Here is a 72,089-nt window from a genome sequence, read left to right as displayed (position 1 = left end):
TGGAAGTTTAGAAGTTTATGAACTTAAGAGAAGTTCAATTTGTGGTTTGCTCTTCGATTCATATATGTGATAATCTCGTATGTGATTGGAGGTTTGGGATAGGTCCAGGTAGTGTTTAAGGACTTGTTCGTAGAATAGGATGGGGTCCTAGGTGGCTCGAGTGAGTTTCGAACCACCCGGAGCATGTTCAATGTTGTAGAGTTTTGCTGTTAACTAGTGTGCTACGCGATCGTGGAGAAGGATTTTGGAGTAGGATGATTTTTTTCTATGCGTTCTTAGAGAAGAGGTCTGTTCACAATGGGTTATGGCTTTTGGTCACGTTCGTGCCTTATATGTCATGTTCATATAGAGGTGAGACAGGTTGGAAGTTGGCTGGAGGTTGGCTTTCGCGATCGAGTGAAGGGGCTCATGTTCGCGTAGGTTTGGGGAGTTTGCGCATTGCGTTCGCGAGGTCAATGTATTTGTGAAGAGGTTTTTGAGGCTGTGGCTATGTTTGGCCTTCGCTATTGCGAGGGGCCTGTCGTGATTGTGAAGTGTAGTGCTGGGCAGACTATTATAAGCTCTAACTTCGGGATTTTAGCTTATTCTCTCATATTATTGAACTTTAAACTTAATGCGGGGAAATTTTTGAAGGAGATTTTCATACAAGTCAATAGGGTATGTGATTTATAATTAATTTTCATAATTTATCTTGTTTTCCTATGGATTATTACACCTAGATTATGGAATTTTAAAGGGGATTTATTGCTAGATTTTGGAAAGTGAATAATTGAGATTTGGACCCCAATTTGGAGTAGGATTTGGATGAAACTTGTATTTGAATGTGTAGTTGATATTTGTGATTTTTCAGGGTTATGTGAAGCGAGCCCATGTTGCTTGTTTGGTTGAATTTGTGTAATTGACTAAAGATTTAATCTTTACTAATTGTAATTGATCATATAGCTTTATATGACGTTACTGAGTTGTATTGGCTAGATTTTACTTGTTCAAAGGCCGATTTGAGAGGCAAGGGATTCTTGGAGTATTGATTCTTTCTCGGTCGAGGTAAGTATCATTCCTAGTTTTTCTTTAGGGTATTTTCCCCATAGCCTATAATGTTTGCCATATGTTGGGGGTGACGTATATGCTAGGTAACGAACACTTATGTGCGCACCATGGTTATTCATGATCTGGGTAAACTTTATGCTATTATATGCCTTGCTTTTTATCATCTTGATACCTTGTTTTCTCCAGTTGCGTGACTACTTGAGCTTTTATTCATGCTACAGATCATGCCTAGGTTAATACGTATTTTTTTGAGACATAATAGGGCTATTTTTGCTCTGTTTATCCGGTTGCCTTAGCCGTAGTCATATTTTTCAATCTTGATATTATATCCACATACCATATCTTTGCTTCTGTTCACCATTTATATGTTATATCGCATCTTGTTAGTGTCTTTGTGTGTGTGACACAAGTTGAGCTGAGTTATGGCATGTTAGCATGTTCCATGCAATATTTTGATTATGATACTGTAAGATTGTGAGCATATTGAGACTGGGAGATTGATGATTTATTTTGGGCCATAGAGCTATGTTGAGTGGATTGATGACTGATCCGGGGGCATATGGCCATGTTGACATTGATAGTGAGGCGATGCTGGCGTCAAGGCCCCATATTGGGCTGAATGTTATTAATCATTGACTTTTGATCAAATCAGCTCTTGTGCTACGATTCACCCTTCTGGAGTAAGTTGATAACCCATATTACTTTAGGCCTTATGAGTGCAGACACACGATAGGTGCATAGTGAGGATTATGTTAGGCACCCGTACAGTGTGTGCATGTGCGTGTGTTTGTGTGTGATGATGATTCATGGGAATCATGCCAGACACCCTAGATGGTAAAAGTATTATTGAGGGGTACTTGTGCCAGCCACTATGAATGTGCTGAAAATTTGCATACTTGGTGATTAAACTGTGATGTTGTTGATTTTGGCATACATATTTGTCATGCAGGCAAAAAGTTGTATTTTCCTTATGACAATTGGTATTGATGTCTCTATTTGAGGTTTAGAGCTTGAAATCACACTTTTCTTTGTGAAATCCCTTTCTAGGTGATTTGTCTGAAAAAAATCAATGAATTGACTAATATACTTGAAAAACTTGCTTATTTCTCCTCTTATTATGATAGAGTTGAACCTGATATGATTTGATCTGCTTTTCCTTTTTCCCATTATCATGCTGTTATTATTGTTGTTGGCTGTTGAAAGTGAGTATTGGGCCTTGTCAGCCTTGTCACTACTTTCACGCCGAAATTAGTATTGCTTCTTACTAAGTACAAGGGGTTGGTATACACATGTTACACTCTGCATATCTAGGTGTTGCTGATAAGAGTGGTTGCTAGTGTAGATTTTTTCGGATATTTCGAGGTAGCACTGATGTCCCTTATATAAGCCTTGAAGTCACTTTCTTTATCTTATGATATACTATTTAGTCTTTTCAATTGTATTGTATTTTTTCCAACCTTTGTATTTAGTACTCTATAAAGCTCATGCACTCAGTGACACAAAATTTTGGGTGGTTTTCAATTGTATCATTATTTTGACTTAAGCTATTTATGTAATTACGCTATTGAAACTATTTCTTACTGCTGTTGAAATTTATTTATGCATATTTGTTGTTTACATACCTAGAAAGAAATGTTAGGAGCTATCACGAGTCTAGTGGGATTTTGGATCATGACAAGTTGGTATTAGAGTATTAGGTTGCTTAGATCTCACAAGTCATGAGCAGGCCTAGTTGAGTTTTGTGGATCAGCATGAAGACGTCTGTACTTATCTTTGAAAGGCTATTAGACATTAGAAAAGAGTTTCCTTTCTTTCATTAATTATCGTGCAATTTGTTGGATCAAAGTCTAAACCTTGTATTTCTATTCTCTCATAGATGGTGCGGACTCACGCATCAACTGGCGATCAAGAGCCTGCCCCTAGAGCAAGAGCCATGAGAGGAAGGTGCAGGCGTGTGGCTAGAGGGAGAGCATGTTACCTAGCTAGAGGGCATGCAGCCCTTTGTGGAGCCACCAATAGCTCCAATGGACGAGCAGTCATAGATTCGTGCAGAGCCTATGGACCAGCTCAAGTTCACTAGGGTTTATTTTCTACGTCGGTTGTTTAAGACGCTTTGGTCCGTATGGTTGGTATATCTGATAGATTGGTTCATGCCAGTGTGTTTCCTACTGCAGCGGATACTTATAAGGCAGGGGCCATAGCGCAAACTCTAATTACTCATATCCCCGAGAAAATTGAACCGGGTTTCTAGACACCGAGTGCAGTTCCTGCTATTAAACCACCAAAAGTAGTTGCTTCCATACCAGTTCTTAAGCCTTCTTTGTTTTCAGATGAGTAGATAAGGTATGAGAGGTTTTAAAAGATGGATCCCCTGTATTTTGATGGTTCTCCGACAACAGATCCCCATGATTTCCTTGATTGTTTCTATGAGATTCTTTAGAATCATAGACTTGTGGAGTCCAATGGAGCGTATTTCATCGTGTTATAGCTTAGAGGGCCATCCAAGAGGTGGTGGTAGTCACTTGAGTGGGGCAGAGCAGTTGCTTCCCCTCCTCTTACTTGGGCTTAATTCTCCAAGAACCTTTTTGAGAAGTTTGTGCCCCACACCTGGAGAGATGAGTTGTGGAGGTAGTTGAGTATCTTCAATTGGGCCAAATATCAGTTACTGATTATGAGATGAGAAGATTAATTTATGTCCTACTCCATGATATTCCCCTTGCTATGGCTAGAAAGGCAGAGATCGGGACTTCAATTTACCAGGGTGTGAGGGTAGTGCATCGTATTGAGTCCATTCATAGTGAGACTAGAGAGATAATGCATGGTAAGGAAAAGAGGTATCGATATTCAGGTAGCTCATTGGTGCCTCATTTAGAGGCCAAGGTAGATTTGTAAGAGGCCATTCTAGCAGGCCAGCCTATCATGCACCACCACCTAATCAAGAAGTTCTTATGTCGTTTTCATTTAGTGCACTTACGACACAAGGTTTTCATTGCACTCCAGCTATTTAGATTTTATTTGTACCGGGTTCTTCTAGTGGATATTCAGTTTAAGGGGTCCGATTTAGGCTTACTGTGAGTTTGTAGACTCAGGGCACGTAAGGATATATTACCCTTGTTTTCAAAAGGTTCAGGGCAGCAAGGAGGTCATACTATGATTCATGCTCCGGTCGCCATACCATCGGCTCAACTAGCCTAGGGTGGAGGTCATCTAGGACGTAGGTGTCCTAAAGGTGGAGATCAGTCTAGTAGAGGTCAATCTAGATGTTATGCGTTCCTAGGGAGGACCGAGGCCATCACTTCTAATGGAGTTATTACATGTACTGTTTCTCTGTGCCACAAGGATGCTTCGATATTGTCAGATCATTGCTCTACTTGTTCATATGTGTCGTCATATTCTGCTTCTTATCTAGATATTCCACGTGATTAACTTGTTACCCCTGTGTATATATTTACACAGTTTGGGGATTCCATTGTGGTGGATTGAGTTTATCGGTCCTGTTTGGGCACTATATATGGTTCTGAGATGAGGGCGAACATTCTATTGTTAGATATGGTGGACTTTGTTGTTATCTTTGGTATCACCAAACCGTGCTATTCATGATTGTCACACTAAGACCATGACGTTGTCTATGCCGGGGTTACCAAGGTTGGACTGGAGGGATTCTGTTTGTCACACTCCTAGTAGGGTAATCTTATTTTTGAAGGCCCAATGGATGGAGAAGGGATATTTTATGTATTTAGCTTTTGTTAGAGATGTTAGTGCCGATACTCCTATGGATGAGTCAGTTCTAGTAGTGAGGGAGTTTCCGGATGTGTTTCTTGCAGACCTACAGGGCATTCCACCCAAGAAAGATATTTATTTCGACATTGATTTGGCACCGGGCACTCAACCCTTAACTATTCCACCATATCACATGGATCCTGTTGAGTTGAAAGAATTGAAGGAGTAGTTATAGGAGTTTTTGAATAAGGGGGTCCTCAAGCCTAGTGTTCCACCTTGGGGTGTGCCAACATTGTTTTTTAAGAACCATTCCTAAGATGGCTTTCAAGACTCGCTATGCGCATTATGAGTTATTGGTGGTGTCTTTTGGTTTGACCATTTCCCCCGCAACTTTCATGCATGTGATAAAAAATGTTTTCTAAACATATTTGGATTGTTTTGTTATTGTGTTCATTGATGATATCTTGGTATATTCGCGTAGTAGGGAGGAGCATGAGCAACATTTGAGGATTGTTCTTTAGAGTCTGAGGGAGAAGAAGTTTTATGCTAAGTTCTCCAAGTGTGAGTTTTGGTTGTACTTAGTGGCATTCTTGGGCCATGTGGTGTCTAGTGATAGGATCAAGGTGGATCCAAATAGTATGAGGAAGTTCAATTTGACTATCACATTTGCTTGTCCTTAAGAACATGATGTTGTGAGGTGGAGCTAAGGAGGTGGCTATCGGTGATGATGTTGTATTGCGACTTTAGAGTCGGATTTGTGTTCTGAATGTGGATGGTTTGAGGAAGTTGACTCTTGAGTTCATGATATTCTATTCATCCAGGTGCTATGAAGATGTACCATTATTTGAAAAAGCATTACTAGTGGCGAAGGTGAAGAAGAACATTGTTGGACATGTGGCGTGGTGTTTCAATTATCAGCAGGTCAAGTGTGAGCATCAAAGACCATGCGGTTTGCTTCAGAAGATTAAGATACTAAAGTGATATTGGGAGCGCATTACTGTAGGATTTGTGGAAAGATTGCCACAAACGTTCCGGAGATTCGACATTGTTTGGGTCATTATGGACAAACTAACCAAGTACGTGCATTTCATCCCAGTCCTGACTTTTTGCCCTGCCCAGAAGTTGGATAAGATCTACTTCAGAGAGACTATTCGATTGCATGGTGTACATGTTTCTATTTTCTCGGATGAAGGCACCTAACTTATATTGCATTTCTAGAGAGTCGTTCACCGTGAGTTGGGCATGCAGGTTGAGTTGAGTACTGCATTTTACCCTCAGACCGATGGACAGTCCGAGATGACCATTCAGATTTTGGAGGATATATGGAGGATCTGCGTAATTTTATTTCGGAGGCCAATGGGATTATTTTGTATGATTAGCAAATTTTACATACAACAACAACTATCAGTCTAGTATTCATATGGCTACGTATGATTCCTTATATGTGAGGCAATGTCGTTCCTTGGTTGTTTGTTTGAGCGTAGTGAGGTTAGGTTGTTGGGCATATATTTGGTTCGTGTTGCTTTTGAGACGGTTAAATTTATTTAGGAGCAACTTCGTACTATGAGTCCAGGCAAAATAGTCATGTTGATAGGAAGGTTCGTGATGTGGTTTTCATGGAGGGTGAGAAGGTTCTTCTTTGAGCTTCGCCTATGAAGAGCTTGGTAAGATTCGGGAAGAAGGGCAGATTGAGCCCTCATTATATTAGTCAATTTGAGATGTTAGGGAGAGTTGGTGAGGTGGCCTATAGACTTGCTTTGCCACCTACCTTGCAGAGAGTTCATCTAGTATTTCATGTTTCCATGCTCCAAATGTATTATGAGTGTCAGTCTCATGTTTTGGAATTCAGTTTAGTGCAGTTGGATGAGAATCTGGCTTATAAAGAACAACCGGTGCCCATTTTGGATAGGCATCTTTGGAAGTTGAGCTCTATTGATATTGGATCGGTGAAGGTTAAATGGAGAGGGCAACCAATTGAGGAAGCAAGTTGGGAGACCTAGCGTGATATGCGGAACAAATATCCTAACTATTTTGATATTCCAAGGATTTTAAACCCGTTTGAGGACAAACATTTGTTTAAGAGGGGGAGAATATAACGACCCGACCGGTTTATGTGTGTATTTGAGTACCATTTCCTTATTTGATGTTTTTCGTATGCTTTTATGTTGTTTAATGACTTGCCGGGATGGTTGGTTTGGTTTGGGAGTAAAACGGAACACTTTGTTCCACTGTTAGAAGCCAAAGTTGTAAGAGTTGATAAATATTTGTGTTGAACTGAGCGGTTTTGGTTTTGATGATTGACAAAAGAACACGTGCATGAACCAGGTCCATAAATAGTGTAGAATGGTCACGGTCGGATTTAAGCAAAAGGCATTCATGTGCACGAGATAAGTCGTCACTTGAATAGAACTTTATTCCAGATAAGGGAGAGATAGAAGTTGAAGATAACTAGAAATCTTCTACTAAGGAAGAGTAAAGCATCAGGTTTCTAGTTAATCCTAATCCTACTATCTCTATATATATCAGTTGTGTTCTCTTTACAGGTAACACACACATTCTGAAGTTAAACAAGAATTGAGTGCAACATAGCAAGGCATTTTGTGAGCAATTCCTGCGAGTTTCAAGAGTGCAAACCTGAATCTACATGAACCAGATTGAAAAATGAGTTCCATGTGATTGTCTTTATATAGTTGCATTGTAGTAGGAGCTTTTGAGTTGTACCTTTTAGCTTTTCATAGAAGCATTTGTACGAGGTACTTGAGTTGTATTGTTCATGATAGAATTTACTTGAAGCAGTCACAGCAGCCTGTGGCTTGTTGATACAAGGGCTAGATTTTAATCCTTAGGTTTACTAGAGGTTTGTAAACATTGTTGTTTGGCTTAGAGTTGTGGTGAAATCCTACAAGGAAGTAGGTCGTGCTTTTTTCACCTATTGAGCCATGTGTTTTTCATGTAAAAGTACTTGTGTTCTTTACTTTCTGCAGTACTTATTCCACAACAGTAGATTAAGGAACACATAGAAGAACCGAGTCCTTTTATATTCTAGTACACGCGAAAATTGGACACCACACAAATAACCCCCTCTTGTATGTTATTGAAGTATAAAACATCAATTAGTATTAGAGCAGGTTATCCATAAAGAGGCTAAAGGATGAGTTCACCACCTGGAAATTGGGAAGAGCAATCCAGTGCTAGACCGCCACTCTTCGATGGCTAGTACCACTCATGATGGAAAACAAAGATGAGAGGTCACATGCAGGAAGAAGATTTATAAATTATGGGATATAATTACTGATGGTCCACTGCTAACACTGAAGAAAAATGCTGAATGTGAGGATGTTCCAAATAAAGGGGCTGACTACACTGCTGAGGACTGGAGGAAGTGGGAGAAATATGCTAAATTCAAGAAATGAGTTGCCTTTGGATTTGGTCCAGATGAGAACAGCAGAATCTAAGGCTGCTCCACTGCCAAGAAAATATGGGACACACTGCAAGTGGCCCATGAAGGAACAACTCTAGTGAAAAGATCAAGAGGAACCTTGATGTTTTCCCAATACGAAAACATTTCCATGAGAGATGAAGAACCTATTCAGGAGATGTACACAATGTTCACTACATTTACAAATGAACTAAAGTCTCTTGGAAAGATTTTTCTTGAAGAAGATGAAAGGGTTGAGAAGATAATAACTAGGGTGTTACATATCACATTGGAACGCAAGATCAGTTCCATTCAGGAATCAAAGAACATTGATACACTTCCTTTGGATGAGCTAATTGGAAATCTCAAAGCTAATGAACTTAGAAGGCAAACCATGAAAATGGACGTACCTAAGAAGCGATAGAGTCTAGCACACAGAATTACTAAAGGTTCTAATCTAAAAAATGATGAAACATATATGATTACCAAGGACATCAAGAAGTACCTAAGGAGAGGAAAGTGTTCTTCAAGAAGTGCAAGCTACAACACGGCCAAAGCTCCAGAGAAGACGGTAAATGATAGGTGCTATAAATGTGGAAAACCTCATCACATGATCAAGAATTGTCCTTTGTGGGAGATTGAATGGAGAAAGGAAAGAGATAAATGATGGAACAAGAAGAAGGAATATGTTCATCCGAAGAAAAATAATAACAATGGATCAACAGAAGAAATGGTCGCTGCTAGGGAAGATAGCTCAGATGAGGGTTCAGATGATGATGATGAACGAGCTCTATTGGCTATTGGAGCATCTGATGAAGAACCCGAGGTAAGTGTCCTTCAATTAAAAGATAAGATCAAATTTATGTCTAAAGAAAGATTATCTGAATTACTGTTGGAGCTAATTGATGAGTTTGGAGATGTGAATAATGAAAAGAAATAGTTGTTAAAGGAGTGTGTCATTTTGAAAGCAAATTGCAAAAACCTGGAACCTAGGGCTTGTGAAACTGAAAATGAAATTGCCGTGTTGAAGAACCAAGGTCACGCACTATATACAACTATTTTATAACTTAGATCTAAAAATCTGAAATTATAGTTAGGACACATAACTTACATTATAAGAAGATTTAGCAAAAGTAAAAGATGATCTATATAAAAGGGTTGGGTTGGTAAGAACTTTAAAAAATGACTTGACTAAGGTTAAGCATGAGCTAGTAGAACATTTAAATGGAATAGGTCCTCTGATGCACTTTTATGGATACAAGAACATTATAGTAGCAACGGAAGGGGACTTTAATTTGGGAACTCTGCACCTAAATGGAATCCCAAAAGCAGGTACCTCACACTTTCCTGAGAATGAGATTTGCACTCATTGTGGTAACGCTGGAAACTACATGAATGAATGTGCTGCAATAGAAAAAGCTAGTCCCGGGAAAACGAATTTTGTTCTAGGGAAGAATAGGCTATTAAGTTGGGCAAAGAATCATGTGATTTATCCTTTTACCTATAGAAAGACGCCCAAACTAGATTGGGTTCCCAAGACTAACCCCTGATTTTTTTTGCAGGTTCAAGTGAAGAAGAGAAGGCAAATATGGTACATTGATATGGTTGTTCAAAACACATGACATGGAACAAGAACCAGTTCCTTTCACTTAAGGTCTTTAATGGAGCTAATGTCTCTTTTCGAAATGGAAAGGAAGGTGAGATCATTGGAGTTGGGAAGGTAAGAAAATCTGATTCTCACTCAATTGAGAATGTCTACCTGATAGATGGACTAATATACATCCCAATAAGCATATCATATCTGTGTGTTATAGAAAACATGGTAGATTTTACCTCTACAAAATGCTTTGTGATTAACCTTACAACTAACAAAATAATTTTGCAGGGAAAAAGAGTGACCAACATATATGTGGTGGATCTGTCCACACTCTCAGATAATGAACTCACTTGATTGAGTGTCATGGATAGTGATACCCTCCATTGGTATAAGATACTTGGGCATGTAAGTCTAAGTCAACTCAATAAACTAGTCTCCAAGGACTTGGTGGTAGGGCTGCCTAACGTAAAGTTCAAGGAAGAAATATATAACGACCCGACCGGTCATTTTGAGCTTTAGTGTTCCAATCGCTGGATTGAGAGTTTGAGTACCTTCATATTATGTATTATGACTTTATTGTATGGTTGGTATCAGTTTTTGAGTGGTTCGAGAGTGATTTGAAATAATGATTCTCGCTTTAAAAGCTTTAAGTTTGAAGAGCTGACCAATGTTTGAGTTTTTAGTAAAAGGACTTAAAATCGGGTTCTGGTTGTTCCGATAGGTTCATATGATGATTTTGTACTTGTACATATGCTCAGATTTTTCTTAGGATGTTCCTAGAAGAATTCGACACTATTCGTCGAAAGTTGGCAACTTGAAGAACTTAGGAGTTCATAAGTTTGACCAAGAGTTGACTTTTACATTATTGGACTCTAATTGGTGTTCCAAGACTTTGGATAGGTCTTTAAAGTTGACTTAATTTTTCTGCAAAATTTGGAAGTAATCTGAAGTGTTAAAGTATGATTTGGACACTCTTCTGAATGAATGATGATTTAGCAACCTAAGAGAAATTCTATTGAATTTCAGCCTCGATTCTTTGTTGTGATATTCCCGTTGGTGTTTTGAGGCTTTAGATAAGTAGGAATAATGTATTTGTACTTGTTGGTGCAGGCATTTAAAATTTATTGGAATTTGGACTAGATTTTAAATTCAAGATATATTAGTTCAAATAAATTTATTGGACTAATATGATTGATTAATAATATAAGTCCAAATACAAATGGGTTATATAAATGAGTAAAAATCCATTGGTCTAGCCCATTTAGTTGGGCTACAGATGATTAGTCCACTTCATTAGGCCAAATAAGTCATCATCCTAGAGGTCCAGTTTGGTGCCATGTGGCAAATGACGTGACACGCCAAGTCAAATGGAGGAGCAAATAGGATCATGCCCTAATGTGTTGTGTGGAAAGATGATCAATGATGTTCTAAATGTTTATAATGTCATCATGCTATTCGAGAATGTGTTGAAAATGTGGAATATCTGTGTTGAGAAAGGTCAAGAATACATGTCAAGAATCAAATAAAGTTATCTATGCTAATTTGTATGTAAAGCCTCTGTGTGATTAAGATTTCCATGCTTCCCCTTATGTATGAAATGCCTCATATGCTTGGCCTTATTGATGTGAATGATAATGTTACTTAAACTTATAAGAAGGGAACCGTGAATTGTAAGATACGGCCAAGTGCTAAGCACGATTTAATAAATGAGGCTACTCGTGACATTTAATGAAAGATGGGAGAGAAATCTGAATTGAGATGAACGATTGCAAGGATGATGTCTCTAGTGAGACGGACTAGCCGATCGAGCCGTGATCGGACAACATGCTGCACAGATGGTGGTAATTCTGCTGGATTGATTGATTGAAATTATGATGTGGTTGATGTCTCAAATGAGATGACCTAGCCGATCGAGTCGAGATCGGACTCCGTGTAGGAACACAGCGGTATTGTGGATTGTGGCACATGGCACTGATATTATCAACTTAATAAGATGGAAATTCAAGTGTAGACTTTGTGATCCTTACTTGATGTTTTTCGTATTTGGTTGAAGCTCTTATGACAGTTTCCTCTATGTGTCATTGTTCATTCTATTAAGATTGATGTTTTGCTTTACATACTAGTACTATTCGACAGTACTAAGGATCCTTTTTTCCGGGGATGCAATATCTTTTAATGGATGTAGGTGGTTCCATAGTCGACATCGCAGCTAGTGGTGCATTGTCTTCATCTTCCCTGCAGACTTGGCGAGCCCCATTTCTTCCCGGGCCCATGTAGTAGATCTTTTATTTATATATTTACCACATTTAAGGTATAGCCGGGGCCTTGTTACCGGCACTTTTGTAGCACATTCTTTTGTATCTACTTAGAGGCTCCGTAGACATTTATGTGGTTAGTATATTGGTATTAAAAAGGTTCAGTGTATTATGTCGTGTTTTGAACCCTTGTTCCTTCAAATTACAAAGTGTATGAAATTTTGAAAACTTATTAATGATGTAAGAAGTTAATCGATTTTGAAATGCTTGCAAAATCTTCTTACCGTATAATTAATAATAACATGTTCTCTTGATTCAAATCGAGTTGTGTATAAAGTGTCTAATGGGCATGCTCAGTCAGGTTCACTCAGTTGAGCGCCGGTCGCTCCTCCCGAGGTTGGGGCGGGTGATTGTGCAAAATAGGGCTGAACCGTCGTTTGTGGTAGAGGTCATGGATAAGTAGTATGATGATCCATTGTTGGTACAGCTAAAAGAGGGGATTCACGAACATAAGACTACAGCTTTCTCTCTTGGCATGGTTGATGGTACACTAAGGTACCAAGGAAGGCTGTGTGTTCTAGATATTGACGGGCTTCGGGAAAGAATCATGGTGAAAGCTCACACATCGAGGTATTCTGTGCACCCAGGTTGTACAAAAATATATCATGACCTCAAGGAAATTTATTGGTGGAATGGCATGAAAATGAATGTGGTGGATTTTGTCGCAAGGTACCTGAATTGCCAGCAAGTGAAGGCCGAACATCAACGTCCTAGTGGGTTAGCACGAAGCATAGAAATTCCAATGTGGAAATGGGAAATGATTAACATGGATTTTGTGGTAGGGTTACTGCACACTCCGCGCAAGATTGACCCAATTTGGGTTATTACAGATCATGAAATCAGCACACTTCTTGCCAGTAAAATCTACCGACACCGCAAAATAATATGCTTAGTTGTATATCAAGGAAATAGTCTTCATGGAACTCCAGGTTCCATCACTTCCGATCGAGAGGCTTAGTTCACAGCTAATTTTTGGGAGAAATTTTAGCATGGTTTGGGAACATAGGTATATCTTAGCACAACCTTCCATCCATATACCGATGGGCAAGCAGAGCGGACTATTAAGACGCTTGAGGACATGTTGCGTGCTTGTGTTCTTGATTTCAAGGATCGCTGGGATGATCACTTACAACTCATAGAGTTTTCTTATAACAACAACTTTTATGCTAGTATACAGATGGCACCATTCGAGGAATTATATAGGAGGAGGTGTATATCTCCTATTAGGTGGTTCGAAGTGGGAGAAGCTGAATTGATAGGACCAGACCTCGTGCATCAAGCTATGGAAAAGGTTAAGATCATAAAGGAATGGTTAAAAACTGCTTAAAGTTGTCAAAAATCCTATTTAGATGTTTGTCACAGAGACTTAGAGTTCAAAGAAGATGATCGGGTGTTGGTTTGGAAAGAAAGGGAAATTGAGTCCAAGGTATGTCGGGCCGTACAGAATCATTCAGAGGATTGGTCAGGTGGCGTCAAGCTTGAGCTACCACCTGAGATGTCCTTAGTGCACCTAGTGTTTCGTGTGTCTATGCTGAAGAAAGTAATCGGGGATCCGTCTGCGATTGTGCCGATTGAGACTAGTGAGGTTAATGAAGAACTGTCATATGAAGAAATTCCAGTTGCCATTCTGGATAGGCAAGTCCGAAGGTTGAGGAATAAAGAAATTGGCTCTTTGAAGGTGTTATGGCAAACCCAGCAGGTCGAAGAAGCCACTTGGGAAGCCGAGGATGAAATGAAAAAGAAGTACCCTTATTTGTTTATATAGCTATGTAATAGTTTCTATGAATTTGGCTCTTATAAATTTTGTACCACTTGATTAGTCTATGTAAAGCTGTTCTGCTGCCACAACTTGAGCTCAAGCCAGTTCCACCACACTTGAGGTATAAATTTCTTGGTTCTAATGAAACTCTACCAATAACCGTTTCTTCTTTGTTGAATGATGTGCAGGTAGAACACTTGTTGAGTATCCTGAGGGAGCACAGGCAAGCCATTGGGTGGACAATAGCGGACATTCGAGGGATTCCTGCCGAAATTTGTGAGCACGAGATACAATAAGAGAAAGAGAGCAAAACCAAGCGTGGAGCATCAAAGAAGGTTAAACCTTTCAATGCAAGAGGTGGTAAAGAAAGAAATAATGAAATTGTTAGATGTCGGGGTGGTCTACCTATGCGTCCAATGTGTACCAAAGAAAGGAGGCATGACCGTGATTCAATACGACCAAAATGAGCTTATCCCAATAAGAGTAGTGACCGGGTGGAGAGTTTGTATGGACTACCGGAAGGTAATAGTGCTACTTGAAATGACCATTTCCCTATGCCTTTTATTGATCAAATGCTTGATTGGCTAGCGGGAAGGTCATTCTATTGCTTCTTGGATGGATATTCCGGCTATAAACAAATCAATATCGCCTTGGAAGATCAAGAGAAGACAACATTCACATGCCTATACGGGACTTTTGCCTTTAGTCGTATGCCATTGGGGCTATCCAATGTCCCGACTACTTTTCAATAGTGTATGATGTCAATCTTCTCCGACATGGTGGATGATTTCCTAGAGGTGTTTATGGATGACTTTTTTGTAGTGGGTGATTCCTTTGATCATTGTCTTGACAACCTTAGAAAAGTGCTCAAAAGATGTGAAGAATAAACCTTGTGCTAAACTGGGAGAAGTGCCACTTCATGGTGGACGCGGGAATTGTTTTGGTCCACAAAATTTCCAAACAAGGCATGGAGGTTGACCAGGAAAAGATCAAAATCATTTCCAAGCTTCCTCCACCCACTTCAGTAAAAGGTGTCCCAAGCTTTTTGGGGCCTGCCAGCTTCTATAGGCGTTTTATCAAGGACTTCTAAAAAATTGCAAATCCCATTTGCAAGCTCCTTGAAAAATATGCAAAGTGTATATTTGATGAGAAGTGGCTCAAAGCTTTTGAGGAATTGAAAGAAAAGCTCACAACGACAACTATTATTGTCACACCCAATTGGTCCATTCCATTTGAACTCATGTGTGACGCTAGTGGTGTTGCTATTGGGGCGGTTCTTGGTCAGCGACATAACAAAATCCTTCACCCTGTCTACTATGCAAGCAAGACACTCTATGGTGCTCAAATGAATTACATTGTGACTGAGCAAGAACTTCTTGTCATTGTCTATGCTTTTGAAAAATTTCAGGCCTCTATGTTGGTGTCCAAAGTGATAGTTTACACCGATCATGCTGCTCTTCGCTATCTTTTGGCGAAGAAGTATGCCAAACCAAGATTGATTTGGTGGACTATTTAGTTGCAAGAGTTTTACTTTGAAGTCAAGGATCAGAAAAGGGAAAGAAAATCAAGTTGCGGATCACCTATCTAGGCTTGAAGAGGTAGGGAGACCAAAAGAAGACCTTGAAATCAATGATGCCTTTCCGGATGAGCACATATTGGGATTGTCTAGAATATTTGCTCCTTCGTATGCCGACATCACTAACTTTTTGGTTAGTGACCTTGTTCTCGATGGATTGGAAGCTTATCAAAAAAAAAAAGTTCTTGCGAGAGTGTAGGCAATACTATTGGGAGGAACCCTTTTTGTTCAATATTTGTTCCGACAACATCATTAGGCAGTGTGTTCCGAAAGATGAGGTAATGCCAATTCTCAAGGCATGCCATGACTCCCCGATTGGGGTTCATCATTGAGGAAACCGGATGGCAGCAAAAGTGCTTGAATGTGGCTACTATTGGCCATCGATCTACCAAGACGCAAATCAGATGGTCAAGGCATGCGATCAATGTCAAAGACAATGGTCAATATCTAAAAGACATGAGATGCCTATGAATTTTGTAATGGAGGTTGAGATACTTGATGTGTAGGGGATAGACTTCATGGGCCCTTTCGTGAGCTCTTATGGAATGACATATATCTTGGTAGCTGTGGACTACGTCTCCAAATAGGTCGAGGCAATCGCCTTGCCCAACAATGAAGCAATGAGTGTGACCGCATTCTTGAAGAAGATCATATTTACGCGATTTGGTACCCCCAGGGCCATCATTAGTGATGGTAGTTCTCACTTATTCAACAAGGCTTTCATCGTGATGCTCGAAAAGAATAGCGTAAAGCACAAGGTGGCCACACCTTATCATCCTCAGTCGAGTGGTCAGGTTGAAGTCTCTAACAGGTAGATCAAAATCATCTTAGCAAAAACTATCTATGCAAACATGACTAACTAGTTAAGGAAGCTCGATGATGCATTGTGGGCATATCGCACAATATTTAAGACTCCCATTGGCACCTTACCATACCGGTTGGTTTTTGGTAAGGCGTGTCATTTTCCAGTGGAGCTTGAGCACAAAGCCGTGTGGGCTTTGAAAAAGTTGAATCTTGACTAGGCCGAAGATGCTAACCTAAGAATGATGCAACTCAATGAGATGGAAGAATTCTGTCTCCATGCCTATGAGAGTGCAGCCATGTCTAAGTAGAGAATGAAGTTTGTTCATGACAAGAAGATTTTAAAGCGGGAATTCAAATACGGTGATTTAGTATTGCTCTCCAATTAACGGCTCAAGTTATTTATGGGCAAGCTCAAATCCAAATGGTGTGGCCCGTTCAAAGTTGTGAATGTGTCTCCTTATGGTGCTATTGAATTGGAGTCGGAGGACGGGACTCAAACTTTCAAAGTAAATGGCCAATGGGTCAAGCATTACCTCGGCACCACGGGAGAAAGGCACTTGGTAGAACAATTTGCTCTCAACGATAGTCCTACACCAATCCCCACAACTGAGTAGTCCAAACAGGGTCAACATCATCGTGCCGTGATGTTAAATCAAGCGCTTATTGGGAGGCAACCTATGTGTGGTAACATTTTTTGTTTTGTTTTATTTTGTTAGTCTTTCATTTCTATAGGTTTAGTTGTTACTGTTGAGCAGGTTAACGTGAGTGTTAGAATGCAAGTAGCCCAAAATACCATGAAACATGGTACAAGGACTGAGGTAAATAAAGAAAAGAAGGTTCCGTGGTTTGCGGCAACTATGTGGTCGCATAATGACTTTGCGAACCGCATAGTGGTCGCAAACACAGTTAGAAAAAAGGCAAGTTGGGTCCTCAAAAATGCGGTAAGATTTCAGCTTCTACGGCCCGCATAACATCTATGCGACCGCAGAACACGTCGCAAAGTAAGGTTGAGCGACCCAGTCATTAATCCATCGCGTAACACATATGCAACCGCATAACGTGTTATGCGATTCACTTGCCTGCCGCAAAATGCACAGGTACTAGACCTTAAACCTTTCGCATATTAGTCGCACCCTCACTCTCCCTCAAATACAAGCACTGGAAAATAGGAACAAGATCATAAACAAAAAAAAGGAGAAGCAAAAGAAGAGACCAAAAACACACACAATCACACAAAGAGGATCGAACTTGCATAGAGAACTCACCTGGTTCACGTCACGTACCAAATTTTTCAATAGCTCAGATATCTGGTATGTAATTTTCCTCCCTCTCTTTTGTAATTATGTGAATAATCTCATGTACTTGAACCTCTCTTTCCCCTTCGTCTCGAACCTTTGATGTGGGATTTGGGTGGGTAATTTGTGGAAAATTCCCAAAATTGAGTGTTAGGAACTGTGTGTGCGAGTGAGGTGAGTATTTTTAACTGAACGAGATGATCTTTGCGGTCTGCCTAATTGGTTTGTGGTCCACAAAGTCGTCTCCATTCGAACCCTAGGTGGCCTGATGAAAAGCAATTCAGCGATTGAGTTTGCCATCGCAAACCCATTTCGCGGACCGTAAAGTTGCTGCAAACAGGGTCCGAAAAATTACACATCTTGTGAGTGGAAATGCGACCACTATGCGGCCGTATAACATATTCTGTGGGTCTTTTCGAGATTGCATAATTGTTTTCCTGGTGGTGTTGTAATTCTGCGAAGGGTTTGCGGTTCGCAAAGTGGTTATGTGATCGCATAACCTATTGGAAAGGCCGTTTGCTTCATTAATTTTCTCTCAATGTGATTCCAATGCTATCTTACCCATTCACATATTGTTTCATTGACATGAATGTCACCTAAGAAGTCTCTTGCAGCGTGATCACCTCCCGCTCGAGGAAACAAACGAGCTACAACTATGACCCAACAAACACAGCAATCCAAATGCTCCTGACCTGACACAACCAGGAGGATATCTCAGCGTTCCTCCTAGTCTGAAGAGAAAGGAAACACAGACCAATCTTGTGCCACCTATTGATCGTTATGCTGAAGCACGCTGGAAGAATATGGAAGATCTCAGGTTTGTGGTTGCCGGCTCTTAGACCTTGTACAGGGAGGGCTTAGAAAAGAGGAAAATCCTGGAAGAAAAGCAGCTCCGCTTGAACGGTTTAAAAGAACATTACCCTCATGTACTAGAAAACATCAAAAAGAGAGGGTGGGAGTCATTCAGTCAGATCCTAGGAGAGTGCAATGAGACACTCACGCGGGAATTCTATGCTACCTATGCTGCATCCAGGAACACAGAACAAAAGAGAAACTGTAGTTTCCTGGATATTGTTTTAGTCCGCGGAGTTGAAGTCCTCTGTGATGCAGAATCAATAATTGATTTATACTATGAGGAGTGGGAGCCAGGCACCGTAGAATATGACGAAAAGATTAAAAACAAGGAATCTGAGCGTGCTTGGGTAGCTTCTATCATAGCCAAGGGAACTCCGCCCTGGATTGCACCTAAACAAAAGATCCACAAGAGGGATCTTACCCAAGAAGGTCGGTACTAGCTGAGTTTTGTGTGTTCCTGTCTAATGCCCTCAAGAAATGAAACATATATAAGCATCAAGAAGGCAATCCTCATTGCATGCATCATGATGGGCATCAATGTTGATGTGGGCGAGATTATACACCGTGAGATTGGGATGCGGGCGAACCAGACAGCAACCTCGCTCCCTTTTCTATGCCTAATCCGTGTCTTGTGTAAAGCTGTAGCAGTTTCTCCTATCCCTAAACATGATCGCATAGAAATATCTCTTCAGGTTATCGACATCACCCGGATAAATGATGCTACCGATGTAGTGGTCGATGATACAATAGAGCCTTCACTCGCTCCTCCTCCAGACTCAGCAACACCCGCTGCTCCCTTGCTGCCTAACACTCCCTCCGCACCAGCTACCTCCACATCCACTCCCAAGCAAACCACATCACAACTACCCGTTTCCTTACCAACTCTACCGAAGTTGGGTCTACTAGCCCAAAATGCCAATGCCAAGGTAGACCGAGTGATAAAGGAACTCCCAGCTCTAATCAGGCAGGCACTGGCCCCTATCCAAGCCTCAGTTAGCACTCTTCAACAATAGCATAAATCCTATGAAGATTGACTCCACATTTTGAAGTGCGACTTGAAAGGGTCAAGAGAGGCGAAGCTAGAGATATGCCTCAACTCCAGAAGGATGTCGCTGAGCTGAAATCAGAACTGCACAAGATGCCGAATTTGGTGTTTGACTTGGCCTCCTCACAGGAAGGTGTGAAGGACACCGGCACTTCCCATAATCTGAGCTTGGACCTAGATTTCACAAACCTTATGACAACTCCAGAAGCCCAGGGTACTGAGATTTCAAAGGTTTCGGCTTCCGTTGTACACATTGGCACTCCTTCATACGAGGAATTCGGAGAGTCCGAGGGGGAGACTGATGAGAAAGCTGATCAGGAGGCATTGGTTGAGCAGACTGAGGATCAACCAGACAATAGAGGCAAACAAGTTGTAGTCTTTACAGATATACAAGATGAAGAGGAAGCAGATGTGCGGATAGAAAGTGCACACTCTATTGCGGACATGGTCACCAAGGCCAATCCATCAAATATACAACAATCGATGGGAGAGGCTAGCAGCTCACATGCCCCAGACCCAGCTCCACAGTAGGTGGAGCTTCCCATTCTAGCCTCAGATAGCACCACACAATCCGAGGTTCCACATGTAGCTTCCATAGTGCCAGCATCTGACACCACAGCTGGCCCGGGTGTTTCAGCCCCTCCTAGCGCCTAGTGTGCCCCAAGAAGCCCCTAAATATTGCTTTTACATTCTATATGCATTGGGGTCAATGCATGATTTTTGGTTGGGGTGGGGTAGTTATATTATTGTGAAAAACTTGTACGTAAACTCTTTACTTTAATAGTGTAGATTGGTAGATAGCAATAACTTCCCCTTGGTTTTTCATCGCCGGGGTTCTTTTCTAAGGGTGTAATAGTAGAACCACGGTAGTAGCATGGAATGTTTTGACTTGTTTGGCGTTGATTGTTCTAGCTTCAAGCATGTAAAAAATCTTTGTGAATAAATGGTACCCTTCCTTCATTCGTTTAGAAAACACAAAAAAATGGTTAGTCATTCTTGTGAACATGAGGCTCGCTCTTTTACTTTAAGCTTACTCAGAATCTTACATATCATGTGATGAAAGCTTTGAGTTGCCTTGCATTCACTTGAGGGCTGAAACTATGTTGTGTCGAAGAGTTCATGCGTTGTGAATGAGTGAGGATTTGTATAAATAGTGAATATAATTAACTTGTGATCTCTAAAACTTGCCCGGTTGGTTTCTTAGTGCAACTCTCAGGTTAATGATTGGGTGCGGAAATGATCTTAGGCTCTCTTTGTGACTGCTAGCTAATTTTGACCAAATTGACCTCCTTGGTACATCAATTACCCTAGTTACCCCCGTCAAGCCTTTAACCTTTTATTTGGCTAGCACATTACAAACCATTACACCTTCTGAAATATAATTCCTTCTTTTGAACCCATTCTTCCTTGAACGATTAAGAATAAGGCTAAAAGACTAAGTTGGGGGTGCCGTTACAAAGTGGAAATTGGTAAGGTTGACTACTGTGTGTAGAAGACAAAAAGAAAATAACAACAGAAACCTCAAAGTTGTATATATGAAAAAACTAAAGCTCTAAAAAAGAAAAACAATTGTGGAAAATGAAAAAAAGGAAGAAGAAGAAAAAAAAAGAGAAGAGGAAAGGAATGGATTCTTGTAGAAACTGAAGAAATACTTTGAGGTGGTTCTATGTCGGTAACTCGAAGTCAATATGTAATATGTAGTAAAGAAGCAAAATGTATGTAGAGTTTAAGAAGGTTAAAGCCACTACATTCCCAAATATTCATCAAACCCATCCCGAAGCCTACATTACACCACATGAAATGTCCTTGGTGATCTACATCCAATAATTCCAGAGATAGCAACGAGTTAAAATAAGGGCAAGCATATGGAGTGATACTTCTAGCATGTAGCTTTCGTTCTGAGTGCAAGTGTGTTTGATTGCTTCCCTTGTACATATGTGTGAGTTGGGAATTTTCTTTGGTGTGAGCATGCACCAATTGCAAGATTTAGCAGAAGTAAGGTTGTTCATGTAGAATACAAGTGCACACTTAGCTGTGGGTAGCATTGTGTCACTTTGGTCGAGGCTCGAAGTTCACAAGTTGATTAGTCGAATTGTTAAATGATCGTTGTCTTCCACGAAAGGGTAAATAAAAGAAGTTACATGATTGTTAGCTGATAGTCAAAACCATCTACAGTAACTGTAGAGGTAGTATAGGTTAGGATTATTTTGTTTTAGTTGCTCGAGGACGAGCCAGAGTCTATGTTGGGGGTGTTGATGTGCCGTAAAATTTTGGCACTTTTGATACTAATTACATAGACTTTTGCTTGTCTTTCAAAGCATTCTTAGATAATTCTTATGAAGTTTTGGTATTTTGTAGTGTATGAGACTTGAAGATCCAAAAACATGGAAAAGAAGTCAAAATTCCACAAATGGGAAAGAATGCGGCCATAGAAGTAGTGTGCGGACCGCAAACTCTCCACAAATAGAAGCAGATTATTGGCCACCGAAGAGAAGAAGGTGCGGTCCATTATGCGATCGCACAACACTTCTGCGGACCGCATAATGACCGCACAATTTCAACTGAATATTCTGCATAGCTATTTTGCGATGGAATATGCGGTCGTATAATCTATATGCGAACCACATAATGCAAATGCGATGGAAAGCTAGCAACTACAACTTAGGATCATGCGATAAACTCTACAAATCTACGGATCGCATACATGGTCTGCGATCATTATGCAGTCGCAGAAGGGCTTTGCAGGGGCATTTATGACCAATCTTGACCCCGACTTTTAATCCACTATAAATAGATTTATTATGGTTTTTGTGGGGGATTGAGTCTATATGACTTTATTTATTGCTTTGTTTTTGTATTCTAGTATGAGTAGCTAGTTTAAAATACTAAGGTTGTGGACCTGTTTACCGTAAAAATGATAATAACAATTAAATTTGATTATGGGATTCTAAAAATACGTGATCTATTTTTATGCTAGTTGTTAAGCAGTTGATGATATGTGAAAGACTTAGGAACGAGATTAGATCTTGAGACCAAGGTGATAACCGAACCGAATGGTTAATAGTCGGGGCCTCGAGCTCGCTTATTCGAGATTTCGGGGTCAAGTTTGAGGCTCGGCTGGGAGCTATCGGGGATAATCGATGGGTGACTAACAGTTAGAATAAAATCAATGACGGCTCTTTATGGCCAATAATAAGCAATAAGTGATGAACAATAAAGAGAACACAATGAATGCAAGTAATAAATGGAGTAATGAACTCAAGAGAATATGTTAGAGAGCAGAGAGAATGTTCTTGTGTATTTCAGTATGGAGCAACATATATCTACAAAATGACAAGGATCCCTTTTATATATGAAGAGGAATCCCAATATAGTACAAAATGCATTAATTACAATGATATGGGGCAGGTATAGCCACCTAATGCCCAGATACGCGTCAGGGCTAGACCTTTAGGCTTTGTCTGCCTCAGTTGTGCGCCTAGGGAACTTTTCACTCTCTCCCTGTGTCACGCCCCAAAACCGAGGGACATGACCGACACTCAACCGGGTAGCCCCAGTCAAGCGGACCTGGGTGCCTTTCCTACCCCACGTGTTACCCCTTGTTTTCATTACTCATTAATCAAGGAATTAGCCATTTATAATTAAAACACCTTTTTACAAAACATACATAACATACATGGTTACTTAATGAGGTTTACAACTTACATCGCCCAACATACAAAATACATATTTACATAAGTTCGTAACCCACATTTACTGTCTACGGAGCCTCTAAGGATACAAAAGGATAATACCATACTTGCCGGAAACAAGGCCCCAGCTATACCTTACACAAATATTAAAACATGACTCCGAAATAAAAGCGGCATGAGCCACGTAGGGCCCCGAGAGGAAATGGGCTCACTAATTCAGCTGACGGGAAGTAAAGGGGAGCTACGGTCGGTGGACTGGAGTACCTGCTATGGATCCACCTACAATCATAACACGAATGTAGTGCCCCCGGCAAAAGGGACGTCAGTACATTTGAATTGTACTGGTATGTATGAACAAACTTTGCCCTAAGCAAACTCATACCATACACAAGTATCAAGTAGTAATGGAATCAACAATTAAATACACATGAAAGGAAACAATCAAGCCAAACAAGTTTACAATCTCTCCATTTCCCCTTCAACATTTTCACATCAATGATTTCACAACTTTCTCATATTTTCATTTCAATAGTGATCTCGATCACTTTCCACCCTTATTACCTCGGCCACCCTTATCACCACAACCCATACCTTATTACTTCGTGTTGCGGCACACAACCCGATCCCACCGAAAAACCACAATTCAGAAACAACAACAACAAAAATTCTCAAGAATTACAACAACAATTCTCAAGGAATAACAACAACAATTCACAAAGAATTTCCATAACCATCAATACCGTTTCCATCATATTCAACAACTAATATGCATTTTATGTCACAACAATAATTGCCCACCACAAGCCATATATGTTATTACCACAGTTGTTCCAATTGCATCATTTACGATTTCCTTCCATCATTTGTTTCTCAGCTCATACCACATAACACTGTCACAATCACACAGTTGGTTTATTGCCAAATTACTTACACCATCATATCGAGAGACTTAACAACGAACACTCAATTCATACCAGTCACAAGAATTTCACACATAATCCACGTAGATATCACATACCAAATATTCGTACATCAAACAAGGTGATTTTACAAAGGTCAAAGTTAGCCATACATACCTGGAGCCGAATTCCCTTTTTAACTTCTATTTTCAATTCACCAAATAGTCTAGGAACGTCAATCTAGTGCACAAGTTAACACATATGACTTAGAATTGAAGTTCACAATTGCTACTCAAACTTATTTAGGTTATCAACCCCTCTTGTACAATCCTTTACTCCTACCCAATTCCTCTTACTAGATTTTAGGTTTTAAAAAGGCATGCATGCATGTTTTCAACCATTATTTTCAAGAATCAATGCATGAGACTCCCCCCTTTAGTATAAACCTGAAAATCAATGAAAAGGGGTTAGGGATTTTACCTGCAAGAATGGGATGAAGATAATCACTTTGAAATTTCCCGGCCCGGATAGTATTGAAGAATCAAATTTGATGAAGATGACTTTATCTCTCAAGAATCCTCTCTTCCTCTCTCTTATTTTGTTCAGAAAACTCGTTAAAATGAGGGTTGGGGTATTTTATCAAAAAGGGGGTCGGGTTTAATATTTAGAAAAATAGGTACCCGAGTCAGATATGCGGTCCCACTTTGCGACCGCAGAATGGATCGCAAAAGTGCTCCAAAAATCCAATCCTACTGTTTGGGTGTGCGTCGGAAATGCGTTCTGCATACCCAATTTGCGGTCGCATAATGCACTGCATTTTATACCTCAAATTTGACTGACACATTGACTCACTTTGCGATAGAAATGCGGTCCGCATATCAGTTATGCGGTCGCATAATGGACCGCATTTTGACCTTAATTTAACCAAACCACTGACTCATTATGCGCCAGAAATGCGGTTCGCATACCTGATTTGCGACCGCATTCTGGACCGCAAAATAGCACTTTTCTGGAAAAACATGGTGCTTTGATATTGAAATACTTAGATCAGTATAATGGGTCCGAACCGCGGCGAGCAAGCTCGCCGCGAAGAGTTTTACACCTCCCTAACACATATTCGGAACCTGACCCTACGAGCTATTAAGTTTTGATCACAAATTTTTTTACGGGGCCTTACATCCTCCCCCTCTTAAAGTCATTCGTCCTCGAATGAGGATCTTGAAAATCAGTTGGTTTTTGAAAACATGATATGCAGACTCCCAATTTAAAAACATGATATGCAGACTCCCAATTTTAACTAACTCCCATATTTTTTAAAAATTTTGCCAGAGTTCCTTTGTAATTTAGACATATCTACCTGTCAGGGAGTCCCCAAAACACAATTCCAAGTACCATTACACAATTACAACTATCCCTACAGCTGGTATAGAATTCATTACCTCAACAATTGCACATATTCAATCAGCTGCTACATTTTGCACATAAATTAGTCACCTCAATGAGTCCCACATAATTTAACCGCTTCGACATACTTCACACATTTAAGTAAATCATTATCAATCTTCACTACGATTAGTTGCTTATTTATCACATGAGTCTTTATAAAACTTTCATTTACCAAAAAGAGGTTCACATGACTTAAACAATCACAACACATACAATTCTTACACCACTAGAGGGATTTCAATAGTAAAACATTTAGCAAGAAAAGATGGGGTGTCTTTGCACCAATTTGGACACAGTATTGATTTGTTTAGGGATAAGAGTTCGCACGATTACTACTAGACTTGCTCAAACAGATGGGGATATTTTTCCTTCATTTCCTTTTCCGCTTCCCATGTGGCTTCCTCAACTTGTTGACTTCGCCATAATACTTTAATTGAGGCAACTTCCTTGTTTCTCAATTTACGGACCTGCCTATCAAGGATGGCAACCGGAACTTCTTAATACGACAACTCTTCATTAACCTCGATGGTCTCGACTGGAACAATGGTGGATGGATCTCCAACCCCTTTCTTCAACATGGACACATGGAACACCGGGTGCACTAATGACATTTCAGGAGGCGATTCCAGCCTATAAGCCACCTGCCCTATCCTTTGAGCGATATGATACGGCCCGACATACCTACGACTCAACTTCCCCTTTCTCCCGAATCGCATGACTCCCTTCTTAGGGGATACCCTCAAGAACACCCAATCATCAACTGAAATTCCAATTCTCTTCGACGAACGTCCGCATAGGATTTCTGTCGACTCTGAGGAGTTTTCATCCATTCCTGAATGACTTTAACCTTCTCCATAGCCTGGTGCACGAGATCTGGCCCTATCAATTCTGCTTCACCCACTTCAAACCATCCAATCGGAGACCTACACCTCCTTCCGTACAATGCGTCAAATGGGGCCATCTGAATGCTAGCATGAAAGCTGTTATTGTAGGCAAACATTATAAGTGGCAAGTGATCATCCCAATTACCTTTGAAATCCAAGACACAAGCCTGCAACATATCTTCAAGCGTTTGAATAGTCTGCTCTGCTTGACCGTCAGTCTGAGGATGGAAAGCTGTGCTGAGATTCACCTGAGTACCCAAACCTTGCTGAAATTTCTTCCAAAAATTAGCTGTGAACTGGGCCCCTCGATATGAGATAATAGAAAGTGGAGTGCCATGAATCCTTACTATTTCCTTGATATACAACTTACCATATTGTTTTGCAGTGTCGTACTGGCAAAAAGTGAGCTGATTTGGTGAGTCGATCCACTATTACCCAAATTGAGTCGAATTTGCGCTGAGTGCGAGGTAACCCCACCACGAAATCCATGTTGATCATTTCCCATTTCCACATTGGTATTTCCATAAGCTGAGTTAATCCACCGGGCCGCTGATGCTCCGCTTTTACTTGCTGACAATTCAGACACTTAGATACAAAGTCCGCCACACCCCTCTCCATGCCGTTCCACCAATAAATCTCCTTGAGATCATGATACATTTTTGTAGAACCTGGGTGCACGGAATACCTAGAATTATGAGCCTCCGCCATGACCTTCTCCCGAAGCTTATCCACATTCGGAACACATAGCCTACCTTGACATCGCAATACACCATCCTTGCCGCCGAGTGAAAATGCCGAAGTCTTGTTATTCAAAACTGCTTCCTTCAATTGAGCCAACGCTGGATCAATAGATTGCTTTTCCTTGACTTCCGCCACGAGTGACGATTCTGCTCCATTATGCACCATAACATTCCCCTTGTCTGAGGCTGAAATGCAAACCCCAAGACTGGCCAATTGATAAACCTCCCGGGCCAAGGGCCTTTGATCCGCTCCCAAATGAGCCAAACTACCCATAGACTTTTGATTGAGGGCATCGGCCACCACGTTTGCCTTCCCTGGATGGTACAAAATGTTCATATCATAATCCTTGAGCAATTCTAACCACCGTCGCTGCCTTAAATTCAATTCCTTCTGCTTGAACAAATACCGGAGACTCTTGTGGTCTGAAAACACATCCACATGGACCCCATAAAGATAATGCCGCCATATTTTCAAAGCAAACACAACTGCTGCAAGCTCCAGATCATACGTCGGATAGTTCTTCTCGTGATTCTTGAGCTGCCTTGAAGCATACGCTATAACCTTCCCATGTTGCATCAACACACACCCCAAAGCAACCCTGGAGGCATCGCAATAAACCATAAATCCTTCCGTGCCTTCCGGCAAGGTCAATATTGGTGCCGAGGTCAACCTTGACTTCAATTCCTGAAAACTTTTCTCACAAGCGTCGCTCCATTGGAACTTAACTGATTTCTGCGTCAACTTAGTCAATGGGGAGGTGAGGGTAAAGAATCCCTCCACAAACCTCCGATAATACCCTGCTAAACCCAAGAAGCTACGAATCTCCGTCGGGGTCGTGGGTCTAGGCCAATCTTTCACTGCTGCAATCTTCTGGGGGTCCGCAGAATGGACCGCAAAAGTGCTCCTAAAATCCAATCCTACTGTTTGGGTCTGCGGCGGAAATGCGGTCCGCATACCCAATTTGCGGTCGCCTAATGCACCGCATTTTTGACCTCAAATTTGACTGACACATTGACTCACTGTGCGATAGAAATGCGGTCCGCATATCAGTTATGCGGTCGTATAACGGACCGCATTTTGACCTTATTTTTAACCAAATCACTGACTCATTATGCGGCAGAAATACGGTCCGCATACTTGATTTGCGACCGCATTTTGGACCGCAAAATAGCACTCTTCTGGAAAAACTTGGTTCTTTGATTTTTAAATACTTAGATCAGTACAATGGGTCCGAACCGCGGTGAGCAAGCTCGCTGCGAAGAGTTTTACATATTCCCAACACATATTCGGAACTTGACCCTACGAGCTACTAGGTTTTGAGCACAAATTTTTACGGGGCCTTACATCAGGGACCTCCGAGCTGAATTGGCAAGAGCTCACAGATAGCAGACCGATCTCGTCGAGTAGGTAACATAGATTTTTTGGGGAGCTTGACATAGAAATTTGATATTGGCGACTAAGACTTAGATCTTGCAGGTTCAGCAGAAGGCCGAAAAGATTGAGCGGCTTCGCGAGGAGGCTGAGGTGAAAGAGGTAGAGACTTTGGGGTGGAAGCAGAACATGGACCGTCTTGCCTTGGAGAAAGATACCGCTCGGGCCTAGCTATCTTCGGTTAAGCGTCAACTCTAAAGCATGAGGGAAGAGAGCCTGGTTCAAGCAAAGAAAATTGAAGAGCTCGAGCCTCGGCTGGTTGCTGAGCTTGCAAAGGCCGCATCTGCAGCGGAAAAAGCAAAGGCCGATGTGGAGGCGGTCGTGGCTGTCCATCGAGCCGACGCTGAAGCCGCTAACGCTCGAGTGAAGGAAATTTTCGATGCCGCTCAGGTTCGATTATCCCGCATTGCCGAGCATGCTAAATGCCAGTCTCGGAGAGAGACTCTCGAGGAGGTTCATGCTCGTGACTTTGACCTCACGACCGATATTTAGAACGCAAAAGTGCTAGAGGGCGAGGTCGAATATTTTCTCTCTGATGATGATGACTCCGGGAGTGTGAATGGATCCGAGAGCGGAGAAGATGAAGATGAAGCTCCCGAGAAGATTAGGTACTTAGAATTTTTTCCTTCCTTTTTGGATTTTTGTGTAAGGCCCTTGTCGGTCCCTTGTACATATTTTTGTCCATATATATAAAGAAATTTCTCTTTTGAATGCCTTCTCAAATTTTGTCATCAATCATGTTTTGTGCCTTGTAAAATTTTAGCACATTCTTATGCTTTAAACAAGGCCAAATACATACACAGCCCCTTAAAGTTGGCTCCAGTTTTCATTTAGACACTTTAACTAAGGCAAGTACCTATTGAACACTTCAACATTAATACAGGTATGTCTATTGAACACAAATTTGATAGCCCCAAAAGAAAATAAGTGCGTGAATCTGAGTCTCCTGTAACTCTATGTATTTGGCCTTTAAACAATATGTTCGAGACTTTGGTTTTAAATGACTTGATTGAAGCCATAATAATACTGTTTTTATAGTCGGGTTCGAGTGAAACCTGAATTCGGAGCAAAAGGACCATTAGGTTTGCTTTGAATGACAACGGACCCTCGATCTGTAGTCGAGTAGGTTCTTATTCGAATACGAGATAGCGGGACCCTTAGGTTCAAATAGAGTGAGAACGTGTTCTCAAACTCAAAGTGTGTTGGCACTTAGACTCTTTAACACGAAGTATTTTCCCTTGAAAATAAATAATCCGAGGGTGATGCCCCCCAGTATACAAGGTTGAATGTAAGGAGACCTCGGATACTCTAAGTCAGCACGAACAATGGTTGCCTCATTAAAAACTTTGCTAGAAAAAGCCATTTGGGATAAAAACCGGTCGAAGGGAAAAAGAGTGCAACACGTACTTTAGGGTCTTAATATCTTCCTGCTTGATGATAACTCCAATACTTTTGCTCGAACACCTGAAAATAAGTTAGTGAAAACGTAAATGAAAAAGGAGAAGGCCATACCTTAACAGTAGTATCGCTTGAGGAGCAAGATGTTCCACTTGTTTAGTAGTTTCTCGCCGTTTATCCTGCCTAGCTTGTAAGATCCCTTTCCAACGATATCGAGGACTTGATAAGGTCCTTCCCAATTTGGGCCTAGTTTTCCCTCATTAGGATCTCGAGTGTTGATAGTGACTTTCCGTAGGACTAAGTCTCCGATACTGAAGTGGCGAAGGTTGGTTCTTCTATTATAATATCTCTCGATTCGTTGTTTTTCCGCAGCCATCCATACGAGTGCGGCTTCTCGTTTTTCATCCAATAATTCGAGGTTAGTATTCATAGCCTCGTGATTTGATTCTTCCGTTGTATGTCAAAATATGCCGCTAGGTTCCCCGACTTCGACTGGAATCAAGGCTTCGGAATCATATACTAAGGATAACAGGGTTGCCCCCGTACTAGACTTCGATGTTGTTCGATATGCCCAAAGGACCTCGGGTAGAATTTCTCTCCATTTTCCCTTGGCGTCGTTCAATCTTTTCTTTAGATTCTGAATGATAGTTTTTTTCATTGACTCGGCCTGTCCGTTTCCACTTGGATGATACGATGTTGATAAGATCCTTTTTATTTTATGTTCTTCGAGAAACTTCGTTACCTTGCTGCCGATGAACTGCTTTCCGTTGTCGCATACGATTTCGGTGGGTATCCCGAATCGGCATATGATGTGATCCCAGATGAAGTCTATAACTTATTTTTCTCTGACTTTCTCGAAGGCCTGGAAGTAGTCAGTCATAAACAAAATGAGTGACATAAATTTAGAGAAGTAGTCAGACATAAACAAAATGAATTTAGTTTTACCTGGAGCCGATGGTAGAGGGCCGACGATATCCATCCCCCATTTCATGAATGGCCATGGGGATAGGACCGAATGAAGTTGTTCTTAGGGCTGATGGATCATTGGTGCATACCTTTGGCATTTATCACATTTTCGAACAAACTCCTTAGCGTCTTTTCCCATACTATCCCAATAGTATCCTGCTCTGATGATTTTGTGAACTAGTGATTCGGCATCGGAGTAGTTCCCACAAGTACCTTCATGGACTTCTCGTAGAACATAATCGGTGTCCCCTGGTCCCAAACATACTGCTAATGGTCCGTCAAAGTCCTTCTGTACAATGTTCCATCTTTAGCCAATGTGAATCGAGCAGCTTTTGTTCGTAGGGCCCTCGATTCTTTAGGGTCCAATAGGAGCTTTCCGTTTTTCATGTATTCGATATATTTATTCTTCCAATCCCAAGTTAAGCTTGTGGAGTTTATCTCAGCGTGACCTTCTTCGATCACGGATCTCGAGAGTTGAACAACAGTCCCCAAGCTGATTTAGTCCTCCTCGACTGATGACCCCAAATTCGCAAGAGCATCGGCTTCACTATTCTGCTCGCGAGGTACGTGCTGCAAGGTCCATTCTTTAAAACGGTGCAAAGTCACATGTAGCTTGTCCAAATACCTTTGCATTCTATTCTCTTGAACCTCCAAGGTTTTGTTTACTTGGTTTACTACCAGCAAAGAGTCGCACTTGGCTTCAATGACTTCCGCCCCAAAGCTTTTAGCTAGTTCGAGACCTGCAATAATGGCCTTGTACTCGGCCTCATTGTTAGTCAACTTAGAAGTTTTGATGGATTCTCTAAAGTCTTGCCCGTGGGCGGCTTCAAGATGATGCCTAGCCAGGACCCCTTCACATTCGAAGCGCCGTCTTTGAAAAGGGTCCATACCCCCATGATGTACCCGATTTTAACAAGAATTCCTTCTCGACTTCGAGTACGAGGGTTGGCGTGAAATCGGCCACGAAGTCTGCTAAAATTAGAGACTTGATGGCCGTTCAGGGTTGATATTAGATATCATACCCACTGAGTTTGACGGCCCATTTGGCCAATTAGCTCGACAGTTCAGGTTATGCAAAATATTTCGAAGCGGGTAAATGGTTAATACACATATGGGGTGACATTGAAAATACGGCTTTAGCTTCCTAGAGGCGCTTATCAGTGCAAGTGCCAATTTCTCTAAGTGTGGATATCTAGTTTCTGCTTCTCCTCGAGTTTGTAGACATGTAATTTTTGACCCTCCCTTAGATTTTACACATTTTAGTATTAAATATTTAGTTTAGGTCTAATATCGCTACATTAACTAATTTTGACTCTTTTACTTTATTTTGTCACAAAAATAAAAATTACAAAAATATTTTCTTTCATTTAGCTAATTGATATTTTTATTTAGTTACTTTTAGTCTATCTATCTTTCATAAAATTAAAAAAAATATACAAAAATAGTTTCACTTTTAGTACTTAGTTTTATTTTAGTTTATTTTAATTAAGAGTGATTTTTTACACTTTATAGATACATTGTATTATTTGGTCTTCTTAGCCTAAATTCAAACCCAAAAGACATGGTCCAACCCAATTTCCTAAGTCCAAACCCATTACCCTTAGCCCAAATAACCTTAGTGTTGGCCTAGGAACATGTGAAGTTTTGAAGAATGACAAATGAACTCAGTCATGGACCAGGTCCATCATGTGAAGCACAGTGTTGGTCAACCTATACATGTGAGATGCACGTGAAGGCGATAAGTTCATTGATCAAGCAGCAATATCTCCTGAACTGATTGAAAAGGTTGCATATGGGATAAGGAGAGAAAGTCTCCTTATGAGAAGAGAATACAATCCGGATAAAAGATAGGGTTGGAGTTTGTGTTGTTCAAGGACCCAACTTCGATGGAAGATCAACAATTGAGTCTCAATCAAACTCTAATTACTAACTCATTAAATAACATTGATTGTTCTCTTTTACAGGTATTGCACAAACGCAGAAGTTAAACTAAAATGAGAGCAAAAGAGCGAGACAATTTTGCAAGCAATTTATGTGAGATATAAGTGTGTATTCCTGAAGCTACTTAGACAAGATAGAAGAACCAATTCCATTGTGTCTTTCTTTTATTTTAGTTCAATTGTAGTAGGTGATTTAAACTTGTACCTTTCAGCTTTCATAGTAGCAATTGTATTAGGTACTTTGAGTATTCAAGTTAGAGTTAACTTGAAGTTGTCGCAACAGTTGAGGCTGTGTGCCACAACGGGATTAGAGTTTAATCCTTAGGTTTACAAGAGTTTTGTAAATGCTATTTTGGCTCAGTGATTTTAGTGGAAGTTTGGGAAAATCCTACTGAGTAGTAGGTCGTGGTTTTTTCACCTTTTGAGCCAGGTGTTTTCCACGTAAAAATCTCTGTGTTCTTTATTTTTTGTATTTATTAATCCGCAAACAGCAGTAGATAGTACACTTAGAAGAACCAGGTTCTTCTAGAGCAAAAATTGGGTACCACACAGATCACCCCCCCCTCTTGTATGGTGTTGACGCTTATAACATCAATTCGTATCAGAGCAGGTTATCCTTGAAGAGGCTAACACCTTAGGAAAAGATCAACATGAGTGCACCACCTGGGAACTGGGAAAGGCAATCCAATGCTAGACCTCCACTTTTCAATGGTCAGTACTATTCCTGGTGGAAGAACAGGATGAGAGATCACATCATAGGGGAAGACTATGAACTGTGGGACATAGTCACTGATGGTCCCCTAGCAACCACAAAGAAGAATGTTGAAGGAGTTGATGTGCCTAAAACATGAGCTGATTGCACTGCTGAAGACCTGAAGAAGTGGGAGAAAAATACCAAAGCAAAGAAATGGCTTGTATGTGGACTAGGTCCAGACGAGTACAGCAGAATCCAAAGCTGTACCACTGCTAAGGAAATCTGGGACACTTTGCAAGTGGCTCATGAAGGAACACCTCAAGTGAAGAGGTCTAGAGGAACACTGTTGTATTCTCAATATGAAAATTTTACTATGAAGGAAGGAGAAACTACCACGAGATGTATACTAGATTCACTACCCTGACAAATGAACTTAAGTCTTTTGGAAGGATTATTCCTGAAGAAGACAAAGTTGAGAAAATCTTGACAAGGGTTCTGCCAGTCTCATGGGAAAGCAAAATCACTGCTATTCAGGAATCTAAGAATATTGCCACCCTCAAGCTGTATGAACTAATTGGAAATCTTACTGCCTATGAACTGAGAAGGGAAACCATGAAGATGGATACACCCAAGAAGGAAAGAAGTCTGGCTCTCAGAATTGCTGAAGGTTCTGATCTGGAGGATGATGAAATGGCTATGATCACAAGAGATTTCAAAAAGTACCTGATGAGAGGAAAGGGTTCCTCAAGAGGTACAACCTTCAACAAACAAAGGGCTCCAGAGAAACAAACCAGTGAGGGTTGCTACAAGTGTGGTAAGACTGATCACATGATCAAGAACTGTCCTCAATGGGAAATTGAGTGCAAGAAAGAAAGGGCTGAACGAAGGAACATGTTCAACCAAAGAGGAACAAAGGATCAACAAATGCTATGGTTGCAGCCTGGGGAGAAACATCAAATGAGGACTCAGAGGATGAAGCTGGAGATGAACAGGCTCTTATGGCCATCAGAGAATCAGATGATGAACAAGAGGTAAGTATTCTTCATCTCAAAGACAAGATTAAATTTCTGTCTAAAAGAAAGGCTGGCCGAGCTATTAATAGACTTCATTGATATGTCTGAGATAATTAACAATGAGAAGGAAGATCTATCTAGAGAATGTGTGATCCTAAAAGCAAAATGCAAAAGTCTAGAGTCTAGGGCTAATGAGAGTGATAGCAAAAATGCTGAGTTAAAGAACCAGGTTCTTCAACTTGACACTAGTGTCCTAGAACTTAGGTCTGAAAACTTAAAATTGAAACTAGGAACAGGAAAGAAGAAAGCTGATCACACATATCTCACTTTAGAGGAAAACTTAGGAAAAATGAAGGATGAGTTGTATAAGAAAGATGAATTGATTAAAGTCCTAAAAGAAGATCTAGGAAAAGTGAAACATGAACTAGACAGAACTTGCAAATGGAACAAGGCTTCTGATGCACTTTCTTGGTTGCAAGAGCACCACTGTAGCAATAAAAGAGGACTTGGCTATGGGACTCAAGCACCAAAATGGGACCCTAAAAGCAAGTACCTCACACTTCCTGAGAATAAAATATGCACACACTGTGGCAAGACTGGTCATTACAAAAATGAATGCAAAAGTAAAGGCCAGTCAAAAGAACAAAGCCTTTGTTCAAGAAAAAAATAAGCTGCCTGGGTGGGCAAGAAAGAATTTGATTCATCCTTTTGCCTATAGAAAGGGACCCAAACTGGTTTGGGTTCCTAAGACTAACCCCTGATTTCTTTTTGCAGGTCCAAGTGAAAGGAAGCAGCCAAATATGGTATATGGATAGTGGCTGCTCAAAACATATGACTGGGAACAAGGACCAGTTCCTTTCACTTGAGGACTTAAAAGGTAGTAATGTCTCCTTTGGTAATGGAAAGAAAGGTGAGATCATTGGGGTTGGAAAGGTAGGAAAGACATACTCTCACTCCATTGAGAATGTCTACTTGATAGATGGCTTGAAATATAGCCTGATTACTGTGTCACAACTGTGTGACAGAAGTAACCTGGTAGCATTCACCTCTACTAAATGCTTTGTGATAAATCTTACCACTGACAAGATTGTTTTGCAGGGAAAGAGAGTTAACAATATTTACATTGTAGATTTTTCCACTCTCTCAGAAAATGGAATCACTTGCCTAAGTGTGTTGGTTAATGATCCCCTCCTGTGGCACAAACGACTTGGTCATGCCAGTCTGAATCAGCTAAATAATGTAGTCTCTAAGGACTTGGTGATAGGTTTACCCAACATCAAGTTCAAGGAAGACAAAGTTTGTGAGTCATGGGCAAGGGGGAAGCAGGTAAGATCATCGTTCAAGAGCAAGAAAATGGTAAGCACAACCAAGTCGTTGGAACTGGTCCATATGGATCTCTGTGGTCCAATGAGAACCATGAGCAGAGGTGGAAAGAAATATGTAATGGTGCTTGTTGATGACTATTCTAGATTTACCTGGGTTCTATTTCTAACTTCCAAAGATGAAGCATTTGACATGTTTACTGCATTTGTTAGAAAAACTCAAAAACAATTAGGAAATCAACTTGCATCCATTAGGTCTGATCATGGAACTGAATTTGAAAACTCCAAGTTTGCTGAATTCTGTGATGAAAATGGTATAGATCATAATTTCTCTGCCCCTAGGACTCCTTAACAAAATGGAGTAGTTGAAAGAAAGAATAGGACTCTTGAGGACATGGCTAGGACCATGCTGCTTTCTAGCAAACTGCCTCACAGCTTTTGGGCAGAGGCTGTAAACACTGCATGCTACATAATCAATAGATGCATGACTAGACCTCTTGTAGAGAAGACTCCCTATGAGTTACTTAAAGGGAGAAAACCAAACATATCCCATCTTAGGGCATTTGGTTGTAAGTGCTATGTGCACAATAATGGAAAAGACTCCCTAGGTAAGTTTGATCCAAGAAGTGATGAGGGAGTATTCTTGGAATATTCTTCACATAGCAAAGCATATAAAGTGTTTAATAAAAGAACTTTTTGTGTAGAAGAAAGTGTAAATGTAGTATTTGATGAAACTAACATTCTTTCTGAGAGGCAGGAACATGAAGATGAAGCCATTGGATTGGTAAAGGACTTGACTGAAGCGTCAGCACAAGTCAAAGTGGCACCAACTGAAGGAACAGGTTCTTCCATCCAGGGCAACCTGACAGGGAGAACTAATCAAAGAGTAATTGAAATAAATCCCTTAAAGGAACTTGTTCATGACCTTGTTCCTCAGCAACAGAACATGGGAGAATCATCTAGTAGAAACCAGTTGGTTGTGAAACCTCACAAGTGTTAAAGTTCTCATCCCATTGAGAACATTATCACTGATCCAACATCTGGAGTCAAAACTAGATCACAATTAAAGAATCTGTGTGCTTTTAATGCATTTTTATCTCTTATTGAACCTAAAAATGTTGTTGAGGCTTTGCAGGATGCATATTGGGTCAATGCAATGCAAGATGAACTTAATCAATTTGAAAGAAGTCAAGTTTGGCATCTAGTTCCAAGGCCCAAAGTCAGATCAGTTATTGGTACAAAATGGGTCTTTAGGAACAAACTTGATGAAGATGGAACTGTTACAAGAAACAAGGCAAGATTGGTGGTCCAAGGTTACAGCCAGGAGGAGGGCATAGACTACGATAGGACATTTGCACCAGTTGCAAGACTAGAAGCGATCAAACTCCTCATAGCCTTTGCAGCACACATGGAATTCACTCTTCATCAAATGGATGTCAAAAGTGCCTTCCTGAATGGCTACCTGAAAGAAGAAGTGTTTGTGAAACAACCTCCAGGATTTGAAAGCAAGGAATGCCCTGAGCATGTGTAGAAGTTAGACAAGGCTCTCTATGGACTCAAGCAGGCCCCAAGAGCATGGTATGAAAGATTGTCCAAATTTTTGCTGGAGCATGGGTACAAAAGAGGTAAAATTGATAGTACCTTATTCTTAAGGGAAAAAGGTAAGGATCTCCTTGTTGTACAAATATATGTCGATGACATAATCTTTGGGGCCACCACTGATAAGCTGAGTAAGGACTTTGCAAAATTAATGTGGAGTGAGTTTGAAATGAGCATGATGGGTGAGCTTAATTTCTTCTTAGGCTTACAGATCAAACAAAGTTCAAATGGAACCATGATCCACAGCAGAAGTATGCAAAGGGGCTAATCAAAAAGTTTAAAATGGAAGAATCTAAAGAAATAAACACACCTATTTCAACTGCTACTAAATTAGATATTAATGAACCTGGTTCATCAGTTGATCAAAAGTTGTACAGGGGTATGATTGGTTCACTTCTGTATCTTACTGCTAGCAGACCTGACATTGTTTTCAGTGTAGGGCTTTGTGCTCGCTTTCAGGCAAATCCTAAAGAGTCTCACCTGACTGCTGTCAAAAGGATACTAAGATACTTGAAAGGAACCACTGCTCTGTGTCTTTGGTATCCCAAAGGTAGCAATTTTAATCTAGTAGGATATGCTGATGCTGATTATGCAGGTTTTCTGGTGGATAGGAAGAGCACCTCAGGTATGACACACTTTCTTGGTTCATGTCTTGTGTCATGGGCTACCAAAAAGTAAAACTCAGTGGCCTTATCTACTGCTGAAGCTGAGTATGTTGTTGCTGCCTCTTGTTGTGCTCAATTGCTATGGATCAAACAACAGCTGGTAGATTTTGGTATTGAAGTTGGTTGTATTCCAATATTCTGTGACAACACTTGTGCTATAAGTATGACAAAGAACCCTGTTCATCATAAAAGGACTAAGCACATAGATGTTAGACACCACTTCTTAAGAGATAACTATGAGAAAGGACTGATCTCCATAGAATTCTGTGCTACTGATAAGCAAATTGCTGACATTTTCACTAAAGCATTGAGTAGAGAAAACTTTGAGTGGGGTAGGTTGGAATTAGGGATGATTAAGATCACCTAATAGGTCCAGTTCAGAATGCACAATGAAAAAAAAATAAAAAAATTTTGGTTAGGAGTTCTAACTGTGTGTAAATATCTAGATTAATTCTTACTCAGTTTCATACTTTAATTAGTATACTCCTGTGACATGTTATATGATTCACTGATCTCTTACAAAGTTTTTTCTATTATGGCATTTGAGGCATGTTCAAGAGAGTTCTATATGAAGAACCTGGTTCATCAGTATGAGCTCATATGAAAGTTCAGGTATGTTTTCAATGCTTTGCATAATTAGAAAGATTAACAATTCAATCATGAGCAGAAGTCCTATACTTGTCAAATTCCTAGAAAATTCTATCCGTTGAGGCATTGAACCAGTTTCGTTCTTTTAGAACTCTAAAAACCGTGATTTTTGCCTAATATCTAGGGAAGCCAAAATAATCATTAAGGGACTGGAATTCCAGGCTGATTAGACTTCTAATTGACCTCTGAAAAAGCTGTCATTACTACATTAATGACTAATTGTCTTTAAATATACACCACATCTCTTACTCTCTTCTTCATTCTAAAATCGTCAAAAATTATATCTCCTGTTTTAATTGCTCCTCTTCTCCAAGAATCCCAAATCGCTTTTCTTCTCAGAAATTCCCAAAACTCCTCCATAAACGAAGAACCATGTCTAACCCACAAGATCATCCTGGCACTCCTCCACCACCATCACCCTCAAATACATCCTCTTCTACTCCTCCTAGTGAATCCCCAAAACCTAGGCTTCGAAGGCAGAAAATGTTGGCTAGAAAAACTGTAGCATCTGGAGCTCTGAGTAAAGTTTTAAATGAGAGGTTGAAAGCTATCCAGAAAAGGGAATCCCCAGCTAAAGAGTCTGATTCCAGTTCTGACTCTAAATCATTTATTTCTGCTAGTGAAGGTGAAGAACATGAGTCTTCTGACACTGAGATAATTCAAGAAATTCCCGAGGTAGGTTCTTCTGAAGTTAAAAACGTAGAAAACAGGTTTGTCTAATTGGACCTGTTAAAGATGTATTATTGGCTGAATCGAGTATGAGTGGAGGTAAAAAGAAAGGAAAAGAGAGAGAGGGAGGAAGTGGTGAAGAGAGGGGAAAAGGAAAGGGAGAAGTTCTTGCTATATGTGGAGTTAAAGAAGAAAATGGCTTCAAGTCAGGGGGAAGTGGTTCTGGGGAAGCAGCTGAAGGGCTGGTTCATTTGAGCAAACAAAGAGATGAACCTGGTTCATCTGCTAAGGAAACTCTGGCTGATATCCTGAAAAGGGTTGGGCAAGTTATGACCCAAAGAAACGCAAGTCTATCTCACAAAAGGCCCCAACTGTTCTCAAGCCAGCCAAGAAAAGAAAAACCTCACCCCCTAAATCTACTGCCCCTTCAGTACCTAATGGACGAGCTACAAGAAGCAGGTTTCGACAAAGTAAAGCTGACCTACAAACAGCTCTGGAAGAAAGCAAGAAAAAGAAAAAGGAGAAGGGAAAGAAAAAGGTTGCAGAGTCCTCTGAGGCTACTGAAGAAGAGGAGATGGAACTGGTTCATCAAGAAAGAGGGACAACAGTAGAGATTCCTTTACCAAAACCTAAAAGGTCCAAGACTTCTACCAAGAAGTCTTCCTGTGAACCTGTGTCTGGTGAACCCTTATTAGCCAAGAGGACAAGGTCTGCTGTGAAAGGTAAGCAAAAGAAAATTGTTGAAGAAGATGAAGAGTGGAGTGGTGAAGAAGAAGAAGAGGAATCTGGGAAGGAGCTGGATAAATTTGCCATCTTTGGCAGGAGAAAAATTCTGAAAGGAAGACTGTTGAAAGACCAGGAAGAACCAGGGATGAGAAGACTGGTGGATGCTTTAGCTGCACAAGGTTGGAAGGACATGGTCCTTGAAATGGATGGGAGGCTGGCCAGGAATGAATTGATTGAGTTTATGGCCAATGCTGCTGTAAAAGATGGAGTAGTCACCAGCCTGGTGAGAGGAGAAAGAGTGAAGTTTGATGCAGTCAAACTTTGTGAGATCCTGGACATACCTACTGAAGGGTATGATGATTATACAAGGCAAAGGTGGCCATGTCTGGAGTCTCTCCCTACTGCTCTTGAAATCACTAGGAGATTCTGTGACTCTAGAGAAGTGCCTGAAGCCAGATTTGTGCAGAAAGTGAAATGAGACCTGAACACAAGGTCTTGTTTGAATTTGTCAACAAGTGCCTGCTGCCCAGACAGGAGAGAAGGCACACTGCAAATTACATGGACCTGGTTCTTATGGAGTGCTTGGAGAGAGGAATACAGATCAACCGGCCTGCTTTCATTGTCAAATTACTAGACAGGGTCATTAATGGCTCCAACGCTCATGCCACTCCATATGGGTTCATACTGACTACTGTGCTGGACAGGCTGAATGTGCCTTTGAAGAAATGGGAAATGGCATCAAGCAAGGAGCATTTTGGTGTTAAGACCCTACTGGCTTGTGACTATCCTGTCAATGCCATCCCAGTTGAACCTGGTTCATCTCTGAGGACACCCATCAACAGCAAGGTTAGGGCCTTGGTTCAGGAGTGTGGAACTAAGGATGATGAAATTGCTAGGCTCAAGGCACGCGTGGCTGAATTGGAGAATGAGAGAGATGGCCTTAGAACTGAGCTAGCAAAAGAAAAGGAGAAGAGTGATGGAATGCTTCAGAATATGCTAAACCTTCTCCAATCTCAACCCTCTAGTTCCTCCAAGCTCTAGTTCTTCCAGCACTTGTCTTTAGAACCAGTCTAGTACCCCCAGTGAACCCCAGTGACCCGGATTAGGGATGTTTCTGTTTTCTTTTGCTCATGTTTTGGAAGTTTTTCTTTCTTTTTGTGGACTGTTTGTGGAACCATATCTTTATCAATGACAACTGCTGTTTTCTCTTGTTCAATGATGATTCTGATCTTAATAGTTTAAATATGTTTGTTGATTATTGATAATTGCACAATGATTTCACTTGCAGTTGCCCCAGTGGCCATGAGTACTTATTAAAGTCTGGGTTTCACACTGTGTATGCAACTTTTCGATGATGCCAAAAGGGGGAAGAGATGATATTGTGCTTTACTCATTATTCTGATTAAGTGATATTTATAACCTAATTAACCTGGTCCTTGATGATAAGTAAAATATCTAAGCTAAGTGTTGATGGTTAAGCTGAGTTCTTACAGGTTCTTTGATCAGTAAAAAGCACAGAGTTTGTCATCATCAAAAAGGGGGAATTTGTTGGCCCAAGAACAGGTGAAGTTTTGAAGAATGACAAATGAACTCAGTCATGGACCAGGTCCATCATGTGAAGCACAGTGTTTGTCAACCTATACAAGTGAGATGCACGTGAAGGAGATAAGTTCATTGATAAAGCAGCAATATCTCCTGAACTGATTGAAAATGTTGCATATGGGATAAGGAGAGAAAGTCTCCTTATGAGAAGAGAATACAATCCGGATAAAAGATAGGGTTGGAGTTTGTGTTGTTCAAGGACTCAACTTCGATGGAAGATCAGCAATTGAGTCTCAATCAAACTCTAATTACTAACTCATTAAATAACAGTGATTGTTCTCTTTTACAGGTATTGCACAAATGCAGAAGTTAAACTAAATTGAGAGCAAAAGAGCGAGGCAATTTTGCAAGCAATTTATGTGAGATTCAAGTGTGCATTCCTGAAGCTACTTGGACAAGATAGAAGAACCAATTCCATTGTGTCTTTCTTTTATTTTAGTTCAATTGTAGTAGGTGATTTAAACTTGTACCTTTCAGCTTTCATAGAAGCAATTGTATTAGGTACTTTGAGTATTCAAGTTAGAGTTAACTTGAAGTTGTCGCAACAGTTGAGGTTGTGTGCCACAACGGGATTAGAGTTTAATGCTTAGGTTTACAAGAGTTTTGTAAATGCTGTTTTGGCTCAGTGATTTTAGTGGAAGTTTGGGAATCCTACTGAGTAGTAGGTCGTGGTTTTTTCACCTTTTGAGCCAGGTGTTTTCCACGTAAAAATCTCTGTGTTCTTTATTTTCTGTATTTATTATTCCGCAAACAGCAGTAGTTAGTACACTTAGAAGAACCAGGTTCTTCTAGAGCGAAAATTGGATGCCACACAAATCACCTCCCCCCCCCCTCTCTTGTGTGGTGTTGACGCTTAAAACATCACTTAGCCCATTACCCCATCCATAACCCTAGACCCCTTCCCATAGATAGACACATTAGACCTAATTTTGGAGAGAGAGAGAGAAAAGATACAACAGCTGCCAAACCTAGAGCTTCTGCCGTGGAAATCAAATAAAAAACAACAGCCTTTTCTCCCTTGGAGATCCTTTGGATCTTCCTTCTTTCAAAATCAAAAAGGGAGACACACACAAAAAAAAAAGAAACAAAAATGACACAAGGTAAGTGAGAAACAGAAAAACGAGAAATTAGATTTCGAAAAGGAAAACAAAATCCTTCCCCTGTTTCGTTGCTTCTCTTCTTCAAACTGGAGCCAATCAATGCCGCTCCTTCTTCTAATCTTCAACACGCGAAGCCACTGTCCAAATTAAGCCGAGTCAGTGGAGCTCATTCGAGGTTGCCGGCGTGGTCTTGTTGATGAACCGTTCCATTCAATTTCGTCGGCATGTTCTTCCGTCACCTTGTAAACCAGCAGAAAGCTTTGTGATAAATTGAAAGCTATAAAAGGTCCCCTTCTCCCTTTAATTAATTCTTTCATTTTGTTCCCATTAGTTTTGAGTAAAGTTCAGTTGGTTCATCGTGTTAGCATGAATTTGTTTATTGTGTTAATTAGCTAATTGATCGTCTAGATAATTCTTTACAATTTAAGTCCATACCATTGCATCTGCGGTGTTTCTATTTTGAGCATGTATCTTTGAGTTATGTATTATTTTATCATTAGTTTAATTTGTAAAAGTTTGGAAAAGAAAGCTCTCAAGAATCTTATTAAGTCAAATGGGCCGATATGATTTGCTGCATATGGTTTGGGCTTACTTTGTCAAGAACGATAAATGGGTTATATGTGTTTGAGAAGAATTCATGTGATTTCTTTAAGTTGTCATTCCATAATTATGACATCACAATAATCTCCAAGTAGTTTAAGAATTAACCGTGAACATCCGTAGTTTGCTTTAATTGAGTAAAATCTTTTGAAATAAATTGAGGCGTGCCATCCACATATAAAATCCATAACCCATGACCCTCACATTAACACCAACTAGTGTGAAAGATACTTTGAACATTCATAACTAGTGTAGAAAATACTTTGAACATTCATAGTTTGCTTTAGGCGCGCTTTATAATAAATTATCGTGACTATGGGTACGGCTCCCGTGGCATAGTCATGATACCTAATTCTCAAATCCGGGTGTGCATTTCATGCGACCCAATCATAACAACTTTGACCATTAATAAAGTAAACATATCGCGAATCACGGGTGCATTTCATGTAGCATGGTTTGCGGTGTGTCCCAAAACGGCAAGTGTACGACAATTGTAACTTGCAAGAAATAATTCCATAAATCCTAAAAGCAGTTTAAAATAATTAAAAGCGGTTATAAAGATAAAAATACACTAGGTTTAAAACATGTAGTAAATCAGATAATTAGGCCAATTATTAATAGTTTAAGTGACCGTGCTCGAACCACGGAACCCGGGAATACCTAACACCTTCTCCCGGGTTAACAGAATTCCTTATCTAGAATTTCTGGTTTCGCAGACTTTTAAATAAAGTCGATTTTCCTCGATTTGGGATTTTAAAATAAACAGGTGACTTGGGATACCATAATAAATATCCCAAGTGGCGATTCTGAAAAATAAATAAAATAACCCCATTTCGATTAATGTCACTTTAATTGGAAAAACTCCCTTATATCCCCTCTCGGGTGAGTAAAAAGGAGGTGTGACAGCTCTGGCGACTCTGCTGGGGAAAATAACCCAGAACGTTTGTTCAGAGTTCAAGAATTTGAGCTTAAAATAACTTTTATAATTGACTTTTATTTATTGTCTGATTTTTATTACATGTTTGGGCCTAATGTGCTAAATGCCGCTTTTTATCGCTTTGATATTATTTGAACTGTATATAAACTGCTGTAAAACCCCTCTGTTCTAATCTTCTGGGAAGTGCACGCTGGCGTGGCTTCTTTTATGTTAGTGTCATACCCTAATTTAGAACGAGGATCGGATCAGTTACAAAGCCGGATGGCCTTTTGGTTCCCCGTACGTAGCCCCCCCGGCTCGAGTTGTCCGCTCGGGTAAGCCAGGTCTAGAACAATACACCCAGGTTTTTAAACCTAGAATAACATAGCCTCATGCCGGATCCCTTGTAGGAACGCTTGTTTGCATCATGTGCATTTGACTTTGGGGACTCAGCACAGGGGTTAGGTCCGTCTAGGACAGGTGTACCCAAATAAAAAGACCATCCTGGTGCATTCTATGTGCTACTTGCGCATCTGTTTGTTTCGGCTTGCTTGTTGACGCTTCTAGAATAGGGAAAGAAAATTAAAAAAAAAGGAAAAAAGAAGAGAAAATCAAAGAAAAACAAGAGTGAGAGGTAGGTATTTGAAATATCCGAAACTCTACCGGACTTTTGAAAAAAAAAGTAGAAAAAGAAAAAGACATTTCAAAATAAGTCATACTTTCCTGTTCCGTCAAAACTGACCGAACTACGCGGGTCTGGTTCTCACCGGATGTGAGATACATAGGCAATCCTCATCGGTTCCGGCCCCAATCTTTTAAAAAAATAATTCTTTTAATTCCTTCTTTAGAAGCATTTCCTTAGAAAAATCAAACTTAAATATATTGATTATATTAGTATCGCCTTATAATATATTAAATAATCATATATAGTATATATATTTTTAAACGTCAAAAAAGAAAAACATCATTCTGAAGTCTTTCATACTAAAAAAAGAAATAAAAAGAAAATCAATCAAAATCAAAATCCAAAATACAGGTTTCCTTTGTTTTGAAGTATTTTTCCAAAATTCAAGAAAAAAAATCAGAAAAAAGAATCAAAAACAAAAAAATATATTCTTTTTCTTCTTTAGAAGTCTTTCTTTCGTAAATGTCAAAAAAAAATTGAAAAAAAAATTGAAGTTCAAAAATATTTTCACTTTTCTTTAGAAGTACTNTAAGGCAAACATTCCAAAAATTTCATTAAAAAATTTCCTTTACTTACTTTTAGAAAAAAGAGAAAAGAATTTCGAACAAAAATATTTTTTCTTTTTAACTTTTGAAAATTTCCCAAAAGTTTCAAAATTCAAAAAGCAAAATTGAATTTTTTTAGAAAGTACTTTACTTTACAAAAATTAAAAAAAAAGAAATCAAAAATCAAAATTTCAAAAAAATATTTACTTTACTTCTTTTTAAAAGCAATTTACTTTTACGAAAAATTTACCAAAAAGAAAAACAAACGTAAAAAAAAATCAAAAAGTCAAAAATATTTTTCTTTTTCTTAAAGCTTTCATGGTAAGTTTTATAAAAAGTAAAAAAAAAGTTAGCTTATTTACTCCATTATCCATCTTCCCGAACTACGCAAAATCTGATTCATACGGGGACATGATACGTAGGCAATCCCCATCGGATTCGATCATAGCCATAAAATTAGTTGAGTGAAAAAATAAACTGCAAAAAAAAAAAAATTGAGTGAAAAAGAAAGAAAAGAGTTGACAAAAACAAAAAAAAAAAAGAAAAAGAAAAAGAGAGTGCAAAAAAAAAAAGAAAGAAAGAAAAAGAGCGGCAAAAACAAAATGAAAAAAAATCAAGAGTGATTAAAGAGAGGCAGAAATAAAAGAAAAGAGGTACATACTGAAAGGGTTAGTGAAGGCCGGGATGAAACATGCAACCGTTCAAACACATGGTAGAAGCGTTTAACTGTTTAGGTGCATTGCATCCCAACGTACGATTTCCTATATGTTAAATGTCTCAAAAACTAATAAGGTTGTTGGGTTTGCAAATTAGCCAGGTTTTGGTGGTTGGTTTTGTTGGTAGTCTAGCCTCCCCTCCTTCACAAGATCCAAAGGCACAGGTGGCCTCCGCAAGCAAGCTACCAATCATCAGTCCTAAGGATAGCCCGGCATCGGCTATTCTGCAGCTAGAATCAGAAGCTGCTGAAGAGAATAAGATGTTGCGTCTCCGCATATTGAAAATGTGGGACGCCTGGTCTAATGGTAGGGAACCGCCAAGTGCAATCCCTAGGTTCCCTGAGTTTATCCCCAGGTCAAGTGAGGTTACCAACGCCCCTGTGCCCAACCCGCTCATCCCATGCGGGCACCCTCCAATGCCGTTCAATGATCCCGGCATGCCTTCTGTGGTTCGCCCTCAGACGCCAGTTTCCTGGGCACCTCCAATATTGTTCTCTACAGCACCAGTCTGCACTAGAGCACAATCAACTTTACCACGGCCGTATGTTGAGCCTCCAATATTCACCTTTTAGGGTCCACATCTTCAATCAGAAATAGCATATGTGACCCCAGAATCTTTCACTCAACCCCCGCAATATGATCTCTCGTTGGAGCAAGAAAAGGTTGTTAAAAATCCTGAGCAAGAGGAAATGGCTCGGAAGATGAAGAGCCTAGAACAAAGCCTCAAAAACATGCAAGGTCTGAGTGGCCAAAAGAGTGTTTCATACTCTGACCTCTGTATGTTTCCCCATGTCCACTTGCCAGCTGGCTTCAAGATGCCAAAATTTGAAAAGTACAACGGGAACGGAGACCCGATCGCTCATGTGAAACGATACTGTAACCAGTTGAGGGGTGCTGGTGGTAAAGAGGAGCTTCAAATAGCCTATTAGGAGAAAGCCTCACCGGAATCGCTTCTGAGTGGTATACGGATCAAGAAATTACTCATTGGCGCGTGTGGGACGATATGGCCTGTGATTTTGTCCGCCAGTTCCAGTATAATGTGGACATTGCTCCCGACAGAAACTCTTTGTCCAATTTGAAAAAGAAAACTGCGGAAAGCTTCCGCGAATATGCTGTCAAATGGCGTGAGCAAGCTGCAAGGGTAAAGCCTCCAATGGACAAAATTGAAATGGTCACAGTCTTTCTACAGGCCCAAGAGGCGGACTACTTCCAGAACATGATGTCCGCTACGGGAAAGCCGTTTGCTGAGGCTATTAAAATTTGGGAGATGGTAGAAAGCGGGCTAAAAACAGGGCGAATCTTGAGTCATGCTACCTTTAAGGGCACATCACAGGCTGCTCAGAATGGTTCGGAGGGTTTGATGAACAGAAATGGGGTTGAAGAGGGAGCCATGATGGTTTCAAGCTCGAGGGGGCCCCGCAGGTCATTCAGCCAATCATATGTGCCTCCTATGGTCCCACCACATTATTATCCCCTTCAAGATGCTACTTATGCCGTGGCACTGCCTCTTTATGCGGTGATGAACGCGCAACCTTACCCGCGGCCACACCATCATACATAAAACCGAGCTCCACCTCCCATTAATGTCCATCCTTACCAAGGTCCATATAATCCTCAACCAAATGATCCCATATACTATCCCCGCCCAAGAGAGCCTTTCGGAAAGAATCAGTTCAGCCCTATTGGTGAATCGTATTCAAGCTTGTTCCAAAGGCTAATCAGGCTAGATCTATTGCAGCCACTGGCCTCGAACCGGCCGAACCCCAAGTCCCCCTCGCACCGAGCTGATGCTAGATGTGAATACAACTCAGGAGCAGTAAGACACAATACGGAGGATTGTTGGACCCTTAAAAGGGCCGTTGAAGACTTTATTGAAGCTGAAAGAATCGTTCTCCGGGACGAAGAGGCTCCTAATATGATGAACAATCTGTTGCCTGCTCACAACACTGGGCCAATAGTCGGAATGATTTGTGAAGATAAGGAATTTGATTCGGCACTGAAGGCCATTGCAGCCATTGCCGGGACAGAAGAAAAGCCAAAAAATGGTCGCCAAGCATGAAAGTTCCCTATCAGACGGGAATCTCAGTAGCCAGTCTTGCTATCCTTTCTGCGTCCAGATTATCTCAGGGTGTGATCCGGATGTTTTACTTTATTTTCTTACTTTCCGATGTAAACCCTTCTATCTTCAAAAAGTTGAAAAAAAATCAACAAAAACCAAAAAAAAAAAAAAATCAAAAATCAAAAAATCAAATGAAATTAATATTTCATTGTCCAGGAATGTCTCTTTTCTTAATCTTATCATTTTCTTATTCTCTTTTAGTTCTGTTAAATGCAGATTTCAATAACATGACATGCTTGAGGACTTCATGCCCAGATCCTAAAACGCTGTCAGACTACGAAATAATGAATCAAGAATCAGAATGCAATGAAGATAAGTTTAAGGAAATAAAATAAATACTCGGAACAACTAAAGGAAAATTGGCTCCAGATTGGAAAGATCCATACATGGTAACAAGGGTACTACCAAAGAGAGCGTTGTACCTGAGAAACATCGAAAGAAATACCCTTGAAACAACTGTCAACGCAAGTGCAGTCAAAAGGTACTATGTTTGATCCTCTATAGAGCATTAATGCTCCGATTGGAATGAAGAAGGCTTTTATTTTTACTACCTAAACACCATTAACCCTTTTGTAAACCTTTCGAGCCGGTTCCCTTTCTTTGATTACCCTCTTTGGAATCTGAAAGTGTTATTGAAAAAAAAAAATGAAATGAAAAAGAAAAATGAAAAAAGAGAAGAAAAAGAAGGATACAAAAAAAAGAGGGAAGAAAAGAAAAAGAAAAAGAAAGTGAAATGAAAAAAAAATGAAAAAAGAGGAAAAAGGAAAGGAAAAAGAAAGAGAAAACAAAACAAAACAGAAAACAAAAGAAAATCAAAAACAAAGTTTTCCTGAACTACGTTCGACTTTATTCCGGAAGGATACATAGGTAGCCTCTCACTGAGGTTCAGTCACACCAAAACAAATATCCAAATTCCCCAAAAGTTGAAACTGGGGCAGAAGTTATAATGGTTCGGTGATGGTTTCGCCTGAAAGGTCCCAAAGTTGTAATTTAATCCAAATTTTTTTTACCCCAAATCTTGTTCAAGTCCTTCCGATCAATCGGTAAAGATGTCCAAAATTGGAGGATACAGTTACTTGGATCTGATACAACAAATGAGAGAAATAAAATGAGAGAGTCTCATTGGTGAAAACCCACACAGGCACCGTGAGGCGACAGTAAGCAGAGTAACTAAAAATGAGACAGTCTTGTTAGTGAAAACTGACAAAGAGCACTATAAGGCGATGGTGAGAAGAGAAATGAGAGATGTCAGCTCGTGAAAACCCGCAAAGGGCGCCCCTGATCGAAAAGAGGATCCTCACAGCCATCAGCACCGACAGAGTCCTGGCAAGGTTTCTCGATTTTGAGGCAAAAGTTGTGATAAATTTTTGAGAGTCAGATGGTTTACACAGATCAGGCATCCAGTGTAAAAGGATGTCATGTTCATTGAAATCTGCATGTACTCCAGATAAGTCCTTCTTTCCTTTCCCCGAAAGGGACACTTCTTGTTTTAAACTCATTCTCCATTCCATTGTTTGTTTTCTTTGAATCCCTTTCAGTCTAACTCTGTTGCAAAATTAAGGCAAAGAAAGGATGGAAAGATTGATTTACTGGGCTTTTGTTTGATACGAGCCAATATTCAAGAAGATACCCAGCCTCGACAGGTGCATCGAGTCGACTTCGACTGGCCATGATGGCCGATGCTTTGAAATCAAAAACTCCTGAAAAGAAAGGAAGTCAAAGTCAAATGCCCACAAAGGCAAAATAAAGTTGAAAAAGGTTAAGTCCCACCTGGCTAAACGTCTCGGCAAAGATTTGAAAAGCCAAGGGATCCCAAATGCTCTGAAACTAAAGTTGGAAGAAAGAAGTCAGAGATGAAAGGCCTATGAAGGCGAAATAAAGTTGGAAAAGACTAAGTCCCACGCGACCAGCCGTTGCGACAAAGTTTGAGGAGCCAAAAGTTCCCCAAGAGAAAAAAAAGAGAAGGAAAAAAAAATAACAAGTCAAAAGGGAAAGGCCTACGAAGGCAAAATAAAGTCGATAAGGTTGAATTCCACCGACCAACCGTCATGGCAAAGTCTGGAAAAATCAGAGGTTCTCCAGGGCCTGAAATGAAATCGGTCCTCAGGGAACAAGCAGTTGCAGTTGAGATCTTCATCAAAGAAGTTGGGCCGAGATTAAGTGATCGAAACAATCAAGGCCACAAAACCAACCACTGTTTCAAGCTAACAATTGTTCTTTGTTTGAAAATAGAAAACAGGTGCAATCCAAAGCAACCTTGCAAGAAGCAGGTGCAACCAAAAAGAACTGCGCAAGGGCTAGAAACAGCTTTGCAACAATAATTAATCCAAAACGGAAGTCTCCTCCAAATTCTTTCCTGCATTTTTACTCATTTTCTTAAAACTAAAAAAAATGAAAAAATGAAATGAAAAAAAAGAAGAAGAAAAATTCAAAATCATGGTAGTATAGGGTCCCACTCCCTAGCTGATACTAGCATAACCTGGTAATCTTTCCCAACATAGGGTCCCATTCCCTAGTCGATGCCAGCATAAACTGGTAATCTTTCCAACATAGGGTCCCACCCCTTAGTTGATCCCGGCATAACCCGAGGACCTTTCCGGCATAACCCGATGACTTCCCCGGCATAACCCGAGGACCTTTCCGGCATTACCCGACATAACCCGAAGACCTTTCCGGCATAACCTGATGACATTCCCCGGCATAACCCAAGGACCTTTCCGGCATAGCCCGCTGACTTTCCGGGCATAACCCGAGGTCCTTTCCGGCATAACCCGATGACTTCCCCGGCATAACCCGAGGACCTTTTCGATATAACCCGATGACTTCCCCGGCATAACCCGAGGACCTTTCCGGCATAACCCGATGACTTCCCCGGCATAACCCGAGGACCTTTTCGGCATAACCCGATGACTTCCCCGGCATAACCCGAGGACCTTTCCGGCATAACCCGATGACTTTCCCAGCATAACCCGATGACCTTTTCGGCATAACCCGATGGATGACTTTCCCAGCATAACTCGAGAACTTTTCGGGCATAACCCGATGATTTTTCCAGCATAACCTGGTAATTTTTTCCAACATAGGGTCCCATTCCCTAGCTGATGCCAGCATAACCTGGTAATATTTTCCAACATAGGGTCCCACTCCCTAGCTTTGCCAGCATAACTTGGTAATCTTTTCCGGCACAGGGTCCCATTCCTTAGCTGATGCCAGCATAACCTGGTAATCTTTCCAACTTAGGACCTCTGATCCCCATTTGATTTAATCTTAGATATACGGCTCCACTCCCTAATCTCTTTTCCCCCAAGGATACACAATCCTGGTTTTATTGCTTTCAATAAAGAAGTAGTTCAGAATTTTTTTACAATAACTCACGAAATTTTCCTAGTGAAAACTGGGGCAGAAAAATTTCGTTCGTTTGTTTGTTTTGGTGTCTGAGCAGGTTTTACCTCGAGGCACTGTTGATACCCAATTTTTCCCTGTATATATTTGTATGCAAAATAATTTCAAAATAGTATATATATGCATATGTAAGTGTGTCCAAATATTTTAGTATTTTTCCTAATTTTTAAAAACCCATTTGTTGCCCTATTTTAACAGTACAAAACTAACAATTATTCCCAAAATTATCATTTTGGTGATTCACTTATTTATCCTCATATTTATACCAAAATATGGCTAAGGTAATTTTTATACATTTCTACAAATTTATTTGGTATTTTAAAAGCTAAATTGCATATAATTGCAATTATAGCCTATTTTAAGATTTAATAGCATTTTCCAATTATGAATTTGGTTCCAATATTTTTAAATTAATATTTATATATTATTGATCGATTTAGCACCTTAATTTATTTTTAGAATTCATTTTACTATTTTTATAAAATAAAAAGGGGAAAAGTGGCTATTAAAAGTCTGGCCCCATTTTGTTTCAATTGTAGCCCAAATTAATTTCCCCAATTTCAGACCCCAAACGGACCGGCCTAATTTCTATATTACCCGCCCCTGACCCAGCTAATCTAACCCGCCCCTGACCCAAGTAATCTAACCCGCCCCGCCTCCCCTTTCGATCCAAGTCGTTGATCATTTTGATCAACGACCACAATCATTCCTTTCCTTTTTAATTTTACAAACACCCAACCATAAAATCATTTCCCCTTAACCCGCCGCCTCTGAAATCCTTTCCTCTCTCAGACTCTCTCGAAACCCTAGCCCCTCTCACCGTCTTCTACCTTAAACTCACCGGGATCCATGGCTTCCCAGGCCATGAGAACCCCGCGCTCACCTCCCTGTGCTCTTATACACTTGATACTTGGAGATTCGAGGTCTGACCTCGAAGGTCTTCACTCAGATCTTTGCAAATTCAAGGTTCTACGGCCATCTCCGGCCTTGAGCCTGGTTCTGACTTATCCGACTCAGATCGGACCTTTTCCAAGCCTTTCTCATTCTAGGGTTCTTCTGAAACCCTGACTATTCGGGGTTCCCTCCGATTTTTCTTAGATCTGTCACGTATCTATGCTCTACTTGGGGTTTTAAACAATTTCCCCAACTTTTCTTTCAAAATTACTTTTAAAATCACTTCTTTTCGATTTAGGATTTTCTGAAATGCTTATGACTTTTCTTCCCCTTTTCCTTGTGTGTATTTGTTTGCTATTGCTTTCATATGTTTCCTTTTACCACGCATGTTCTTCTGTGCTTCTATATTTTTTGTTTTCCTACTGTGTTTCTATACCATGCTCACATGTTTATTTCACTATGTTTTCCTATATGATCTTTTTCTATACTTTTCAAGTGTTCTTGTGTTCTCCTATTGTATTTCTTTTACTATGTTCTTATGTCTCTTTGTTTGCCTTCCGCTGAACCATGTTGAGTTTCTAATAAAGACCTTCTTAAAACAGGTTTTTTCTACTGCGTTCTTAGGTTTTAGTATTTCTCTCTTTTGAACCCTGTTTAAGTCCCTTCTGAAAGGTTTTTTCTTAAACATGTTTCTTCTACTATCATGTTGTTCTCTCATTGTGCTTTGAGTTAGTTCTGTCACTATGTTTGCTTTGAATTTTTTCTATTATATTTGCTTGTCTTCTCATGAGATTCTGAAAAGAAATCTCTGAGCCTGTTGCCTCCTCATCTCTGTATTTGACTCGAGGTGGAAACCTTAGAATTTGGGGATTCCGCCGAGTTTGGTCATGTGATTGAACTAGGGTTTTGTTTGAGAACCGTTGACTCTTTCAGACTAATCTCTGAGCCTACAAACTGAGTTTGGACTCCCTTGTTTTCATGTAATTCTGACTTCTCTGGGGTTTTCACTAGCCTTACAATGGCATGACAAATTTCTTCATGTTTTAACGTGTCTGTATGCCTTTATATGTAATGAATCTTTCTTCAAAAAAGAGTTTTCCAACTTGTGATTGATTCATAATTCCTTTTGATAGGTCTAATTGATTTGTTACTGATTTACCTTTAAATCTTTCCATCTTTCTGACTTGGTTCATTCATATAAAATTTTCGACTTATGATTTCTTGGCTGTCAATTGATTTCCTTTCCTTAAATTGTACAACCGTGTACTGTCAAGACCTTATCCTTAAATAAACCTCTATGTATTTACCTCTCTTGTACTGCTTTGAAAAGTGTTTGATTAATCTCTTTCCTTAATTAGTTTTACCCGTTTGAAATCAGAATCCCTTAATTAAAGGGAAACCTTGTGTAATTGATTTTCAAACTATTTTCTTACCTATTTCTGCTTGCTTTCTACACTATAAAATGGGCACGACCCTTTTACACTTTCGACACACACACACTTCAGACTTCACACTTACAATCTCACAAAACTCATACTTGGAGTATTCTTGCTTCTTGTCTGCACTTTGGCTTTACAAGACTACTGCTTTCTTTTGCTTGTTTCCTTGAGACTGGTATGTTCTAGTTTTGGTTTCAGCATTATCCCAATGTGTTTACTTACAACATTTACATCCATGTCTACTTTACTGTCTATATGGAGTTAAGTGTCAACTAGAATGTTAATTTCCTTTCATCTGTTTCAGCTGTGAATCCCTGCACCCCTGTTTCCCTCTATGTGCTTTGAGTTGTAGTTCAGAACATGGCAACATGCAAGTTATCGTTCATGTTTGGACTTGATCCCTTTGGGGATCCTAACTCCCAAAACAATGTGTTCTAACAGGCTGGTGGGGTGTGCCAACATTTCCTATTGCTAGGTATGCCCACTAGCCTGTCTTTGCCACTTCCCTTTCCCCTTTTAGAATTCACTCTCTGCACTTACACCCACTCTTAGCTTCTAAGTTCTGCCCCCCTCCTGTGAGCCTTGCCTTGGGACCTTGAGCTCTCTCTGAACTTGGACACTTGAGGGCTGGCCCTTCCACACTACTATGACTCAATCCTGTAATGTATTTGGGTGTGAGCACTGCCCGGAGTCCATTTAAGGCTCTTAGGGAACTCTGACACACCCCAAATGAGAAAAAGGCTTTTGAAATCGGATATTTGGAGTTGGTTTATCTCATGTTTCAGATAAGGAGCCTGAATCAGGCTCCCCTTGGTTGTACTTTTAATTTCTGATGTAATTCTGCTTTTCTTATTCCATTCTGGGCTGTAATAACTTTTTAGTAAACTTTCGGGGATGTTTAGAGAAAAGGGAGGGGTGACTATGCATGAAAAGGGTAGATAACTTGCTTATAGGAACCTCTAATTTCAGTGTCTTTCATATATTTACCATGCCTATAAGATTTCTGCACTTTCATATAGTTACCATGCCTATAAGACTTATGCATTTTCATGTGGTTATCATGCCTATAAGATTCCTGCATCTCATTTAGCTATCATGTCTATAAGAAACTCTGCATTCTCATTTAGATACCATGACTATAGGGATTCTGCACTTTCATGTAGATATTATGTCTATAGCTTCTACACATGCACGTAGAGAATTTGCCTATAGGTCTTTTCTGATTCTTGCATACCCGCTTTTCACTAGGCAATCGTGTTTATAGGCCTTAAGTAAAACAATGCAACACCTACATATCATGTTACAGGATTTCTGCACTCTTCTATGTCTATAACAACGTTCTAAGTTGGCAAACACATAGAAAGCATGCCTATAGGGGCTCTAACTAAAATCTGAATAGCCTCACTCGCTTATGAGTCTAAAATTAGCAGTAATAATGCGTTACCAACAGCAGAACTCGTGTTTTATAAAATTCATTTTTTAACAGCAACTTCCCTTTAAATCAGCATGTAATCAGTTCATTTTCTTATTTCTGAAATCTGTAGGCATCATGCCTATAGGTTTTCGTCTATCACTTAGGCAAGCCTTAGGGTAAAACTTATAAACTGCAACAGTTTTTATTAACTACAACCAGCGGGCAGGTCTAATTCGGACTTCTTATATAAAATATGTGATATATCAGCCTGCTTTAACTCTTAAGTTTAATCAAACCCTAATCAGTACGTGTAAGACATGCTAAACTATATGCTTCTCTTTGGTTTTAAGGAGGTTTGTTTGAGCCTTTCTATCTGTTACGTGCTTCTCCCCATATTTGCTACATATGTGTTTTGATTGTCGCCTTAGAATTTTGTCCTTTGAAACTATAAAGCCTCATACCCCTTCCCTGTAGGATTAGTAGTCCAAATACCTCCGGGACTGATAGGATTGGGGCGGGTAATAGCATGCAATAAGTGAAACGAGACCATTCCGCGTTTAATACCTTAACGGGGTGGGAAAGGCTAGATATGGATATGATGACCACGCGATAACACCACATGTATAAGTGGTTACCGGGTGTTGTGTGGGGTGATCCATATTATTTATAAACCTAGGACCCCCCCCCCCCCCCTCTTTTTATCTTGTTTATTTCATTGTTTATTTTCAAATTTCTCAAACTATTTTTTCTCTCAAAATTCAGCTTTTCTTTCGTTTCTTTTCACTCCATCTATTTGCAACCTTTATGTGAAAATCCCCTCTTATTTGAAGCCTTATTTGTCTGTATGTTATTTGTACCCTAAAGTCACAACAATAGCTTGCCCGGGAACCACACTAGTGGATTCTGAGGGGTGCCTAACACCTTCCCCTTGGAATAATTTCAAGCCCTTACCCAATCTCTGGTTATCCAAACCAAAACCCTTCTTAGTGTCCTAATGCACTTTAATCATTAGGTGGCGACTCTTCACTTCTCTTAAACCCAATTCCCAAAAGGGAACGAGTTGTCTCCCAAATGTCATAAACCCGATTTCGCGAGAAAAAAGGGGCATCGACAGCATGGCGACTCTGCTGGGGATATTGTTTTAGGCTTTTACCATATCAAGCTATCACTGTGACTTTACATTTCTTATGTGTCTTCATTTGTTTAATCCGTTTAAGCATTTAATTCCTTCTCCTACTCCAAAAACTGACTCGTTTATTTGTTTCTTTCCTTTATTTCTTTACTGCTTTCCTTTACTACTATTTTTTAATTATGAGAAATTGTTGTAATTATTGCTTTTGTAACGTGCAAATACATGACAACTTGTTTAATTTATTGCATAAGCATGTTTTCAACATCATATTCCACTCGTGCCAAATAAAATACCATAGTAACGCTTATAATGAGTGGTTGCGCCCTTCCAATATTATCACCCCCTAAATCCGGCAAAGGCATATTTGCGGTAAAACCAGTCGATCAACGGTGTAGTCGATGGTTCCGCGCCTTTCCCTCTTGAGTTGTGCGCTCAAGGGTACCAGTCTAATACCCCATAGAAACCTTACTTTGTTTAATTGTTCATGCATCATGGTCAAACCTAGCCGAGTTAGTTATGTTGTCCGTATAATGACTCTTTAAGATAGCCTTGTCCAAAGTCCACTGGGTTTTCCCAAAACCCAAACGGACACTACCACGTTTTGTGCATTTATTTGGAGAACTAAAATGCTTTTATGCCAATTGTTGATACTAAATAGTCGAGTCTAGTGGGGGTAAGGGCCTAACCCTTTTGTCTTGCAGAAATATGAGGCACGAAGTCCCCAGATTCGGCATGGTCACCCACATCCACCCCAAACTGCTAAGCTGGTGGAAGGATCTTCATTCCAGCGATCAGACTCTTGTCCGAAAATACCTTGGAAACCTACCTTCTCTCTTGGAAATTCAACCCAATAACAAAATCATTGAAGCTGCCACCCTATTCTGGGATTGTGATAGGTCTGTGTTCCGCTTCGGAGACACTGAGATGACACCCCTTCTTGAGGAAATAGGAGTACTGGCTGGTATACCGTGGGAAACTCCGGGTTCATTGATGCCAGAAAATCGCAAGGGTAGAGGTTTTCTCAAGATGATGGGTCTAAAAAAAATCCAGACTTGACATGTTTGAAGGAGTCATACATTCCCTTTGACTACTTGTACGAGAGGTACGGTCACAGCAAATCTTACCGTACTTATCCTGACGAGTTCGCCCTTACATCATTGGGGCATATTCATCGAAGGGTCTTTGTCTTCATGTTCTGTTTCTTGGGGATGATAGTGTTTCCAATGAAGAAAGCAAGAATCCATACCAGGCTAGCTATTGTCACCAAAACTCTAATGGAAGGAATTGACGGACAACCATTCAGTCTTGTGCTGATGATCATTGCAGAAATGTACCGAGCCCTAGAAAAGTGTCAACAAGGGGCCAAACTCTTTGAGGGTTGTAATCTGCTACTTCAACTTTGGCTCATGGAACATCTCCAAAGGGGTAAGTACCGACAGGAAATCTATCGAAGGGACTGGGATGATCATATCGCCTTTCATCACCCAAAGTGAATGAATTACATGCCCAACATGTTCGCCCAACCGGAGAATGCTAGAGAATAGGTCGAACTCTTTGATAATTTGACTGAAGACCGGGTATAGTGGATGTTCGAGTGGTTCCCTACTGAAGAATTCATCGTTCAATCCAGGGATGCGCCATTTTTGATACTGATCGGTTTGAGGGGGACCTACCCTTATGTCCCTCTCCGAGTTATGAGACAGGCTGGCGAGAAGCAGGTTATACCAAGGGTCGACAAGATGAATCACTTCCGAGCTGACTTCCAGAATGACGATAGTCCGCACAGGTGCCAGGCTCAGCATATGTGGCATTGCAAAATTGTCTTGGGAAAGGACACCATTGAACCAGACAGATACCATGCTGGTTGTACCCCACACTATTCAGGCTGGCTGGAGGACAATCACAATGGTTTGGGTCAACCCGGGTTTGTTCGAGGTCATAGGATCGTCGATGAAAGGTTGAGGCACAGGTCAAGTACAACCAATTGCGTAAGAGGATTCGGGAATGTGAAAATGAGCACCGTGAAATACGAGAAGCCAATCAAAAGCTAATTGAAGAATGGAAGGATATGGATGTCAACGCCAACAAACGACTAGTCTGTTTGGAGAGGGGTATAGTGAAATTGGAAAAGAAATTTCTGAAGAGGGTCGAAGACTGCCGAATCACTAACGGAAATGAAGGTGGACATCTGGCCAGAGCTTACTTGCTACTAGGACTGGGAGAGCTGTTCGATGGAGCTAACAATGCCGAGTCTGGGGAAGGTCCTTCTTGGACCAAATAGATAGGAATTTCCATTTTTTTCCCTTTATAAGATGTGATAAGGCCAATGGCCATTAGTGACTTTTTCTTATTATTTAGCGTCGTTTTGGGATTCGTCTACCTTTTTATCAATGAAATGAGGCATTTAGCATCCTAAGTTCTCCATATTTACTTGTCTTTAGGCCTATCTCGGGCACAACGAGGTCCCCAAAATTAGGACGCGCTTTATATTTCCTGCACTACGTGTTAAAATATTGCCACATTTTTTATGATCTTTACTGACTTTATCACCTTTTGTTTTACTTTTTGTTTATTCCCATCCCCAAAGGTTAGTCGTGCACTCTGGCATCGTCATCATATTCCACAAGATCCAAGGGCCCTCCACCCACTCCTCCTCCTAGTCCTATCAAAAGCAGGAACAGAGGAAAGATGGATGATTTGAGCAACACCAGAAAAGAAAACTCAGTTGAGCGGGTAGAGATTACTCAGGGTACTAAGGTTTCCAAGGAAAGTGCGTCCCAACTCGAGCAGAAACTGCTGAAATTTCAGGAGGAACTCGATCAAGTTCGGAACTTGGCATGCTTGTCATTCTCCCTCACCACCCCAAATGTCAATTTTCCAAGCACTCAGAACCCCACACCTCCACAAAACATCCCAAAACCACAAAACCATCCCGCTCCTCTCTACCACTGCAATACTTGCCACACCTCCAACAATACTCCACTGCTCATCCCGGAACCTTTGAACCCCACAAATGACCACTGCTACACCCAACACAATACCCCCATCTACGTGGAGACTATGCCACACTCCACCCAGCCCATCTCAAGCACACCCGAGTCCAATGATAAGGACTCGCTCATCAGAAATTTGGCCGAAGAGCTTAAAACATTGACTAGCAAAATTCAAGGCGTTGAAGGCGGTAAGGGAATTGAGGGGCTAAACTATGAAGATCTGTGCATACAGGCCGATGTCAAACTACCCGAGGGGTACAAACCTCCCAAGTTCGAAATGTTTGATGGCATAGGGGATCCCAAGGTTCACTTGAGAACATACTGTGACAAACTTGTCGCAGTAGGAAGAGATGAGAAAATCCGCATGAAGATTTTCATGAGGAGCTTGAAGGGAGACGCCTTATCTTGGTATATTAGCCAGGATCCGAAGAAGTGGTCGAACTGGGTAAGCATGGCGTCTGATTTTATGGACAGATTCAGGTTCAACACGGAGAATGCACCAGATGTGTTCTATATCCAAAACTTGAAAAAGAAACCCATAGAAACCTTCCGCGAGTATGCCACTCGCTGGAGATCAGAAGCTGCTAAGGTCAGACCGGCCTTAGCGGAAGAACAAATGAACAAGTTTTTCGTCTGGGCTCAGGACCCACAATATTATGAGAGGCTGATGCTGATTGAGAATCATAAATTTTCTGATATCATCAAGCTAGGAGAAAGGATTGAGGAAGGCATCAAGAGTGGTATGGTTACGAACTTTGAAGCCTTGCAGGCTACCAATAACAATCTGGTGGCACGTCCAAGAAAAGGGACATAGGTGCTGTAATGGTTGAACAGAGGACCAAATCCCCTATCAAGTACCAAACATACCCAATACCTACAATCACATATCAGCCTACCCCAAATTACCAAGCACCCTCACCCACTTACCAAACTCCACCACCCGCTTATCAGTCATCTCCCACATATCAGCCCACTTACCCAAATACTCCCAACTAGCACATGTTTACCAAGCCTACAACACCCAACCATCCCACTATCAATCACCACCCCCACGTCAAAACTACCCTAGACCTCGACCAAATTTTGACCGCAGACTACCCAAACAGTATACCGCCATTGTTGAACCGATCGGCCAGCTGTACGAAAGGCTCAAAGTTGCTGGTTATGTCACCCCTATCCCTACTATAACACCTGAAAACCCTTCTCGGTGGGTCAATCCAAATAAAACATGTACATACCATTCCGGCATGAAGAGACATACCATTGATGAATGCCGCTCTCTGAAGGATAAGATTCAAACTTTGATTGACAACAAGATCATTGTAGCAAAGGAGCCTGCTCCGAATGTCCGCAATAACCCCCTGCCAGACCACAAGGGTGGAGGCGTTCACATGATTGAGATAGAAGATGACTGGGACCCCAAGGGATCAATCGGTTTAATCACAGAAGGCAACGATCCAAAGAAGCCAGTAGTCACCCTTAATCCGATTGTGGTCCAGATTCATCATTTTGGGGACGCCGAAGTAAACATGTCCATGCCACTCGAGTGTGAAACACCATCCTCTGCAAAGACGCCAGCACCGATTGAGGTTGAGTTTATGTCACCAGCAAACATACCTACACCCTTTGAAGTTGCGGTCTTACCACCTGAGAATCCTGCTCCGTTCGGAGTAAAGATAGCCACGCCAATTCCAGTGGCAATGTTAGCCATAACACAATTCCATACGAAGGCTATACCATGGGACTACACAGCCGAGGCCAGAAGAAAGGGGAAGGTCAAGTTTGGGAAAGCCGTTGCGGCTCAGGGTATGACAAGAACCGGCAAGGTTTATACCCCGGAGCATTTAGCTGAGTCTAGCAAGCAGGCCTCTAGTCGGCCAACCATCACTGAAACTGGGCCTGACGATCTCTGGAGAAAGATACAAGCCAAAGAATACTCTGTCATTGATCAACTGAACAAAACACCGGCACAAATTTCTATCCTTGCTTTGTTACAAAGTTCCGATGCGCACAAGAATGCCTTGTTAAGAGTGTTGAGCGAGGCATGTTTGCCGAGCAACATCACCGGCGGGGAGATGGCCAACATGGTAGGCCAGGTATTGGAAAGTCACAAGATCACTTTTCATGAAGATGAGCTGCCACCAGAAAGATTGAGTCACAACAAGGCGTTGCATATCATTGTGCAGTGCGAAGATTATTTTATCACCAGGATCCTGGTCGATGGGGGGGTCCAGTCTCAACATTTGTCCGTTGGTAACACTCAGGACGTTGGGAAAAGGGCTGCATGAAATCAAGGATGAGGCCAACAACGTCAAAGCTTTCGACGGTTCTCAAAGGTCTACTATTGGGGAGATTAGCTTGTGTTTGCAAATGGGGCCTACTTGGTTTGATGTTGATTTTCAAGTGATAGACGTGCCGGCATCTTACAATCTGTTGTTGGGACGACCATGGATTCATGCCGCTGGGGCCGTGGCGTCAACACTACACCAGGCAGTGAAGTTCGAGTGGAATCACCAAGAGGTGATCATTCACGGCGACGGTAGCAATCCCATATACAGTCGCCAGACCATTCCAACGATTGGAGGAAGAAGAAGGATAGGCAGGGAAACTTACCACCACATCGAGCGAGTCAATGTCGTTGATAAAGATAAGTGGTGGGATAACAAAATTGAAAGCATATTGAACTGGAGTGGGTATGAACCTAGCAAAGGACTTGGCAAAAATCTCCAAGGAATCTCTAAGCCCATCAAGCTCAAGAAAAACGGCACCACCTTTTGATTGGGGTATGAGTACACCTGGAAAGAATTCAACGAATGGTTGCCACCCTGGCGTAGTCCTTACTATCCATTGGAGCAGCCAATACCACGTTTGGAGCAGACCTTCCAACCGGCCGAGGTTATCTACGGGTCAGAAGAAGAAGAAGCCTGGAAGCAATAAGGAATTTGTTCCTAGAAGACGATAATATGGATTGCCGTGTCATCTTTGAGGAGGAGGGGGAGGAAGGCCCTTCCATACATGCTGTAAGCAGAGGAGCATGCCTCAAAAACTGGACTATCAGAACCACCAGAGCCCGGCGAGCCTCGGGGTAGCAAGGCTGAAGAAGCATCATGCACTATTTTATTTTACTAAGTTTACTTTCTTTTCTCATTTTCTTAATTTTCGCAAGAAAGAGCTCCAATGTTCAAAAACATTTATGGAATTTATCAAAGCATTTCGGTTTTCTTATAAATCTTACTCTTATTATTTTCTCTCATTACTCAGCATTACTATTACTTATGGGCTCGCTCATATGCGCTCGGCCACAGTAGGCTCGATATATAACTTACCATCTGATCAGAGGTTGCCCAATAAGGGCCTGCCCATCGATTATAGCTCAATGGTAATGAAAATACTTTAATACTGTAAACATAAACTCTCTGCTCTCTTGACTGGAAGAATGAAATACTCAAAGGAATATGAAGTCCCGATAAAGAGAATATTGTAACTTGCGAGACTAGCAAAATATACGTAAATTTCGGGATATGAATTTTTCTTTATGGCTCAGTGAATACCGGCAACCTGTACACTCAGCGGATGGCCTCAAGAGACGCATTCACCGGGGTATTTCGTACCATGACAACCCTATCAACATGGCCCGGGCAATTAGCATAGAATTCCCTTACCATCATTACATTGCCCTCTTCCGGCTCATTAAAGAAGATGTCCAGCTGACGCCTCCTCAATTCTTCGTAGATACTTGGGCATTCAACTCGCAAGGCATGCCTGTCAATGTGTACTTCAGGCACCGGCTTCTTGGTTGTCTTTGCATTAAACCTATCTTGATCTGCTTTGGAGACAAACCGAGTGCGGTCGAACTGGCTCGAACTAGCCTGAGCTCGAGCTCTGGATGAACCTCCTGGCCCACTAGAGGAGGAACCTGTGGCACGTCTTTTCCTTGATTGATGCATTGTACCTGACAAAACAAGGGCTACTATTAGTGAGGGTTTGAGTTGTGTGAACCCTGGGTGGTTACTCAGCTTCTCCACCACCATGGTCACATTAGCCATTACAGCTCAATGGGGCAATTTCACAAGCATCTAGTATGCATGGAACTATGATTTAACACACTTATCCCATAGAAGTACAAACTCTCCCCCCAAATCAACCACAATCACTACACAAACTCCATCCCATCACAATCAACTTCACACAACAACACCATGCTCTTCTCTACTATATTCTACACATTACCCACTAAAAAGAAGAAAAGAAAACCAAATTTTTTTACTATAGATACTACAACAAATCTAACATTAAAAATGCAAAAGAGAAGGGGAGAAGAAGAGAGAACAAAATCATGACATACCTGAGACTTGTAGAGTTGGAGTGTAATGGAGGTTGGGGAGGAGGAGAGTTGGAAATGGGTGTGTGTGTGAGAAAGAGAAAGGGGTTTGTGAGAGATAGGAAGAAGAAGAAGAAGAAGAAGAAGAAGAAGAGGAGGAGGAGGAGGAGGAGGAGGAGGAGGAGGCGTGGGGGTTAGAGAGCTAGAGTAAGAAGGGGAGTGGGGGAAGTGGGAGGGGGGTAGGGGGTAGGCTTAGTTTAAATGGGTTTAGAAGAGAAAAAGAAAAAAAATAAAATAAAATAAAAAAAATTAATTATAACTTACCTGGTCGGGGCAGAATGGTCGTGAGTCACCGTGCCCGGTCCGCGTCCCGACCCCGGTCGCGGTGAAAAAGAAAAAGAGAACAGTGGCCTCGTAAACTACCGCGCCTGGTCCGCGTCCCGACCGCGGTCGCGGTGGCCAAAAACAGAATGTGCCTTATCTATGAGCACGTGATTTTGCCCTATATGAATTACTCCCGTAAATTCAAAGCAAAATGATCTCTTTTCATTACTTGCAATTTTGTGGATTTTTGTGGCATTTTGTGTTAATTGTTCGCATTTGTCTGTGCATTTTATTTCTTGTTTGATTAATGAAAAATACAAAATATGTGCATTTGCATTTAGAAGTTAATCTCGCGTTCTAGGAATTAATTAGTAATTAGGGTTTTACAAAAATACAAAAAAAAATCACAAAATTGATTTATTTTGCTTAGCTTTGAATTTTGTTAGTTTTTCTTTACTTTATTTCAATTAATTGTGTTAATCATCATTTAGGTTTAATTAGGTCCTAGGGTTTAATTCAGATTTTAATTTTTAAGTTTTGAGAAGAAAAAGAAAAGAAAAGATTAAAAAAAGGGAAATAAAAGAAAAGAAAAACAAAGAGAGATCAGCATTGGGCCAATCTCTTTCAGTCTAGGCAAGCCCAAGCTAAAATCCCCTGAACCCGTCCAAACAAGCCCCAGGCCAGCCCAAACCCACGTCCAAACCCGGTCCAGCCCCCCCCCCCCCTCCATAACCAAAACGACGCCGTTTGGTCTAAATTAAATCTGAGCCGTCGAGGTTGGATGATCCAACGGCTCAGAAGTCGGGTCTCATTCATATATAATTGTCCTAATGACCCCCCCTACCCCCTTTTGCCTCTCTTCTCCATCAAAACCCTAGAGACCAGCCTCCTCCGCCCTGAGCCGCCGTCTGCCACCGCCGGAAATCGTCTCCGCCGGCGGCGTTCATCCAAACCACCTGAAAATTACACCACCTCTTCATCTCATCTTCCTCATCACGAATCTAGCCTTATTTCTCCTCGAATACCATCCAATCGCCTCGAATATCAGATCTAAACTTTTCCGGCCATGACACAACTCCGTCCAAACCACCCCAAATTAACACCACATAACCGCCTTTACCTCCTCTATCAAACTCCCAAACCCCATCCCTCAAATCCGGCCGGAATCGCTCGAATATTAAATTTAAAGTTTCCGGCCAAAACCCTAATTGCTCCAAAATGTTCCAAATTGATGCCACATGGTCCCCTGGCCTTCCTCGCGACGAATTCAATGTCAATGGCCCTCAAATCCCATTGGAGATCGTTCGATTTTTGAATCTGTAATTAATGAGTGAGTTCTCGTTCTTCTTTCTGGTTTCTTTGCTTATTTTCCTTCTTTTCTTGCATAAATCCCTCTGTTAGTTCTGCTATCATGTTTGTTAGTGTCCAATTAATTTTCATTTTTTAGCTTGGTTAATGATTGATTCAATACTAATTTTGTTAGGTTAATTTGATTTAAGTCTGTTTTAGGTTTAGTTTAAATTTTTGATTGACCATTTTAAGTCAGTAGGGTTTCTCCTTGTCAGATTAGATTTTCCTCATGATTAATTAATTCTGATTTATTTTAGTCATTATTTCTGGTTGGATTCTATTCTGTTTTGATTTTGGTTTCAATTAATTGATCCATGGATGTTATTGTTGGATTGATCTTAGTCTTGTATGTTTATTGTTAGTTCATTGATTACCTTAGGTGGTAATTAGAATTAATTAGGATGAGCTTATTGGGTGTTTGGAGTTAGTTGAATTGCCCATTTCCTTTGAATAATTGACCACGGTTACTAACTCAAATAAAAGGGCTGGGTTCAGTTAATTCTAGTTTGGTAAATTTCAGACTGAATAAAGGTTAGTTTAGGCATTTTAGATAGAAAGAATGTTGTAGTAACTAGGATAGAACCATCTAGAAGTTTCTAGGTCGAGATGTTAAGTGAAATTTCAGTAAGTTAGTGGTGTAACTTGAGTAACAAGTCAACAAATGAGGGACTAAGTGAGTAAAACTGAAAAATAACATAGGGACTAGAGTGCAAAACTAAGGCCTGATTGTTCACTCCTATGGTGCCTATAAAAGGGCAGTGCCTTTGCCTTGATTCACAAGTTTGGAGCCCCTTAAAAATTCCCTCCCATTGTTCACAAGTTTCAGACTTGAAATTTGAAATTCAAACTCCAAATCTTCAAAAAATCAAAAAAAAAAACAAACAAAAACAAAATCAGAAAACAGAAAATTCAAAACAATTACGACTTCATTGCCTATTCCAATCAATTTTCGAATTCCTCTTTGGTGTTCTTCATTTTCGGTTCTAAGCTCTAGTTCTAGAGGTTTTGGAGTTGTTTAATGGTTTGCTCGAGTGAATGTGGTCTACATAGTTTAGATTTTGACTGAAGTTCTAGGACATTTTAAGCTCCATCTCAAGTAAATTTGGGTACATTCGAGTGATTTGTGGTTGAACTCATCTTCATTTGGCTTCAAACTCTTTCTGGTTTCAAACTCGAGTGATTTCCTAGGCTGTGCATTTGCTACTGTTTGATTATCTCTTGGTCTGCTATTGTACTGCTGCTGCCGACCTCTTCTTCTGTTAAAAATCCATTTCCAGGTACACGACTCGAGACTCTATGGCTGTAGCTCCATACGATTAAAACATAAAATCCATGGAGATTGACCAAATGTCTTCTGTTTTGTTTTAATTGATTCGTTGTCTGTGATTTGAACTTAGACACTAGTTCAATTGTGTGGAACAAAATTAGCTTAATAATCATATGAGCTAGATTCGAACAGAGCTATTGTATAATTCTAGCTGAAATTGGACTGTGTTAGCTATCATTTGGTACAGATTGTTATGTAATATGAGAACTTGAGTTCCTCATTACCGTGGATTTGCATGTTCAATAGTTCTGATATATTGAAAGCTTTCCTGTGATTCGCTTATTGTGTAGTAGATGTTAGTTACATGTTATGGACTGAAATATGGATTTCTGTAGTTAAGGTAGTTGTACTGGGCTGCACCAATTGAGTGAATTATTTAAATTGGTCATAGGCAATCTGGTTGTTAATATGAATATAGGTTGATGCATTTTCACCAAAAGTTAAAGCTAGTAATAACAAAATGCTTTAGAACAACTGTTGACTGGTTATTTGCTCAATTTGGCTTAGTCACGTGGGCTTGGCTATTCTTTTTCCTCAATCGTTAAAGCTAATAATCTCCAGTTTGTTAAAGCGAGCAGCCCAGGTCCCGTTTTATGACTATATGCGCTTGGGCCTGGGCTAAGGTATACGGATGTTTGGCTTTAGTACATCATCACCTATTAGCCTGCTCCAACCCCACAGCATCGATTAGGGCCTATATTATAGAGATCAACAAAAATAGAAATCGTAGTTATCTCAGGATTCGCCCTTTGAAATAAATAATAGTTGAGACGAGCCTCGCCGAATAAACTACAAATTGCGGGGCCCTCAATAAATGCTATAAAAACAAAATACTTAGAATTCGGGTGAACCGTTTAGCGAATTTCACGGTTTTCCCCAAAGATAATAAATGCGTTAGACTCTTTAGGCACGATTTTAATAAAATTACATTCCTAAACTCGGGTGCACATTTATGTGACCCAAATCAAAATCTCAACGGAGTCGAAATGTGTTGACAACCACGGGTGCACTGGTGCGACGTAGTTCGGGACGCATTTTCACGACGTTGCAATTCTTATTAAAAATAAAATAAAAGCGGTTACTAATAAAAGACATATAGGTTAGAACACGTTTTGAAATCAGATAAAATCAAATACAACAGTTGAGCGACCGTGCTAGAACCACGGAATCCGGGAATGCCTAATACCTTCTCCCGGGTTAACGGAATTCCTTACTCGGATTTCTGGTTCGCGGACTGTTAACAGAGTCAATAATTTCCTCGGTTCGGGATTCAACCGGTGACTTTGGGACACCATTAATCTCCCAAGTGGCGACTCTAAAATCTTAATAATAAATCCCGTTTCGATTGTCACTTCAAGTTGGAAATAACTCCCTTTATTATACCCTCTTCCGGGGGTGTAGGAAAAAGGAGGTGTGACAGCTCTGTCAACTCTGCTGGGGACACAAACCCAGAACTTCGGTTCAGGGTTCAGAATTCGAGCTTAGATATATTGTTGTATTTGGCTTTATCTGATTTTCCTACATGTTTCATGCTAAATGTGCAAAATGTTGCTGTTTACCGCTTTGAATTATCTGAACTGTATATAAACTGTGTCGAAATCCTTCTCTTCTCACCTCCGGGGATGTGCTTACTGGTTGAGACTCCCTATTCTGTTAGTGTCAATACCCTGAAATAAGAAAGAGGCGGACAAGTTACTAAGCCGGATGGCCTTTTGGTTCCCGGTACGTAGCCCCCTCCTCGACTCGAGTTGTTCGCTCGGGTACACAGTCTTAGAACCTATACCCAGGTTTTGAACCTAGCATAACTTGACCTCATGCCGGATCCCTAGTAGGAACGCTTATCTGCATCACGTGCATTTTGACTTAGGGGACTCAACACAGGGGTTGGGTCCGTCTAGGACAGGTGTACCCGGAATAATGGACCATCCTGATGCATCCTACTTGTGCATTTATCTGTTTTGGACTCGCATGTTGACCGGCTTTGAATATCGGGAAAAAAAAAGAGAAAAGAGAAAATATCAGTGTAGAGAGTTAATTACCTATATTAGAAAAACCAATGTCCAAGTAGTGCCGAAATGCTGCCGGATTTTTGAGAAAAACAAAAGAAAAAAAAGAGTTTTATTTTCAAATTAGTTGTTTATTTGCCACTAAAAAAGAAGATATAAAAAGAGTCTTGCTTTCAGAAATAGTGTATTTGCCAATAAAAACAAAACAAAAAGAGTCTTGTTTCAAAATAGTTAGATTTATTTGCCCGAATTACGCTGGTTTGATTCTCACCAAGTGTGAGATACGTAGGCAACCCTCATCGGGTCCAACCTCCCCTTTGCAAAAATAGCCAAAAATACCAAGACTTTAACTTTTTGTTAAAAATAAGTCGGGTGCCTCCATTTTTGTTTAAAATAAGCCGAATGTCCCCAAAAGGGCGCCGGAAGGCTGTTTTTGCAAAGAACAGCCACCCTGAGTCATTTTTAAACGGTTAGCAGGCACAGCCTTAAAATCTTCTTTACGAAGTGCTGAAAGGCCGTATCCGCAAAACCGGCTGTCTGTTTTAAAATTGGAAGTTTGAACAGAATTTATGTCATTTTTTTCCCTTTTAGGTCAAATTAAGTGATTAAATCACCTTAATAAATGTGCAGGATGAGCACGACTCAAAATGAACTATTTTCAATCATGCATAAAATACCTTTGGAGTTACGTCTGTGGTGGAACGATTTAGGCGGAGAGGGGCAAGATGCAGTAAAGAAACATTTGAAAGGGCTTACCGGTTTGCTAGATATTGTGCCTCGGGGAGATATTATCAGAGCATTGGTTACATGTTGGGACCCAGCACATAATGTGTTCCATTTTTCGGACTTTGAGCTTACCCCGACATTAGAGGAAATAGCTGGCTACATTGGGAAAGATGAGGTTCCGTTGAGACACAAATACTTGGTTGCCCCCAGAGTTGTAGACGTGCACAGATTTCTAGACTCTTTGAAGATAGTCAAAACCGTCCATAACACAGATCTGGCAAATGGCTTTGTACTCTAAACTTCATATATCATCGATATGGCCATATCGGGGGGCTCAACAACCCAGAAAGCAAGATATGTAGCAAAGGAAATCGCCAGAAGTGGGAGGAGCATCGACGTTTCGCTTTTATGGTGGTTTTCCTGGGGCTTTTAGTGTTTCCAAGGAAGGATGGGAACATTGACATAAAATAGCTAAGGTCGTCAGCACGTTAATTACTCAAGCCAAAAGTACTCTTGCACCTATGATATTGGCCGACATCTTCCGTGCTCTTACAGCCTGCAAGGCCGGGGAAGCTTTCTTCGAGGGGTGTAGCCTATTGTTACAAATGTGGATGATCAAGCATCTGTGTCATCATCCTCAGTTCTTGAGCTACGGGTCTCCAGAAAAAACATGCATAGAAGAGTTTTACACAAGGATTAAAGGGGTCAAATTGCCAGAAGGAGTCACGGGTTGGACAACATATTTTCGGTCCCTCACTGCTAGCCAAATAGAGTGGACACTGGGCTGGTTACCCGTTGATGAAATTGTATATATGCCGGCAGCCCGACCACATTTCCTTCTGATGGGCTCAGAAGCATTCAGCCTTACGCCCCGTATCGAGTGTTGAGACAGCTGGGGAGATGCCAGATAGTACCCAAGGATGATGATCTTAGTTTGCAAGTGGTTGAGATTGGCCCCGATGGCCAGTTTCCTGAAGCAATGGTCCGCCAAGTCTGGAGCGAATGTCAATATTTGGCGGCCAATACTTGTGTCCGGGATCGAGCCAGAGGAGAAGTGTCACCTGATTATCAGGCTTGGTATAGAAGGGACGTTGCATTCGGAAGATCGGCCAAAAGACCTCACATCCAGGAATTTGTTGAATCATCACAAGAACAGTGGGCTTGGTTAGCTAAAGAAAATGAGTACAGGGCCCGAATAGGAGCATTGGAAAAACAGGTCCAAGACCTCCGATTTGAAAATAGCTTGCAAGCCGCGACTGACGAAGCTGAGAGAAAACAATTGGCCAAAGAGAATGAAGCCTTATGAGCCCAAATCCAAAAAATGAAGTTAGAGGCCGACAACCCTGTCAGAAGTGCCAAAGATACAAAGCTTATAGAAAATCTAAGGCAAAAAGTAAATGACTACAGTTTTGACCTCAACAAAGCGGAAAAGGAATTAGCTGGGGTTCGGAAACAATTGGCTAAAAATGCGGAAGAACGGGCCCGCATGGTTAAACAGTTGAAAGAGGAATACGACAATGCAGTCACAGGATTAAAGGAAAAGGTCATTGCCATAGAAAATCGAATGATCAAACAGGCAAAAGAATTCAAAGTCGAAAGAGAGCATTGCTACATGGCGTTGGCACAGTTAGAAATGGACTTGCAACAACTCCGGGAACAAAGCCAGGCAGCTGAGCAGACTTTGGAGGCTAGGGCCCAACAGATAGGGCGGTTGCTTCAAGAGAAAGGAAGAATCAGAGAGAGAATCTTAACCGTTGCTCATTCCATTACTAGGAAATGCCAAATGTGCGAGAACATGACCCGTACCACCTTCTTTGCATCAGTGATGATATTTGTGAAGCAGATAATGAGTGACCTGGACAGACTTCAAGGGGAACTTGCATATAGGCCCGCGGCGAGACCGAACGATGTCCCGCGGGCACTAGGAGCCTTAATGTATTCATGATTGTCTTTTGAGTCTGTATTTCCTTTTCTACTAGAGTTTGTCATTTGAGTCTGTATTTCCTTTTCGTTAAAAGACAGTCAGTTGATTGAGTCTGTATTTTTGTTTGAACTAGAATAGGGATGGTGGAGTCTGTAGTTCTTTCTGCATCAGAGTCTGTTAGTGTTGAGTCTTTGTAATAGACGTAGTTGCTATCAATAAAATTGAAATTCCCAAAAATATTCTGCTTCTACTTTACATTTATTCTTCACGAACTACACTTGGTCTGATTCACGCGGGGTCGTGATACGTAGGCAATCTCCATAGGATTCGACCGATTCTAAATAAATAAATAAATAAATAACCAGAAAAGAATGATACAAATAGGGGAAA

At 40.7% G+C, this 72,089-nt stretch overlaps 1 protein-coding gene across 1 annotated transcript; it reads left to right on the top strand.

Annotated features, from left to right (window-relative positions):
- LOC109230206 lies at positions 28,726-40,637 on the top strand. The gene is made up of 6 exons (XM_019395732.1): positions 28,726-28,914; positions 29,017-29,132; positions 39,309-39,444; positions 39,755-40,146; positions 40,261-40,343; positions 40,585-40,637. The coding sequence occupies exons 1-6, from the start codon at positions 28,726-28,728 to the stop codon at positions 40,635-40,637; spliced, it is 969 nt and encodes a 322-aa protein (XP_019251277.1).

Source organism: Nicotiana attenuata, chromosome 7, assembly GCF_001879085.1.
Source record: "Nicotiana attenuata strain UT chromosome 7, NIATTr2, whole genome shotgun sequence".
Taxonomy (NCBI): Eukaryota; Viridiplantae; Streptophyta; class Magnoliopsida; order Solanales; family Solanaceae; genus Nicotiana; species Nicotiana attenuata.
Note: the sequence above shows the minus strand (reverse complement) of the source record. Positions and strands in the feature narration are given on the sequence as shown.

Bases quoted from the DNA above. Each gene is read 5' to 3' on its own strand.
- LOC109230206 (XM_019395732.1), top strand. From the start codon at position 28,726: ATGAGGGAAGAGAGCCTGGTTCAAGCAAAGAAAATTGAAGAGCTCGAG. The intron at 28,915-29,016 runs GTTCGATTATCC...ACCGATATTTAG, and splicing joins AAATTTTCGATGCCGCTCAG to AACGCAAAAGTGCTAGAGGG. The intron at 40,344-40,584 runs GTTGGAAGGACA...TGAAATCACTAG, and splicing joins GGATGCTTTAGCTGCACAAG to GAGATTCTGTGACTCTAGAG.